Genomic DNA, 72,089 nt, shown 5'->3' with positions numbered 1-72,089 from the left:
TGGAACAACCATTTCAGTAATTAGTCCAAGTAACAGATTGGATTAGTTTAGACAAATCTATGTTATTTATATTTGAGTAGCATACAATGAATTAGTCAATTAATATACTGTACATGCAAAAACATAGATATTGAAACAAACACAAATCAACCTGTAATAGAGCATACGGGGAAAATGATGATGGTCATGGTTTTGGTTTAACACTGGTTTTTAATGCCAGCACTGGGGTTCTTTTAAATCAATGAGTGTTAATTTAACACGTACAGAGTTCATTTAACACATGAATGTTACACTGAAAAATCAACAATAGGTAACACTAGACAATTTGCTGTATGTGGTTTTTGAGTTTACAATCTGATATTTTCTATTACATAATATTAATATTTAATTACGAATATAATTATTGTGGGGGTGATAGCAATTTAAATAAATAATAACTTAAAAGAAAGAAGAGCTACCTGTTAGGGTCCATTGGACAAATTAAAATCAGTGACTTGAAACAGAATGACAGTAAGAAGTATGATAACCAGTGTTTTTTAGAGTTTTGGCAGGGCACCTGCAGTTATTGCTGTTTCAGAGACTTTAAAGGCTGTGTGGAACTCTGTGGTCATGTGACAGGCGGGAGAGGAAACAGGCGTCTGAGTCAACAACCGTCACCGTGTGTGGGAGAATGAGAGCGAGAGAGCTGTACAGAGGAAGTAGGGGAAGAGAGAGGGAGGGATTATTTAGTTTATTTAGGGGCTTGTTACAGTAACATCAGGAGTCAAATATGTAGATCAGGACGGAGACAGAGAGCAGATATCAACTCAGATTTAGAGTTTGTAGGAAAGAGAAGAGAGCATTGAGACAGTTTAAACAGTACAATTATAACACATCGAGACAAGAGGAGACAGAATGGAACAATAATACAGCCAGTTTTAGGGATCCGGGATAACGGTATTGTGTTCAAGGGGGAGTTTAGGATTTTTTTATTTATTTATTTATTTTTTTAGATTTTTTTTTTTTTTTGGGGGGGGGGGGCAGGTGGAACGAGCAGCAGTGTCTTGAGGAGTACATGAGTATTGTCAGGAGCCATATAGAACAACCAGAGAGATGGGGAAGACATGGATTATAGGAGTCATCTCTCTCCTGGCTGTTTCTGCAACCTGGAGCTTAGAAACAGGTTTGAGAATCTCATCACTTCATTTTGTTTACCCGGCTGGTTTTGGTTCATTTTGAGTACCGTGTAAAGCAGTGGTCACCAACCTTTTCTGAGTTAAATCACTTTCTGAATCAAAATGCAAACCGCTCTGTTTAAAAAAAAATCATGACTTAATAAACGTAAGCCTATTCAACATTAACCAAATAAATACACTTCTGTAGCAACAAGGTTTGTGCAGTAGGCTATAGGCCCAATATATTACCACTGCATATTGGCTATGCTTGAATTGCCCTGCCAATGTTATTCTTCTCAGACCGTTTTGAAATTATATAAAAAAATGTTAGGCATATGATCACTCTGGTAATATATAATTTGTTGTATTATTATAATTATATATATTTTTTTTTTACTGAACTAATGGCCTTGCTCTAATGGTCAGTCTGAGGGGAGGGAGGGAGCAGCAGTGTGGCTGCCTGTCACCTGACCCACCGTCCCTCTGCTCTTCCTCCGCTGAGAAAAAGGGACACAGTCTTCAAACTGATGGCAAAACTGAAGTTACACTGCATTATGTCTGCGTCACGCACCAATTCATGTTGTTACTCCTATGACCAAAGAAAGTGAAATATTCCTCGATATTAAACAGACACAAGTTGCTAATAATAACAATGCAAGCTTATTAGAAAATGTTTGTATACTCCTTCATTGTAGCTGCAGTGCTGATTGTAGCGTGAGTTATGGCTTAAATTGTTGACATGGTCATGGTTTTAGTATTTTAAAAAAAATCTCATAGTATCAACTTTGCTGTGCATCCAATGCTTCTTTTTACAGTCTATGACTCAAGGAAACTGTGCAGACACAGTGATCTGAGCTATCTAATTGGCCAGTGGTAGGCCTGTAGGTGCACTTAATATACTCTCCACCTACCGCCAACAGTGCAATTTTTTATTCATTTTTTAAATCGGAAGTAAATTATTTGCTCTGGGTTTTTTACAAAAATGTTTGGTGATCGACTAGGAATGCTTTGGAGATCAGTTAGTGACCACTGGTGTAAAGGGTTCAATTATTCATAAAACATTCAAAGCATTTATCTATAGATACCCTAAATAGATATGATTATATCATACAGTCAAAGTGTTTATTTTATGACCAAAAAATACTGATCAAAAATAGATGTTTTATATTTTCCTACTGCTCTGACTAAGGAGTCCCCCGTTCTAAATTGTATACTCTGTTGGCTGCTGATAGAATCCCCAAGGGCTCTAGATTTCTATGACATGTGTATCGAGAGTTCTGTTCTGACTACTCTGTTGTGGTCAAACTGAAGACAAAGTCAGTGGAACAGATTTGGGTGATTATATAAAGATGTTTTAAACGAAAGGTTCCATTGTTTTCTACCACGGGAAGGAACATGCAGCGTATCACACGCTAGAGACTAGTGTGTGTTGGTGTGGCATGGTTTACTGATTAACTAACATATTTTCCCCTGCATTTGAGAGGAAATTGATTTGAGGCATATACGGGGGAAAGTGACATTACTAATCAGGCAGTGTATGGGGGTCCTGTGGGCTTCTGGAAACACCACAGAAGTTATATACTTGTCTAAAGTAAACATCAACAAGCATGAAAGAGCAGTGTGGGACCCAGAAAATATCCCACTTCAGAAACTTCAGTAACCTAGCAGTCATCCTCCCATGATATCACATCTTATGTATAACATTGGGAGCTGTTTAAAGAGCGGAACACTTTATGTGCTGCAATTGTTTTTAAAGTAAAAGACTTAACTAACAAACTGAACTTTAGAATAACGACTATTCATCTCTAATTTTTCAACTATCACTCGTTTGTAAGACAGACACATTTTATAAGACATCGGCTTTCATATTACTGACAACCCACTTTTCTTCCTCAAGACTGTTTTGCTGATCAACTAAGACATGCTTTTCTATTGATTGAACTTACACTTGATGAAATCATGTTTAACTGATGATGTCGAATGCTTAACATTTTGCTAACATGATCTGCCACTAACATGCACTTTGATCATTCTCTCAGGATATAACCACAACATTTCTGTGATCTCTCACACTTCCCCTTTCCTCACCTCCACTGCGCCTCTAGGCCTACAACACGGAGTCATTGGTAAAACATACTTTTTTTTAAAAAAACCAAACCTCTTTAATCGCCACTATGAGCCTGCATTAGCATGTTGCCACATTTTTGGTCAGAGAGAGAGATAGGGCTTTATGTTTTAGGAGAGGAGAAAGAGGAAACGAGTCATAAATGTTTCCTGTTCCTTGGAATGAGGCCTGATAGTCTGCATGACTCTGAGAGATAGGTCTGAATATCCGGCATAGCCACATCAAGCTCTTCTAAATATTGTATGAGTTGTAAAAAGACAATGACACATATACGTAGGCCTATAATAATACTCATAGAACTGTTTCACACATGCATTTGATATGAAACCATTTATTCATTTACCGTCCATTTATCCAAAAGTCATTTTTTATTTAAATAAGTACAATTCTTTGAAGTAGTTATTTTAATACTATTTCTTTAGCTGCCAGGAGTGAACATTTCCACCTGGGGAATAATGCCATCTTAAAGTGCAGCAATAAGACTTGGAGTGAGATGATCTACACCATCTGGAAAATACAACTGGGTGGAATAAAGTGTCAAATATCATCTAGTAATGATAACCAAAATCTGAACACATGCAATGATGGAAAAGCAATGCTCAACACATCCAGGGGTGAATCCTACCTGCAGATTCCAGGGTTCTCAAAGAGAGATGAAGGAATCTACCACTGTGAGTCAGCGTACAAAGCAGGAATCTACGCCGCAAACATTGATGTATCACTAATAGGTAAGAAACCTTCATAGATCTGTACAGTTTAGCATGACTTCTGTGTGCTTTCATTTCTCTATATTGCCAAATACAAAATACATGTGTTGTTCTCAATATGCCTATTTCCCCCCTCTTCCCCCTGTGTGCAGCCCCTCCCAATGTGTTTGCCTGGCTAGAGTGGGAGGGCAGTAGGCAGGTGGCTGTGTGTTTGGCTGAAGGGGGGAAACCAGCTGCCTCCATCTCCTGGAGTGAAAACTGGAACTCTACTTCAACCACCACATTGAACCTAGATGGCTTCAACAAAGTAGAGAGTCGATTGGTCCTGCCTGAGGGGATTGCTACGGGCAACCTGACTTGTGCTGTCACACATCCCTCCTGGGAAGAGGTGCATATGGTGACACCAGGTATAGAATGACTATTTAGAATTTAGAAGGACACTATGACTAATATCTCACTCTTTTAAAATAGGAGTGAACATAGCTTTTTTAGTGAATAAAATCCTTCAGGGTCTATTGACAAAGTTTACTAGATTTAATGTAAATTAAATAGGATGGGATGATGGTAACCCACTGGGCACAAGCTGGTTGAACCAACGTTGTTTCAGAGTAATTTGTCAACGTATTGTGACGTGGAATCTACATGGAAAATACATTGGATTTGAAAAAAGTAATCAACTTGTTTTGAGGGTGAAATTTCAACCAAAGAATCCCCAAGGGCTCTCGTCATCATTGTAACCAATTTTCAACATAAACAAACATTGTATAAAATATGTTGAATATGTACCTTTGAAACAATGTCAGATCTTCAATGTTATGTCCACTATCAGAAAAAAAACTAAAGGCTGGGCAGCACCTGCTGCAGAGTTGATCTATCTAACATCTATTAATTTTGTCTCCCATCCAGGGTTTTAACAAAACCCAGGCCTGCGTAACCTTTGATATTTGCCATTGACTACTACCAATGTGCTTCTGTGAGAATGATTATAAGGAGATCTCTTAATAACTAAATATTTTCATTGTTGATATCAGTCATTCCAAAGGATAGGTGTGACAAATCAAATGAAATGTAACCATACTTTATAAGTCATACACTGTATAATAAAACATTTGATTTAGGCCTTATATATATTGTATAGCATTTGCAAAGTCATCAACAGCTATTGTTTCAATGCAACCCAGCGTTCAACGAAAAAGAGACAATACATATAGGACTAGGGTTTCAATCTTGGTTTGACTTCAAGTTGAATCATTCATGTGTTGGATTCACGTCTCCATCTCAACCAAAAATCAAAGTTAAAGAATATGACTGTATCAAATTAAACTTTAAGTGCACTTTCAATAAAGTTTGATTAGATTTAGTCCTATTCTTTAACTTCGATTCCTGTTTGAGTTGAGATGGAGACATGAACCCAACATATCAATTATACATTTGTAGACCTACTGGAATTAAAGCCAGACTAAGGGCACCATTCAATTTGTAAAGCTGAAGCGTTATCCACTCTGCGCTAGATTTTTTTAATGTAATTTCCGATTGAGCCAACATATGCAGTGTTTACTGTGAGTGCAATCTCAGCCAAAGTGGGAACGTTGCCTCTAAATTTCAATCGCGCTGTAAAGCTGAACTTCCACAATGCGGATTGAATAGAGCCCTAAGTCAGTGGCACAAAATATACACTGCGTTTGGTAAATATTCTGACCACTTGACTTTTTCCACATTTTGTTACGTTATAGCCTTTTTAGAAAATAGATTAAATAAAAGAAAATCCTCTGCAATACCCCATAATGATGTAGCTAAAACAGAAATGTATAAAAATAAAAAGTATTCAGACCTTTTGCTATGAGACTCAAAATTGAGCTCAGGCGAATCCTGTGTCAATTGATCATCCTTGAGATGTTTCTACAACTTGATTGGAGTCCACCTGTGGTAAATTCAATTGTTTGTACATCATTTGGAAAGGCACATACCTGTCTATATGAGGTCCCACAGTTGACAGTGAATGTCAGACAGAAACCAAGCCATGAGGTCAAAGGAATTGCCCGTAGAGCTCAAAGAAAGAATTGTGTCGAGGCACAGATCTGGGGAAGGGTACCAAAACATTTCTAAAGCATTGAAAGTCCCCAAGAAGACAGTGGCCTCCATCATTCTTAAATGGAAGAAGTTTGGAACCCCTAAGACTTCCTAGAGCTGGCAGCCAGGCCAAACTGAGCAATCGGGGGAGGGAGGGCCTTGGTCAGGGACGGGAGGGGACCAAGATCCCAATGGTCACTCTGACAGAGCTCTAGAGTTCCTTTGTGGAGATGAGATAACTTTCCAGAAGGACAACCATCTCTGCAGCACTCAACCAATCAGGCCTTTATAGTAGAATGGCCAGACAGAAGCCACTTCTCAGTAAATGCACATGACAGCATGCTTGGAGTTTGCCAAAAGGCACCTAAGGACTCTCAGACCATGAGAAACAAGATTTTCTGGTCTGATGAAAGCAAGATTGAACTCTTTGGCCTGAATGCCAAGCATCACATCTGGAGGAACCCTGGCACCATCCCTACTGTGAAGCATGGTGGTGGCAGCATCATGCTGTGGGGATGTTTGTCAGTGGCAGAGACTGGGAGACTAGTCAAGATCAAGGCAAAGATGAACGCAGCAAAGTACAGAGAGATCCTTAATGAAAATCTGCCCCATTTCGCTCAGGACCTCAGACTGGGGCGAAGTTTCACCTTCCAACAGGACAAAGACCCTAAGCACACAGCCAAGAAAAAGCAGGAGTGGCTATGGGACAAGTCTCTGAATGTCCTTGAGTGGCCCAGCCAGAGCCCAGACTTGAACCCGATCAAATATCTATGGAAAGATCTGAAAATAGCTGTGCAGCAACACTTCCCATCCAACTTGACAGAGCTTGAGAGGATCTGCAGAGAAGAATGGGAAAAACTCCCCAAATACAGGTGTGCCAATTTTGTAGCGTCATACCCAAGAAGACTTGAGGGCTGTAATTGCTGCCAAAGTAGCTTCAACAAAGTACTGAATATTTCATTTTTTAAATTTTAGAAATGAGCAAAAATTTTACATTTTTGCTTTGTCTTTATGGTGTAATTAATCAATTGTAGAATAAGGCTGTAACCTAACAAAATGTGTAAAAAAGTCAAGGGGTCTGAATACCCCTCAAATGTTGCGTTGACAACCAAACACAATTCACTTTTGCAATACAGTAAATAGCCTATTAAATTGTTGACAAGTTAACAAATTATATGTTGGATTTACGTCCCCAACTAAACCAAAAATAATAGTTAAAGAATAGGATTAAGCCAGTTGCTCAGATGAAACTATTTATTCTTTAGATTTTCTTTAAATCAAATCAAATGTTATTTGTTACATGCGCCGAATACAACAGTAGACCTTATAGTGAAATGCTAATTTACAAGCCCTTAACCAACAATGCAGTTTTAAGAAAAATCCACCCCCACAAAAAATAAAAAGTTACAAATAATTAAAGAGCAGTAAAATAACAATAGCGAGGCTATATACTGTATAGGGGGTACCGGTACAGAGTCGGGGGGGCACCGGTAAGTCAAGGTAATTCGAGGTAATTGAGGTAGTATGTACATGTAGGTAGAGTTATTAAAATGACTATGCATAGATAATACCAGAGAGTTGCATTGTAAAAGAGGGGAGGCAATGCAAATAGCAGAGAGAACAGTCTATGACTAGGGTGGCTGGAGTCTTTGACAATTTTTAGGGCCTTCCTCTGACACCGCCTGGTATAGAGGTCTTGGATGGCAGGAAGCTTGGTCCCAAATCAAATCAAATGTTATTTGTCACATACACATGGTTAGCAGACTAGCAACTACCTTATACACACAAGTGTAAAGGACTGAATAAGAATATGCACATTAAAATATATGAATGAGCAATGGCTGAACGGCATAGGCAAGATGCAGTAGATGGTGTAGAGTACAGTATATACATATGAGATGAGTAATGTAGGGTATGTAAACATTATATAAAGTGGCATTGTTTAAAGTGGCTAGTGATATATTTATTACATACATGTTTTCATTATTAAAGTGGCTAGAGATGAGTCAGTATGTTGGCAGCAGCCACTCAATGTTAGTGATGGATGTTTAACAGTCTGATGGCCTTGAGATAGAAGCTGTTTTTTAGTCTCTCGGTCCCCGCTTTGATGCACCTGTACTGACCTCGCCTTCTGGATGATAGCGGGGTGAACAGGCAGTGGCTCGGGGGGTTGTTGTCCTTGATGATCTTTTTGGCCTTCCTGATACATCGGGTGGTGTAGATGTCCTGAAGGGCCAGTAGTTTGTCCCCGGTGATGCGTTGTGCAGACCTCACTACCCTCTGGAGAGCCTTACGGTTGTGGGCGGTGCAGTTACCGTACCAGGCGATGATACAGCTGACAGGATGCTCTCAATTGTGCATCTGTAAAAGTTTGTAAGTGTTTTTGGTGACAAGCCTAATTTCTTCAGCCTCCTGAGGTTGAAGAGGCGCTGCTGCGCCTGCTTCACCACGCTGTCTGTGTGGGTGGACCATTTCAGTTTGTCCAGGAATTAAAACTATCCACCCTCTCCACTACTGTCCCGTCAATGAATATAGATGGCTGCTCCCTCTGCTGTTTCCTGAAGTCCACGATCATCTCCTTTGTTTTGTTGACATTGAAAGGCTGAGGATTAATAAAAAACATAGTTTGACATGTTTCGACAAACTTTACTGGTACAATTTGGATTTATTCGTCTGCCTGTTGTGACCGCCATTGAGCCAGTGGATTACTGAACAAAACGCACCAACAAAACTGAGTTTTTTGTATATAAGGAGGGACTTTACCGAACAAAACAAACATTTATTGTGTAACATGGAGTCTTGTGAGTGCAACCATAAGAAGATCATCAAAGGTAAGGGATTCATTTTATTGATATTTCAAACCTTTGCGACTAATCTACTTGGCTGGAAAATGTTTGTATGCTTTTGTAAGCAGGGCGCTGTCTTCAGATAATTGCATGGTATGCTTTCGCCGTAAAGCCTTTTTGAAATCTGACACAGCGGCTGGATTAACAAGAAGTTCATCTTTAAGCCGATGTATAACACTTGTATATTTTATGAATGTTTATTATGATTATTTCTGTACTTTTAGCACTCTGCAATTTCACCGGATGTTGGCCAGGTGGGACGCTAGCGTGGTTGCGTTGTCAATCAAGCACTATTCAATATAACTATACAGTAAATACATAGCATACAGTTAAGGCTGTCTTACAAACTAATGTAGTTCTAACAGTATTTATTCAACCTTAAAATGAGTAGTACATCCATTGCTTACTGTAGCCTAACTATTAATATATTCTTACGTAATCATAGAACTCGTGCATGATCGAGATAGCATGCAAAGATCACAGGTCTGTGGAGGTCTTCCCAATTGCTATAATAATCTGGGCAGAATCTCAAACAGCAACAATCACTTGCACTGTGTACTTTTGTATAAATACAAAATATCTGACATTGTATTCCCATTTAAATGGTTGAAAGCGCAGTGATAACACATTTAGATGACAACTAAACCAAAAATTAGACATTGTTTTGGAATTGGAATTTAGTTGTGTCTTTTTGAGTAGGTGAATAATCGTTGAAATCTCATTGATCAACCAAATATCAACCAAATATTACCCAAATGTCCATGTTGAAATTACGTGGTGTGCCCAGTGGGAAATTTATTCTGATTCTGATTACTTATAATTTTCTCTCCCTGTCAGGAATCGTCATACCCTGGCGATTAGTCATAATCTCAGTGGGAACTATAAGCTTCATCATGGTTATTCTGGGGGGTTTATACTTCACACGAAAACACCCCTGCAGAATTAGGTATGAATATTCATTATTCTAATGATTTTGATCTTTTATGATAAAAATGATTTGGTTCAATGTTATTGCTTGTATAATAAAGAGCTTTATCTCTGCATTCACAGCCCCAAGGCTCCTCAGGTATGTATGAGCTATATCCTATGTTGTGTTACGTTACATTACCTTAATACCTGTATGTTTTGCGTAGATAGCAGTTTACTATAAATAGTGATGAGTCTCTGTTTCTCTCCCAGTCACAGGACTATGTGGAGGAAGTAGAACCCTACGCCAGCTATGTACAAAGTGCCAATTTAATCTACAACTCCTCTGCAGGCCTGTTCACATAACACACACACACCTCTGCATGCCACGCTGCGAACTTTGAGGTTGAAGAAACTGATCCAGTAAACAGGGGAATGATGGAGGACATGACACAGGGCTTCTGTTACAAAAGGATAACCTCACAGATCTGATCACTCCTGACTGACGTGAGAAAATGGCAAAAAACAGACATTTCTACAACCGAAGAGATGTGGGCAGATGAGAGATGATCTTTCCAGTTTAACGTTTTCACAATTTGCACAATGAGAACTATGACTTGCTGTGTAGTCAGCACAACTGTATACCACTGCTCTCATAACACACGTTTGACTGTTCCCACACTCCTGCCATCTGCAAATCATGGGGAAGAGTGCAATTTTGATTTTAATCAAAATCTCAATTTATATAATACTGATGTGTAATTACAGTGTTTTTGTTGAGTTTATATTTATGATTGAATTTAAATATCAAGTTTGTTATATAATAAAAACAGATTCTTTACATTTGAAACCTACATCCAGAGTTAATGGGGAAAGGATTTGAAGCACACACAACATTCTCTGTGGTTACATTCATGAGACAAGAGTTTGACTCTGAGAACTAAGATAACAACTAAACTTTTGAGTCGGAAAACGTGTGTTTGCAGTGGTGGAAGTACTCAAATGTAATAAAACTAAAGAGTAAAACTGAAGATACCTTAATAGAAAACGACTCAAGTAAAAGTGAAAGCCACCCAGTGTCACGTTCTGACCTTTATTTCCTTTGTTTTGTCATTATTTAGTATGGTCAGGGCATGAGTTGGGGTGGGCAGTCTATGTTTGTTTTTCTATGATTTGGGTATTTCTATGTTTCGGCCTAGTATGGTTCTCAATCAGAGGCAGGTGTCATTAGTTGTCTCTGATTGAGAATCATACTTAGGTAGCCTGGGTTTCACTGTGTGTTTGTGGGTGATTGTTCCTGTCTCTGTGTTTGCACCAGATAGGGCTGTTTTAGGTTTTCTTGTTTTTGTTAGTCTGTTCATGTATAGTTTTCTTCATTAAAGAACCATGAATAGAAACCACGCTGCTTTTTGCTCCGCCTCTCCTTCACCTCAAGAAAACCGTTACAGAATCACCCACCACAACAGGACCAAGCGGCGTGGTAATAGGCAGCGGCAGCAGGAGCAGCGCGAGGAGTACTGGACATGGGAGGATGAGTTGGATGGTAAAGGACCCTGGGCACAGCCTGGAGAATATCGCCGCCCCAAAGAAGAGCTGGAGGCGGCGAAGGCAGAGAGGCGCTGGTATGAGGAGGCAGCACGGCGGCGTGGATGGAAGCCCGAGAGTCAGCCCCAAAAATGTATTGGGGGGTGGCACACAGGAAGTGTGGCGAAGCCAGGTAGGAGACCTGCGCCAACTTCCTGTGCTTACCGGGGGGCTGGAGAGACCGAGCAGGCACCGTGTTATGCTGTGGAGCGCACGGTGTCCCCAGTGCGGGTGCATAGCCCGGTGCGGTACATTCCAGCTCCGCGTATCGGACAGGCTAGAGTGGGCATCGAGCCAAGTGCCATGAAGCCGGCTCTACGCATCTGGTCTCCATTGCGTCTCCTTGGGCCGGCTTACATGGCACCAGCCTTGCGCATGGTGTCCCCGGTTCGCCTGCATAGCCAAGTGCGGGCTATTCCACCTCGCCGCACTGGCAGGGCGACCGGGAGCATGCAACCAGGTAGGCTTTTGCAGGCTCGGTGCTCAAGAGCTCCAGTGCGCCTGCACGGTCCGGTCTATCCGTCACCACCTCCACGCACCAGCCCTCCGGTGGCAGCCCCCCGCACCAGGCTGTCTCTCCGGCTCATCCTTACAGGGGCTCCCGCCTGTCCAGCGCTGCCGGAGCCTTCCTCCTCTCCAGCACTGTCGGAGTCTCCCGCCTCTCCAGCGCTGTCAAAGCCTTCCTCCTCTCCAGCGCAGCCGGAGTCTCCCGCCTGTTCGGCGCTAGAGCCCCTCATTCCAGAGGCGCCAGAGCTACTCAGTCCAGCGCCGCCTGAGCCGCCCGTCTGCCCAGCGCCGCCTGAGCCGCCCGTCTGCCCAGCGCCGCCTGAGCCGCCCGTCTGCCCAGCGCCGCCTGAGCCGCCCGTCTGCCCAGCGCCGCCTGAGCCGCCCGTCTGCCCAGCGCCGCCTGAGCCGCCCGTCTGCCCAGCGCCGCCTGAGCCGCCCGTCTGCCCAGCGCCGCCTGAGCCGCCCGTCTGCCCAGCGCCGCCTGAGCCGCCCGTCTGCCCAGCGCCGCCTGAGCCGCCCGTCTGCCCAGCGCCGCCTGAGCCGCCCGTCTGCCGCCAGTCTGCCCGGCGCCGCCAGTGCCGCCAGTCTGCCCGGCGCCGCCAGTGCCGCCAGTCTGCCCGGCGCCGCCAGTGACGCCAGTATGCAAGGGGCCGCCAGTGCCGCCAGTCAGCCAGGGGCCGCCAGTCAGCCAGGGGCCGCCAGAGCCCCTCAGCCCAGAGGCGCCAGAGCCCCTCAGCCCAGAGGCGCCAGAGCCCCTCAGCCCAGAGGCGCCAGAGCCCCTCAGCCCAGAGGCGCCAGAGCCCCTCAGCCCAGAGGCGCCAGAGCCCCTCAGCCCAGAGGCGCCAGAGCCCCTCAGCCCAGAGGCGCCAGAGCCCCTCTGTCCAGAGCCCCCGCCCCTCTGTCCAGAGCCCCCGCCCCTCTGTCCCGAGCTGCCCCTCAGTCCAGTGGGGTCATTTAGAAGGGTCGCCGCGGTTAGGAGGCCACGGAAGCAGATAATAAGGCGGACTAAGACGATGGTGAAGTGGGGCCTGCGTCCCGCGCCAGAGCCGCCACCACGGACAGACGCCCACCTAGACCCTCCCCTATAGGTTAAGGTTTTGCGGCCGGAGTCCGCACCTTTGGGGGGGGGGGGGTTACTGTCACGTTCTGACCTTTATTTCCTTTGTTTTGTCATTATTTAGTATGGTCAGGGCATGAGTTGGGGTGGGCAGTCTATGTTTGTTTTTCTATGATTTGGGTATTTCTATGTTTCGGCCTAGTATGGTTCTCAATCAGAGGCAGGTGTCATTAGTTGTCTCTGATTGAGAATCATACTTAGGTAGCCTGGGTTTCACTGTGTGTTTGTGGGTGATTGTTCCTGTCTCTGTGTTTGCACCAGATAGGGCTGTTTTAGGTTTTCTTGTTTTTGTTAGTCTGTTCATGTATAGTTTTCTTCATTAAAGAACCATGAATAGAAACCACGCTGCTTTTTGCTCCGCCTCTCCTTCACCTCAAGAAAACCGTTACACCCAGTAAAATACTACTTGAGTAAAAGTCTAAAATAATTTGGTTTTAAATAGACTTAAGTATCAAAAGTAAAAGTATGAATAATTTCAAATGGCTTATATTATGCAAACCAGGGGCACACTCCAACAATCAGACATTCATTTACAAACAAAGCATTTTTGTTTAGCGAGTCCGCTAGATCAGAGGCAGTAGGGTGTCAGGGAAAATGTACGGAGTAAAAAGTGCATCATTTTCTTTAGGGATGTAGTGAAGTAAAGGTTGTCAAAAATATAAATAGTAAAGTACAGATACCCCCCCCCCCAAAAAAAAACTACTTAAGCAGTACTTTAAAGTATTTTTACTTAAGTACTTTACACTACTGCATGTTTGTTTGTATTGGTCAATTTCATAGGATGTGACATGATACAGTATACTCACAGACAGAATGGGGTACCCCAGACACAACATAGGGGCTATAAATCTGAAACATCTGTCTAGAAAGTTCTCATCACCAAATATGTGAGTGAGAGAAAGTCCAGTCACGGATTGTGAGGGAGGTTGGAACTAGCTGAAACTGGGCCGACATTCTGCAAATGTTCTCATTGATGAAACATCTTTCTGTTCCTAAAACTAGAATATGTTATGAACACAGTGCACTAAGTTTAATAGACTTTTTGTCAAAGTTTTTTTTAAATTGCGTTGTTTTAAAGGAGTGCTGGGTCGAATTGGGTTTGCACCCACGCACACTTCACAATGGAGGCATTCCCTAATGGAAATATGCAAATACATGCTACAATGCACCAGTAGGATCTCGCTAGCTCGTGCATAACTTTGTCAACCTAATTGCTTGTTCTGCCCACTATGTATCATTTGCTCCCACTGTAAACAACACAGATGAACTATCTTGGGTTAGTTATCAATATCGTTGGCATACTGTTGACTGCTTTCCATAAAGCAGGGGATATGCACCCTCTGCTGGAGAATATAGGTGAACTAATTTTATGAGAAAGAGGGTATGTTAAGGGCTGCATTCCAAATTCAAAGTAGACAGCCCTCAGCCCTTGAATTAAGTTTTACATCTTCACATCCGAGTGTACCTCAAATGTCCCTTGCCCAAGTGACGACGAGTGATGATCGGAGAAACAACGTCCATGGTGGAAATCTTGAAATTGAGCATAAAAACAACTAACCAAAAGCTATTAATGTACCTAGCAAGCTAACTTAGCTAGCTAGCACTCCTGTCAGCTAGTTGGCTAGCTAGTTTTACAGTAATTTATTCTAATAGTTTTCAGAATTCCCCAAAATCCGTTTATGAAGGTAGCTTACGTTTTACAGGGTCCTCACTAGGAGACAAAGCCAATTTGCGAACACAAAAATCAATGTTATCTATACATTTCTTTTGCAAGCTATCTAAATTTGACACTTCGCAGCTACCGCAGTATGACATGTTTTTATACATTTTATAAATGTTATTTTATTTATTTTATTATATTATTTATTTAACCTTTATTAAAACTAGGCAAGTCAGTTAAGAACAAATTCTTATTTACAATGACGGCCTAACAAAAGGCCTCCTACGGGGACGGGGGCCAGGGATTAAAAATAAAAAATAAATACAATATAAATATAGGAAAAAACACACATCACAACAAGAGAGACAACACAGCACTACATAAAGAGAGATCTAAGACAACAACATAGCAGGGCAGCAACACATGACAACACAGCATGGTATCAACACAACATAACAACATGTGACTACAGTTATCATTAAAATGTAGGTCATGGCAACCCCACAAGCGATCAAAGTTCTTCACTCGCTACCTCAAGCTAAATCGAGGGTTCGAGGGGGCAACGTTAGTGAATTGTACCAATTGCAATCAAACTGCATCCAGATTCCCCAAAGCGAAAGTAGCTAGCGCAAGGGCTGAGGGGTTAAAAATTACGTGCTTGGACTGCAGCTTAGATTTCCTTTCCACAAAGACGTTTTCTATGAGTTCACCTCTTTCCTAACCACACATCTCAAAGAAGAAGGACAGGGGAATACAATAATGTGACAACTCATGGTGGACTTTCCTCCATCTTGCTTTCACAAATTTTGTGATGTTAGAAACACAGTTATGACAGATCAAGGGAGTAGTGTAGGAGACTAGTAAAGGAAGTCCAGTATAAGTAGGCTTAGTGATACAGAGTGACAAAGCAACATATAGGTTGAATCTATAGCGTGGCTCACCTAGGATTTGAAACAATCACCTGCTGATTATCAGTCCATATGGTCCATTTTGATGAGCATGGCCCTTGAATTGAAACATGTTTTGGTTAACATACTTAATCTGTAGGCTATTATGTGATTTGTGATTAATGCTGACTAAAGAGGGAGCTAAATTGATCTATTTTGACAGAGGTTCTATTTTTTACCTGCTAAGGATCCACATTATTGGCTATTTACGTCTTTGACAGTTGCTCTTTGTCTTCCGCTCTTTAGTATTAAAGAAGCCCCCAAATATTAATTTGTTCAATCTTGAAGTTGCAGAAAATTGTCTGCCGTTGATTGTTGCCATTGATGTTATAAACGTAAGGATACAAAAGTTCTAACGATGTTGATTTAATCCATCTTTGCATCCATCATTGATAGGATACGACAGTTCCTGGTGATTTTGAGAAACAGCTAAGACCGGTTCACAAAACAACAGTATCTCCAATCCCGCTCTCACCTTACTGTATCTCATTCAAATAGATTTGTGAAAAGAAAATATTTTGCAGAAAATTCAAACACGTAATTCTATCGCAAACCATAAACATCTCATGTGTGTGTGGTGTGGTTGGTAGTTGTATCTCAGGGGTCAGTATGATAGCTATAGCCTTTGAATCTCTGGCCTGTATGTTCCCTCTGTCAAGAGGCCAAATAAACCACATAGAAAGTTTGAACTAAAGCATCCGTTTCTCTTAGGGGAAAAATGTAAACATTAACATAAGCATAATGTGACTGTAAAACATAATTAAATACAACTATAGGAGCACATAATTCTTGCAAAGAAAAGTTCCATTTGTGGGCGCTATCATAGTCACATCTAGGGTATTTTGGTCCAGGAAGGTGCTGTCCAGCTTGCCCCAGGCCTATGTCCACCTTGCATCTCCATTGTCCCTCTTCAAAATGTCCCTCCCCCCCACACACACACACATTGTACATGAGGTCAGCCCATGAAGACATAGTCATCTGCACAGTCTTCTTTCATTAACGACTGGTGGGCGAGGCAAGTTGGAGGTTTAACAATGGCGTAGTCACAGTCGTTAGCGTGAGAATCTATTATGACACCTGTTGTCTTGGTGTTGCTATGGTCAATGGTGGCGTATGTCACATCTTCTTCCTGTCACAAAATGGAAACAATGAGGTGAAACTAAAGTTATGTTGTAATTGTCTTAAATAAGCTTCCTTTTCTTGTATCTTTTTCTTTATGATAAGGGCCAGGAATGATCCCTGACCACGTGACCTGATCAGGAAAAACTTGTTGGCTAAAATAGAATATACATTTTTAAAATAACTCCTCTCCCCCATGACCACTGATCTAGTGAGAATGTATCACAGGTGAATTGGATCATTTTAGACTGATAAGGAAGCTTCTGTACTTGTTGAATATGTAGCATACAGACACACATTATCTGTGTATATCAGACAGCGGTTTTGACTATGATCTACTTCTTTGCACACTTTTTGAACCATGAATACAGCCTTTGATACTACAGAATCCACCTCTCACCTGACAAGCAAAACAAACATGCTGTGAACTTTATCTAACATACTTATTATAAATCATCCATATCTCTTACAACTGTCGCTACTTGTTTGAAGAGCCCAAAAAAGTCATTTTCTAACTGTGATCCAGCGAGAGACAGAATTATACACACACACACACACACATGCATGTATTATTGAAAAGCATTGAAAATAATTAGAATTTCAGTGTACTTCTTGAATTTAAATGAAATTGACCCTAACCCAGTACTCAACTCAGTGTCATATCATCCATGTGTTGGATGATGCCAAATATTGTTTGTACTTCATACCTTCTTTTCTGTGTCTGGGCTGCTATGATCATCACTGTCATCTCCTGAAGAGAATCATACACGTAGCCATGTTTTTATTTAATTTTAACAAATACTTTAAAGCATAACAAGAAAATGTACATACTTTTATAAAAGAAGTAGAAGTATTACCATCTTTATTTTTCTTCTTCCTGAAAAAAGGAAACAGAGGACAAAGTTTATACATGTCATTCACTACTCACTCTAACAACAGAGAAGAGTGTAAATTGAATTGGTCACCCAACAGAAATGGGAGAGAGAGCTGTCACAATGTGTGCACTTCAAATGAAAACATATTGCTATTAAAGAGTTTTAATGAGTATTCACTGCGAAGTTATTGGCCCTACTCAACACTGTTGCTGCAACAGGAAGCTCTGTACAAATGCTTGTATACGTACTCAGACAGAGGCCATATGCCCTGTCAGCAACAGGCCATCATCTCTCTGAGACCAACAAGAAAGTAATGTCACTTTTTCAAAATAGATCAACTACAGCAAGACAGTTTTGAAAGAAGCAGAACACACTAACAAGAACAAACCAAATGTGTGCGTGTTTGGTGTGTGAGTGCATGTTCCTCAGGGAGTGCTCACCTCAGTGTACCACATATATAGTTTCCCATGGTGAGTCAGCTGATCCGGGGTGCCCGGGTTGGATGGTGCTCAGAACGTGCCAGGTGTCGAGGTCGTGGTGCCACGACAACTCTGCTCTGTCGCCGTTAACTAATAACTGACACAAGATAGAGTGTGGAAGAACACACATCAGTCAGAGAGAGAGAAGGAGAGCGACAACGGTATGTTTGATATACTGATTTCCTGTGCTCTGTGGTTTACAGCAGCACTCCACACACACACACACACACACACACACACACACACACACACACACACACACACACACACACACACACACACACACACACACACACACACACACACACACACACACACACACACACACACACACGGTAAGATAGCATGTTTTTTATTTAACTAGGCAAGTCAGTTAAGAAAAAAGTCTTATTTACAATGATGGCCTAGGAACAGGGGTTTTAACTGCCTTGTTCAGGGGCAGTATGACAGATTTTTACCTTGGGAAAATCAAGTCTACAATTTCAAAGTGGAATTTACAAACTTCAGAAGCCTTTTTAAACCTTAAATACACTACACGTTTTGCAGGAAAGTTATCCTGCAACAGGCGGATCAACTTAAGATCCCACATCTGTGAGTAGAGACCATGACTTACCTGAAAATGGAGGTCAATTAGAAATAATAGGTTGAATATTATCATAGTCCTTTGGTATCAGTAACAACATGTTATTATACAGTAGGTGTCATATAATTCACATTTTACTGCATGTGTAGTGCCATGAAAAAAACTCACCATGAATGTTACTGTAGTGTCAATATATCAAATAAAATCAAATTGTATTTGTCACGTGTCGAATACAACAGGTGTAAACCTTACAGTTAAATGCTTACTTACAAGACCTTACCAGATATGTATTTCAAAGCATATCAACAGTTCTGTGGGCGTATGTTCAATACCCACATGCAAACTTCAACTGAACCAACAATGTCGTAGTTTGTGATGGTGTCATCATGTTCACACACACACACACGCACGCACACACACGCACACACGCACACACACACACACACACACACACACACACACACACACACACACACACACACACACACACACACACCTAACCACTTCTTTGGAAGCAATTACAGCTGTGAGACATTTCAGGGTAAGTCTCTATGAGCTTTGCACACCTGGATTGTCATTTGGATTGCCATTTGCACATGATTATTAAAAAAAAATATTCAAGAGCTATGAAGGTGGTTGTTCACCATGGCTAGACCTCCATTTTCAAGTCTTGCCATAGATTGTCAAGCCAATTTAAGTCCAAACTGTAACTAGGCCACTCAGGAACATTCAATGTCGTCTTGGTAAGCAACTCCAGTGTGTATTTGGCCTTGTGTTTTAGGCTATTGTCGTGCTAATAAGTACATTTGTCTCCCAGTGTCTGTTGGAAAGCAGACTGAACCAGGTTTTCCTGTGGATCTTGCCTGCACTTAGGTCTATTCCATTTATTTTTATCCTAAAAAAACTTTTCTGATGACAAGCATATCCATAACATGATACAGCCACCACTTTAGATTCTACAAAACAATAAAAGAATGTTGAGCGAAAGCCAGGATAATCATTTGTCAAATGTATGTAACTGGCGCGTTCTCGTTTTTCTTACTTCCTGGCATTCTGGTACTTGCAATCAATAGCTTAATCCAATACTAACCAAATCAACAGAAATATGTACATAGTTCTCTCAATCTCCATCACATGAATACTAATTATTTAACTGTAAACATTAACTCGGTAACCCATTAACGTAACAATGGGTTACTGAGTATATCAACTGAATAGGCTTTCTCAACAAAGTCCTTGAGGCAGTACGAACTGAACATTACCTAATCAGGCCACCTCGGCCTGGAAACAGTTCCTAAATCTTCCTAGTTTCCAAGTTTGTCTAGGTGTGGGCTGTGGTGTGTCACAGCAGTGTGCTGACTTTAGATCCAGCAAGTAGTCTCTTTGCCAGCTGTTCCAGAAGCTGGTCACAAGTCTCTGCCTATACTTCCATCTACGTTTCATTTCCTCGTTGTTGAGCGTTGGGTCCTGAGCGTCAGCCGGAAATGGCTTGGGCAAAGAGGTTAGTCTTTTACCCACTAGGAAGCGTGCTGGTGTTAGGGGTTGTCATTTATCCACTTCATTGTGCACGAAGGTCAGAGGCCTAGAATTTAGGATAGCTTCACCCTCTGTCAGGACTGTGCACATCTCTTCAAAGTTTAACGAAGCTCTCCCGAGAACCTTTCTCAGGCATGTTTTCACTGACCTGATGAGTCTTTCCCAGAATCCGCCCCACCAGGCTGCTCGCTCGGCAATGAACCTCCAGGTGATGCCCCTTTCTGAGAAGAACGGCAAAAGGTGGGGCTCTTTGATTGCTTTCCACAGCTCTTTCAAGTCCTGATCAGCTCTCTTGAACGTTTTTGCATTGTCCGAATAGATTACATTGTATAATGCTCTCTTTGAGATTCATCTTTTCAGAGCTAACAGGAATATCTATGTTAACTGATCTGAGACTAGTTCCAACTGCACTGCTCTGGTTACAGCACAAGTGAACAGCACAACTTATGACTTCTTCACAGAACCATTTTCTTTCACGTAGAGTGGTCCTGCAAAATCCACACCTGTGACATCAAATGGTGGTGATTCAGTTCTGTCTTTTGGTAAAGGCGCATTGACCTGCTGTCCGCCCCTTACCTTGAATCTCTTGCAGACTATACATTTTGCCACTGTGCTCTTGACTAGCTGCCTACCACGCAAGATCCAGTATCGCTCTCTGATTTGTACTGGAGTGTCTCTTACTCCAGAATGCATCACATTTTTCGGTACTGTATCAGCATTTCTGAGTATTTGTGCTTGTTGTGCAGAATCCATGAGTGCTGCTCTTTGAATGTGAAGTTGGACTGTTGCAGTCTTCCTCCTAAACGGAGTAGTTTGTGTTCATCTAAGAACAGTTTCAGTTCTCCGATTTTACAGTCATTGTTTAGGCTTTTTCCTGACTTCAGTAGTTCGATTTCCTGACTAAAACTCTGTCTTGTGTTACCATGAATCAGTATTTTTCTGCCTCCAACAGTTCATCAGCAGTCAGTTCACCTTGCATCTTTATGTTTGTGCAAGCATTGGCTATGAATATCTTTATCCAGGTGATCACTCTGAGAGATGGGTTCAGTGATGTCTGTGCTGTTTGCTGTAAGCAGTACAGTGACCTGGCGACTAGACTTGAGGGCAGGCAGAGGTTGGTAATCCAAGACAGCATCAAACAGGGACAGAACGACCGGCAGGCTCAGGGTCAGGGCAGGCAGAATGGTCAGATGGGGTGGAGACAAGCACAAGACAGGTGAAACAGATCAGGGACTGACCGTACCCCTACCCCTACCTCTCCTCTGGGCCATAACCTTACCAGTCAACCAGGTACTGGAATTCCTGAGGTTGAACACTCAGGAGGCACCTCACCGCGTACGCCAGATTGCCGTCGATGAGATGGGGAAGATGCGTGGGCCTGGAAAAAGGAGACAAAGGGCTGTGAGACAGAGGTTTGATCCTAGACACATGAAAAGTGGGATGTATAGAGTGTCACGAACCGGCTCGTAGCCCGTAACAAAAAGGGAGACAATGCAGAGATCAAGGAATAACAAAAATATATTTATTAACTAAAGTAAACTATATACAATTAACAGTGGTGTGTTTAGTGTAATCAGTAGTGTAAGTGAGTGGTTGCGTGCATATAGTCAGGTCCATAAATATTATAATTTTGGCTCTGTACGCCACCACATTGGATTTGAAAGGAAACAGACTTTCAGCTTTGATTTAAGGGTATTTGCATCCAAATCAGTTGAACGGTGTAGGAATTACAGGACTTTTTTTTACATGTGCCCCCCCAATTTTAGGGGCTCCAAAGTAATTGGACAAACTAACATAATCCTAAATTAAATTGTGAGTTTTGCATGCTCAATTGGATTCAGGTCAGGTGATTGACTTGGCCATTACAGAACATTCCACTTCTTTGCCTTAAAAAAGTATTGGGTTGCTTCCGCAACATGCTTCGGGTCACTGTCCATCTGCACTGTGAAGCACCATCCAATGAGTTTTAAGTATTTGGCTGAATCTAAGCAGATAATATAGTCCTAAACACTTCAGAATTCATGATGCTGCTTGTAGTCACATCATCAATAAATACAAGGCAACCAGTTCCATTGGCAGCCATACATGCCCACGCCATAACACTACCTCCACCATGCTTCACAGATGAGGTGGTATGCTTCGGATCATGAGCAGTTTATTTCCTTTTCCATACAACATTCTGGTACAAGTTGGTCTTTGTCTCATCAGTCCATAGGATGTTGTTCCAGAACTGTACAGGCTTTTTTAGATGTTGTTTGGCAAACTCTAATCTGGTCTTCCTGTTTGAGGCTTACCAATGGATTACATGTTGTGGTAAACTATCTGTATTTACTCTGGTGAAGTCTTCTCTTGAATGTTGACTTTGATACAGATACTTCTACCCCCTCGAGGGTTTTTGTTCACCAGGGAAATAATTATTCTGTCATCACCCACAGTTGTTTTCCATGGTCTTCCGTGCATTTTGGTGTTCCTGAGCTCACCAGTGCATTCTTTCTTTTTAAGAATGTACCAAATAGTTGATTTGGCCAACACAAATGTTTTTGCTATCTCTCTGATGGATTTGTTTAGATTGTTCAGCCTAGTGATGGCTTACTTCACTGCCAGTGACAAGTCTTTGGACTTCATATTGAGGGTTAACAGCAACAGATTCCAAATGCAAATGCCACACTTGAAATCAACTCCAGACCATTTATCTGCTTACTTGTAAATTAACTAATGAGGGAAACACACCTGGAACAGCTGAGCTGCCAATTGTCCAATTACGTTTGGTCCCTTAAAAAGGGGGGATCCACATATAAAAAGTGCTGTCATTCCTACCCTGTTCACCCAAATTTGGATGCAAATTAAAGCTTTACTCCAATATGCTGTGGTAGACAGCTAAAATAATAATAGCTTGGTCAATGTCCAAATATTTATGGACCTGACTGTAAATAATGATAATGAGGGGTGTTGAGAGGTCCCAAAACAAACAAGCCACAAAATGCCACAACCAAAAATACAGTGTGTCTGGGTAGAGAGAGTCTCCTCAATGAATGGGGGAAAGGTATATTTATCCCCGGGACACAGCCAAGCCCAGGTGTGTCTCATTTCATTGACGACCCTCCCAGGTCCGCCTACCGACATCCTATTAAGGAATACAAGAGCAAAGAGAAAGAATTCGGCAGACAGAGTGGGAGAATCTTAGAGATGGGGAAGGGCCGATAAAATGGGGGGAAGTTTACCGGACTCACCCGAAGGAGCAGATCCAGAATGGATAGCCATACCCTCTGCCCGAGATGATAGCAGGGAGCAGACTTCCTCAATGACTGTCTACTGTGAGTAGACAGTCATTGAGGGATGGACAGCCATCTTCATGTGACAAGGCATCAAACACCACTCTCAGTTTTGTCGTCATCTTGTCCTCTCTGAGTATTTCATGTTGTCTGTGCTTGATGCATTATCCTTGGACATGTCCTCTGCCATATCCTGTTGCAAGCAGTCGTCTACTACTTCATTGTATCTGCTGTACAACGATCACATCCTTCTTCGGTCTTTTCTTCAGACCTTCAAACTGTTTCTTGGCATTTCTATAGTTATCTTGCAGTTCTGGCATTTCTTGATTCCATGGCAACTCCATGTGGTATAATCCATCTTTGAAGGTGGTTGTTCTCTTGAACCACTGTAGAGCCTCGTTTTCTTCTGGGTTCAGTGCTTTCTGGCCTGTGATACCCAGCTCCCATAATGCATAAAGTTGTTTGGAGACGTGTGTCTTTTTTAAGTGGGATGAACATGCATGTTGTCTCGGCGACACTTGACATGGACACTGGTCCCTGCACCGACCATCCAAAAGTTGCTCTCCAAAGCAACCAACGTCTCTGTCAGTCGCTCCGCTCGGCCTGATACCATCTGCCAGTATTAATCTGCACCTATCAGGACAGCGATTTCAGGATAATTGTCATCTCCTGGAAAGTCTGCAAGCTGCAGTCCCTTTCTATTGAATCTTCTCACTAGGAACCATCATCACAGCTGTGCACACTTGTGGGGTTTCAATTGCCTCTATTTAATCTACTGTTTGTCCCAGACATTCTCCAAGATGACTTCATTGTGTTGGGTTGGGATGTTGCTGGAGCAGAGGAGCGAAATGTGTGAAGAGTGAGTGCCTCTTGTCTGATTACTGGTAGCTTCAGGCCCTTCATGTATGAAGCTTCTCTGACTACTTTCATCTAGTAAGCAACAAGCTATATTCCTGCCCGATGGGCCTTCTACCCATGCCTTTGCCGTTTGTAGCAACACAGTGTTCCGTCCATCTGGTTTCATATTCACTGAATGGGGAATAACTGAGGAAACAACAGCATCTGCAGAAACAGTAGGAGGTTGCACCTCACTCCTCTTACAGGTACACACAGCAATGTGACGTCTGCTTACACATGCTGCACAACACGTCTTTGACTTTACAGAATTTTTCTATGTGTTTCTGTCCTAAACATACAAAGCATCTTCCCATTTTCTTTCGTTTGTCTTTGCTTGTAGTAATATTGTGGTCAGGGCAGTTTTCTGATTTGGGGTCTGCACTGCCACAGAATAGACCGTTATGTTCCTTCTGGGTCTTCTTGTTTTAATTTCATTGGAGGAGCATGACTTATTCCATGGTTTGCTCTCTTTCTGTTGGTTGCATGATCTTGTCATCTGTAGTGCTATCTCCCTGTTCTGAACCTCCTGTAGGAAACAAACTCTTCTACTCCCCTCTGACGACTATAGTCAAGAGCTATGTCCTCTGGAATCATCTGCAGTAAGATTAGGCATAGTAGGCTTCCGTAGGTTTCTGACACTACACCCAGTGAGTCCAAGCTTCAAATCTGAATTTCATATAGCTGCCTTAATACATTTATTAACCTCTAGTGACTCCCCATCCCGGGTCCGGGAGCGTAATCATCGATTTACACTAATTAGCATAACGCAATGGACATAAATATTCCTAGAAAATATTCCTATTCATGAAAATCACAAGTGAAATATATTGAGACACAGCTTATCCTTTTGTTAATCACCCTGCCATCTCAGATTTTCAAAATATGCTTTACAGCCAAAGTTAGACAAGCATTTGTGTAAGTTTATCGATAACCTAGCATAGCATTTTGTCCAGCTAGCAGCAGGTAACTTGGTCACGGAAATCAAAAAAGCAATCAAATTAAATCGTTTACCTTTGATGAGCTTCGGATGTTTTCACTCACGAGACTCCCAGTTAGATAGCCAATGTTCCTTTTTTCCCAAAATATTATTTTTGTAGGCGAAATAGCTCCGTTTGTTCTTCACGTATGGCTGAGAAATTGCCCAGAAATTGCAGTCACGAAAACACCGAAAAATATTCTAAATTAGCTCCATAATATCGACAGAAACATGGCAAACATGGTTTATAATCAATCCTCAAGGTGTTTTTCAAATATCTATTTGATAATATATCCACCGGGACAATTGGTTTTTCAGCAGGACCGAATAATGGCTTCCTCTGTATTTTACACGAGAATCACTCTGGGATCCATCAGGTGACCACTTGCGCAATGTAGCCGCTTACGGGTATTCTTCAACATAAATGCCTAAAACTACGTCACAATGCTGTAGACACCTTGGGGAATACGGAGAAAAAGTAATCTGGTTGATAGCCCATTCACTGCTCAATAGGGACGCATTGGAACGCAGAGCTTTCAAAAGATGAGGCACTTCCGGATTGGATTTTTCTCAGGCTTTCGCCTGCAATATCAGTTCTGTTATACTCACAGACAATATTTTTACAGTTTTGGAAACTTTAGAACATTTTCTATCCTAAACTGTCAATTATATGCATATTCTAGCATCTTGTCCCGACAAAATACCAAAAATGAAAATACTGCCCCCTAGTCACAAAAGGGCAGAGGATTTCTTCACAGAAGTGAGATTCAGCAGCTTTGTCATGTGAACACTAATCACAAGATGTTTCCTTCCAAATCTGCTATTGAGCAGACTGATTGCATCATCATCATAGTAACTGTCAACATCAGTCCTGCCTTTGCAGCTGTTCCAGTGAGATACGTTTTCAGGTAGGTAAACTTGTCTTTATTGCACAGTAAATCATTCTTGTGAATAGTAGTCTCATACTGGCTCCAAAACTCCTGCCACATACTGACATCTCCATCGAATTTCTCATGAATCAACTTTGATAGCCTTACTGATTGTCTCTGTGATCTTTTTGAGCTAGCATTACTCACCCGTGCTGGTAGTGGATTGAGGTCCTGTTTTTTCACCTGTTTTATCACCCGTTGTGCACGGCTCTTCAGCATGATAACGCGTTCTTTGTAATCCTCTGTGCATGCAATCTCCACCTCCAATCTGTCCTAGGGTGTTCAATTCCACGATCAAGTTCAAACAAGCTGTCCTCCTTAGCTGACAGCAATTCCAACAATGTACTCAAGGGATCGGTATCCGGATATGACTAGGTTATTTCCAGCTCAATCTGATTCAAAATCTGTATTGTGGCAACTCGGATGGTACTCTGCTTTTATATCATTCTTTCAGCTTAATGCCTACGTTTCAGTCAGTCATCCCACTGATCTTCGTTGCAGCTCATACTCCGAGTTTCAGCACCAAAAATATAGAATGACTATCTTCAAAGTAATGATTAAACTTATTTTTAGTAATAATACTTGTTCACTTTACATTTCACCGCTTTAGATTTTACAAAACAATAAAAGAAAGTTGCTAGCGAAAGCCAGGATAATCACTTGTCACTTGTAGTTAACTGGCAAGATCTCGTTTTTACTTCCTGTCGCAAGGCAATCTGGCACTTGCAGTCAATAGCTGTCACTCCCTGATCTGTTTCACCTGTCCTTGTGCTTGTCTCCACCCCACTCCAGGTGTCACCCATCTTCCCCATTATCCCCTGGGTACTCATACCTGTGTTTTCTGTCTGTCTGTGGCAGTTTGTTTTGTTTATCAAACCAACCAGCAGTTTCTCCCTTGTTCCTGTCTATAGCTATTTTTTTTCTCATGGTTTTGACCTTTTTGTCTGCCTGCCATCCTGTACCTTTGCCCCACAACTCTAGATTGCCGACCTCTGCCTGTCTGCCGTCCTGTACCTTTGCCCCACTACTCTGGATTACTGACCTCTGCCTGACCTGAACCTGAAACTGAGCCTTCCTACCGTCCTGTACCTTTGCCTACTTCGACACTGTCTGCACCTGGTGTCACATGAATTGATGCTGGAGAGACGAAGCAGGTACAGGAAGTAACGTTTAATAAATAACGGACATAAAACGAGACAGGAACACCGTCAGCAAACAGAAAACAAAGACAAAAAACAATCAATGCAGCAGCGGGGAACAGAGCTGGGGAACTGACACATATAGTGGAGGAAATAAGTTAAGTGAGTCCAGGTGAGTCCAATAACGCTGCTGCGCATGACGAGGGAAGGCAGGTGTGCGTGATGGATGGCAGGAGTGCGTGATGCAAGGCAATTTTGCGCCCTCAAGTGCCAGGGGGAGGGAAAAGCGGGAGCAGACGTGACAGTACCACCCCCTCTAGGAGCGCCACCTGTCGTCCCACCTGTGGGAACTGGCTGAGTCATGGGCTCTGGGCAAGCCGGTTGGTGTGTGTGAGCCCAACCAACCAGCAGGAGCATGAGAGCCTGACGAGCTGGCTGTGGCATGGAAGCCTGACGATCCGACTGAGGCAAGATGCCTGTCGATCCTGCTGAAGAAGCCAGATGATCCGGAGGAGTATGACGTGGGATGGGAATCCAACCGAGCCAACCGAGGCAAGGAAACCTCTCGAGCCAGCCAGGGCGTGGAAGCCCGACGGGCTGTTTAGGCACCCCCGGGTCCATCGGTGGTGGAATCCACCCCGACGTCACCAACAAAACCAAAAAAAACTCTTGGATCGGCTGGGTGAATAAGAACTGACAATCCGGCTGATGCCCGACGTGGGATGGGCGGCATCCGAGCCAACCGGGGCAAGGAAACCTCTTGAGCCAGCTAGGAAGCATGGAAGCCCGACGAGCTGGCTCGGCACCCCCGGTTCCATCGGTGGCGACCCAGAGCCGCTACCACCATACCAACCAGAACGCCAGTAATCCCCGATGCTTCGAATGATGGCTGCTGCATTCTGTCACATGGGTTGATGCTGGGGAGCCGAAGCAGGTACAGGGAGTAACATTTAATAAGTACAGACATAGAACGAGACAGGAACAGCGACAGAAAACAAAGACAAAAAACAATCAATGAAGCTGCAGGGAACAGAGCTGGGGAACTGACAAATATAGGTGAGGAAATAAACAGGTGATAAGAGAGTCCAGGTGAGTCCAATAACGCTGATGCGCGTGACGAGGGAAGGCAGGTGTGCGTGGTGGATGGCAGGAGTGCGTGATGCAAGGCAATCTGGCGCCCTCAAGCGCCAGGGGGAGGGAAGAGCGGGAGCAGACGTGACACCTGGATCTTACCTTCAAACATGATAATAGCGTAGTCCAATACAACAGAAATATGTACATAGTTCTGTCAATCTCCATCACATGAATTCTAACACAATTACTCTTACATATGTAAATGACTGTAAAAACACATCTTTAGATACATCTCAATGAATGAACTGTTATCATTAACTCTGTAACCCATTAAAGTTACAACAGGGACAAACAAGCTGTAGCTAGCTACAAACAGAAAGACACACTGTCGCAAAGAGTTCATCCATGTATACGGGTAAGAGAAATATTACATGTTTCTAATTTGGTCAAATCGTTTTCAAGTTAAATTATACTGTTAGCTAGCTAGCGAACGGTAGCTTGCTGGCTCTCTAGCTAACGTTACATATTTGATCTGTGTAGTAATATTAGTATCTTAAGCCATTTGCATTGCTAGTTATAGACTAATGTTAGCTAGCTAGCAACATACCTAAAACAAAAGACTCAACTTTGCAAGAAAATGATTACATGACCCATCAACTAAGCCAGGTGTGTCTGGGGGTGATTATGGCTATCTATTGTATTTCATGGCCATGTGTGCATATCTAAACAATGGTGATCCATCCACTTAGCTAGATGTGGCTGGGGGCTGGTTATAGCATTTATTTCACATGACCCTTCATGTGAAAGGGTTAGCATCCTCTAATCATTAGAAAATATTTAAATACTATTTTTATCTGGAAACTTTCAAAGTCAGATTAGGACATAGGCCAAGGACTAAATAAAGTGTATTTTTACCTATAGTTTTTCTTAATGTAGGCTACTACTTTCACTACTTTTAGTCTTTAAATCTTTGGTTGTTTACTACACTACCTTGCTCACTCTGTTTTTAAATCTTTTAAGTCTTTAAATCTTTGGTTGTTTACTACACTACCTTGCTCACTCTGTTTTTAAATCTTTTAAGTCTTTAAATCTTTTATTGTTTACTACATTACCTTGCTCACTCTGTTTAGCACATGGCCTCACATGTGAGTCCTTAAAGAGATGTGTGGGGCTAAGGTTTAAGAGGGGGTGAAAGACGCTGAGTAGGTGTAGACAAAAAACAGCTCTCCAGTATGAGTACCAAAACATCCAAGGACCATTTTCTCAAAAATGGGATTACAACTTGATCAACTTTCCAAGCAGAATTACTTTACCATTGCTTCTCAACTGCAATGTATGATATACCATTTTGTTGCTGAGTCTCTATTTTTATTCAATAAAAAAACAACAACATAAGACCGAATCAAGGCGGTGGGTTACAAAGTTCATGTATTTGCCACAGTTTTACATTAGTGCATTATTACAAACAGGATGCATCTTTTGGAATATGTTTATGTACAGGTACCCTTCTTTTCACTCTGTCATGTAGGTTAGTATTGTGGAGTAACTACAATGTTGTTGATCCATCCTCAGTTTTCTCCGATCACAGCCATGACCCTCTGGGTCCTGTTTCATAAGCACTACAGAAATGTGTTACAAAGCATGTGTTACTTAGCCCTTTAAAATCACATGTCATAAAGGGATCATAAATGTGGCATAACTGTGTGACATAATCACCGATGTCAAAAGTGACATAACCCACAATGCTGAATATGATATAAACATGTGCTTTATAAATCAAATACAATCCAATTGTATTTGTCACAAACAAATGTTTCGCAGATGTTATTGTGGGTGTAGCGAAATGCGTCTTGTTCCAACCTACAAAGGATGACGTGCTGATGTCATCTTAGTCACATAACACATCATCTTGTTCCCAGACAGTTCCGCCCAAATGCACACAACACTTGGCCTTCATTAGTTAGGGTTAGGTTTAAAATCACATTTTAAGAAGATACATTGTGGAAATGGGCAGGGTTAGCAAAAATTATGACTTTTTGACTGTGCTAAGTAGTGAAGATGACAAATACCTTACTCAGTAAGTTCACTCCTATATAATTCTACGGTCACTCCCACTAAGGCCACGTTTGAATGATTGATATCCAAGGCTTATATGTGCTATGAGTGCAATAGCCTGGGGACGATGTTACACCAAGAAACACTTACCTTGCTAAAACCACCGAGCCTAAAGAAATTAAAAGTGTCTTTCTTCTGGAACCAAGTTACATGCTCCTCAGTACACAACTACGTACACAACAAAAACAAGCCATACCTCGCGGTGCTGGGCCCAGTCAGGTCTTTGACACATTCACCCACTCAACCACTGAAAGATCAGCCACAAAATATTGGCACCATTGTAACAGGTTGCATGTAATAAAGCCCTGGTCTCCAGCATGGGAACAGACTACTCCAAATCATCTTGGTTCTGACACACACACACACACACTAATGCAAGCTTTGCAGGTCCATCAAGCAATTTAAATACCTCTCACACACTACAGTAACCTGTGGATCATGAGACAACCGTCATAAATAAGCAGGACGTTAATAACCTATTTATTGACACTTTATGTAGTGTCCTGTAATACTTTAATTGAAGTGAGACACCTTCGGTCATTCATAACACATCCATAGACTCTATACCGCATGACGCTGTACTTCATTTAAAGTCAGAACCCTTTGGTCATTTAAAACATATACATAAATGCCTTGTATCATATGATTCTGTACTTACTATCAGGTCAGTCATCTTTGGTCTCCACCCGGCACAGCCAGAAGAGGACTGGCCACCCCTCATAGCCTGGTTCCTCTCTAGGTTTCTTCCTAGGTCTGGCCTTTCTAGGGAGTTTTTCCTAGCAACCGTGCTTCTACACCTGCATTGCTTGCTGTTTGGGGTTTTAGACTGGGTTTCTGTACAGCTCTTTGGGACATCAGCTGATGTAAGAAGGGCTTTATAAATACATTTGATTGATTGATTGATGAATAATGTAGAAATTGAGCACGTTGAGATGACTAAACTGCTTGGTGTAACCCTGGATTGTATACTGTCATGGTCAAAACATGTTAATGCAACAGTAACTAAGATGGGAAGAAGTCTGCCCATAATAAAGTGCTGCTATGCCTTCTTAACAACACTATCAACAAAGCAGGTCCTAGAGGCCCTAGTTTTGTCACACCTGGACTACAGTCCAATTGTGTGGTCAGGTGCCACAAAGAGGGACTTAGGAAAATTAAAATTTGCTCAGAACAGTCAGCACACCTGGCCCTTAAATGTACACAGAGAGCTAACATTAATAACATTAATAATCCAAAATAGCGGAGAGGTTGACTTCATCACTACTTGTTTTTGTTAGAAGTATTGACATGCTGAATGCACCGAGCTGTCTGTTTAAACTACTAGCACACAGCTCAGACAGCCATGCATACCCACAAAGACATGCCACCAGAGGTCTCTTCACAATCCCCAAGTCCAGAACAGACAATGGGAGGTGCATAGCACTACATAGAGTCATGGCTACATGGAACTCTATTCAAAATCAGGTAACTGATACAAGCAGTAGAATCAGATTTAAGAAACAGATAAAAATCTACTTTATGGAACAGTTGGGACTGTAAAGAGACACACACAGGCACAGACACACACATATATTTTGAATAGTTGATATGGTAGTAGAGTAGTGTCCTGAGGGCACACACTTAATGTGTTGTGAAAAGTGTTTTTATTGTTTATAACTGCCTTAATGTTGTTTTACCCCATGAAGAAAGGTAGCAGCTTATGGGGATCCTTAACAAATACAAATACAAGGTGAGTTACAGTAATACGCACGCATGCACACACACACACACACACACACACACACACACACACACACACACACACACACACACACACACACACACACACACACACACACACACACACACACACACACACACACACACACACACACACACACACACCACACACACACACACACACACACACACATAGCGCAGACCTTTGTTTAATAAACAATTATAATAACTGTAATTCTACCCCCTTTTTCTCCTGAATTTCGTGACGTCCAATTAAGATCTTGTCTCAACTCCCCAACGGGCTCAGGAGAGGCGAGGCGAGGTTCGAGTCATGTGTCCTCCGAAACATGATCCGAGAACACCGCTCGCTTAACCCGGAAGCCTGCTGCACCAATGTGTCAGAGGAAACACTGTCCAACTGATGACCGAATTCAGCCTGTAGGTGCCCGGCCCACCACAAGGAATCACTAGAGTGCAATGAGCCAAGTAAAGACCCGCTGGGCAAGGGCAATCCCCCACTAACCCAATTGTGCGCCTCTCTATGGGACACCCGGTCACGGCCGGTTGTGACACAGCCGATCGAACCCCAGGCTGTAGTGATGCCACAACTCTGCGATTCCAGTGCTTTAGACTGCTGAGCCACTCGGGAGGCCCAGCGCAGACCTTTTTTATTTTTTTCTACAGATGGGTATATCGGGCTGCTAATAAAGGACTAGTAAAGGCCCAGTGCACTACTTTTGTTTTAAAAAAATGCAAATTAAAAATTTGTTATTATTTTTCATTTTTTGATATTATGATTTTTCAGGGGGTGCTGCACACCTACTTCCCACGGCTGTGATGTGTTGTGTCATCTGCAGGATGTTTATAGTTATGGCTGCTTCTGTTTGCAGAAACATCCCAGGATACAGAAGTAGAACTGAGAGAGCTGAGAATACAGGAAGCTGATGTAGATCAACAAAGCAGTATTTGTGACTCTATATGACCTGATGATGTGATCAAATTGACAAAATCATATCAGCTGTGTAACATATCTTTGTCTGCCCTTGAATAATATCTATTGAGGCAGAACGTTTCATGTGAAATGCATTTCAACAGTAGCTGTTGAATACAACTAGGTTACTTGTGTTAATAAATACAGTCAAGGATGGAGAACTGCCTCAGTAATTTATTCACCAGAAGATGGCGATACTGTAACGCTCTGTAAGTAGCTGAAGACATAAGTTGCAACTGTTAATGAACTCTGATAGTGACTGAATGGAAAGCATTAGTCATCAGGTGAATGTTTCTTATCACAGGTGGTGTAGGTGCTATAGCAAGTTTGCTGTACTAAGTTTTTTTTAAAGACATCCTACAAGGTAAAAAAAATATATATTTTGCTGTTGAAAAGCAACATTCCAAGTATAAATATAGTAAAGTACACACACCAAAGGGTAAAAAAAGTGTTTTTTAGACACATCTGCAAACTTCAAGAAGTAGGGATTCAAGGAGCTGTTCTGATGGTCAGGTTCCCTCTTGCTTGACGCACAATAGAGGAGCAATAGAGAACCAAAGAGGACCCCCCCCCCCCCCCCCACACACACACACCTCTAAATGGATTACAATACAATTGTTAAGTGTAGCTCAGTTGGTAGAGCATGTCGCTTGCAACGCCAGGGTTGTGGGTCTAATTCCCACGGGGAGACTAGTTTGAAAATATATGCACTGGATAAGGGTGTCTACTAAAAGTGTGAAAAGCTATATTTTTAACTGAGCACAAGTTTAAAGATCATTGCCCATTAAATTACCTACAATAATATACTGTAACCCACTAAAAATACATATACGTGTTGGCCTACGATGTGTGAGGGAGAGGAAACAGACCTCTAAAGTAGAAGCAATAGACAAGAGAGCTATGGTAGGTAGGCTCATATGTAGGAGGACAGGAAGTGGAAAAACCCTGTAGATGCAGAGGAGATAGAGAGAAAGAGAGAGAGAGAGAGAGAGAGAGAGAGAGAGAGAGAGAAATATTCAGAACATATCGTCAGTGTCACCACTCAACTCACGTGTGTAATCACAGGCGGTTTGCTCTAACTGAGTGACACGGGCATGACCTGTCTTGAGATCTCATAAGACATTGCATCTTTGCCCTGATGGACCCACTGTGGTCTGACCACATCCTGCTGGTCCTCTGTCTCCTCTTCCTGGTCTGCATCAATGGCAATGCTCAAGGTAAGATGTTTCACATCTTGTCACACATACTTTTTGTGTTACATTTGAAAGGGATTGATATTTGCTAATTTTGGCAATTTACTTAAAATTTCCTTCAACGGTATGCTACGTACAGTGCATTCGGAAGTATTCAGCCCATTTGACTTTTTCCACATTTTATTACATTGCAGCATTATTATAAAATGTATTTAAAAAAAAATGTTTCTCGTCAATTTACACATAAAAAAAATAAAAATAAAAATAATATTATTTACATAATAATGTGTCGAGGCACAGAGGCACAGATCTGGAGGAAGGGTACCAAAACATGTCTGCAACATTGAATAAAAAATGTTCCTCATCAATCTGCACACAATACCCCATAATAAAAAAACTAAAATAGGTTTTTAGAAATGTTTGCAAATGTCAAAAAAACTAAACAGAAATAGCTTATTTACGTATATAAGTATTCAGACCTTTTGCCATCAGACTCAAAAATTCAGCTCAGGTACATCCCATTGATCATCCTTGAGATATTTCTACAACTTGATTGAAGTCCATCTGTGGTACATTAAATTGATTGGACATGATTTGTAAAGGCACACACCTTTACAAACCAAGCTATATAATGTCACACAGTTGACAGTGCATGTCAGAACAAAAACCAAGCCATGAGGTCGAAGGAATTGTCCGTAGAGCTCCGAGACAGAATTGTGTCGAGGCATAGATTTGGGGAAGGGTACCAAAACATGTCTGCAACAATGAAGGTCCCCAAGAACACAGTCACCTCCATCATTCTTAAATGGAAGAAGTTTGGAACGAACAAGACTCTTCCTAGAGCTGGCTGCCCGACCAAACTGAGCAATTGGGGGAGAAGGGCCTTGGTCAGGGAGGTGACCAAGAACCCAATATGGGTTAGCCAAAAGGCACCTAAAGGACTCTCAGACCATAAGAAACAAGATTCTCTGGTCTGATGAAACCAAGATTGAACTCTTTGGCCTTAATGCCAAGCGTCACATCTGGAGGAACCTGGCACCATCCCTACGGTTAAGTTTAGTGGCAGCATCATGCTGTGGGAATGTTTTTCAGTGGCAGGGACTGGGAGACTAGTCAGGATTGAAGGAAAGATGAACGTAGCAAAGTACAGAGAGATATTTGATTAAAACCTGCTACAAAGCACTCAGGAACTCAGGCTGCCAAAGGTGATTCAACAAAGTACTGAGTAATGGGTCTTAAAACTTATGTAAATGTGATATTTCAGTTTTTTATATTTGATACATTTGCAAACATTTCTAAAAAACATTTTTTGATTTGTAATTATGGGGTATTGTGTGTAGATTGATGAGGGAAAATAACAATTTAATCAATTTTAGAATAAGGCTGTAACGTAACAGAATGTGGAAAAAGTAAAGGGTTCTGAATACTTTCTGAATGTACTTATTGATCAACCAAAGTCAGTCAGAGATGGGTGATGGACATGTCAAAGCGTGACTTCTCAACCGCAGTTTGAATATGACAGGTCTTCATGTTCATTTGTGTTTTACCAGTGACCAGTATGATCCCTATCAGTAGTAATTATGTCAATTGTTTCCATCATCTTTTCTCACACCAAGGCCCATGTGAAATTGAGGTGCCAATCAAAAGAAACACTGTTTGGAATGCTGTCCCTCAGAAACGGCTGACAATCAACTGCCCTGTAAAACATTGTGGGGAAACCTTACGTGTCACCTGGTGTAAATTTGAGGACGCCAACTGCAAACAAATCAATGAGACAGAGCAAGTCAAAATTGGATGGAAACCATTTGATAGAGGGTCAGAAAATCGTATTGCATTTTTGGATTTTAAGAAGATATCTAGGAATGACGATGGTTCGTACAGATGTGGAATGGCTGGGAAAAAATCATCAATTGTTAGCCATGCTATCAATGTCTCTGTCTCAGGTAACCAACAAAAGCTTAGTTTTTTCCTCAATCAATTGTTTTAAAATTAATAAAATACATACTCAGTTGAGTCCTTGTTGTTTAATACACTTATTTCTACAGATATCAACCTGACAATGACTAGCACAGCAGACCACAACACAAGTAGGACAATGTTTTATGAAATGACAGACATTCAATCACGTCACATCAGCTAGTGACAACTGTGTCTGGTGTTAAGACCTCTGTTTCTACTCTAACAGACAACTCACCAAATGCAAAGCATGATGAGAAATATCTGAGCTGGCTGCCGTATGCTTACATCTGTGTGGGAATAGTACTGCTGGTGGTCGTGGTGACACCAATCTCCTTCTTCTATCTTTATGGATGTAAAGGTGAGTAATGCTGTTACCCATTTATTACTATAAAAACAAAGAGGGTCGCAGACTCCATATGTATAACCTCCCAGTAACCAGGGTGAAGAAGGCACAGTGATGCCGAAACATTGGTGTTTTTTTATCCAATATATTACTGGAAGGTTATACATGTGGAGTGTGTGACTCTCTTTGTTTTATAACTTTATTCACTGTTAGTCAGCACCTCTACACTAAATCATATTCTCTTGGTGTGCGCCAGCTCAGGTTTTCTATTAGACCCATTTAATAATGAAAACTTTTATTGTGTACAAGGTTGAAATACAGCAAACATGTCACTTTAACTTTCTAAAATATACACATTATTCAGGACCAACAAGGTCAACAAATAACGGCATAAAGGAGCAGGTAAGGAAATCTTATAGCATCTTACTATTAACCACTGGGTCATTTACTATCATGACAAAACTGGTCCTCAATATACTACATTTGTACAAAATGGAAGCCTTGCTGTCCTGACTTTGTCTAATTGTTTTTCTCTGTGTTTAATGGAAATGTCCACACAGGCAGCACCATGTCCAGACCTCTCCTCCTGCTCTAAGGGAACCTTTGCATTATCACCATTCACACCAAACCCTGCCCACTCTGACAATCTATACAACAATGGTCCCCATGCCAAACACATCAACAGGGCATCGGCACACAGCCTCCTGATGACAAACGGAACTCTGCCTTCCTCTGACATCACAGCTGGAGGTCAAGGGTCAAACCACCTTGTGTACGCTAGCCTGAACCACCAGACCCCTAGAGGGTCCCCGAAACCCCCCCATATTCCAACCCCCCATGACGAATGCTCAGAGTATGCAGCCATCCGAGTCCACTGAGCCCATAGGCTCTGAAAGAGACCTCATCCAGACCATAACGGCAGAGTGCTGCTGACTGTTTTACTGTTTAAGTTGTCTTCTTTGTTGGATCTTCTCACTGAAAAAGAGGAAAGCTGAACATATTTTGTGGATGAAAATGTCACTCCTTGGGGGATTCATGTTTTTTTATACATATATAAAACTAACACACACTCTTCCTGGTGTCATGGAAATGTTGAGCAGTGTGTTAACCGCAGTGCAGCAGTATTTCAGAGAATAAAATGTGATTTAAAGATGGGGGGGGATCGTGGTGAGACAGGTGGGCAAGGGTTAGAGCTAGAGAATATGTGCTTCTGAGTGTGAACCTTCCTTCACGTCACACCTCAGAGTTAGAGGAGCAAAATAACACCTGTTAGCAGTGTGTATCACAAAGGTTATCTCACACATGATGATGATAAACCATCATTTGTTATTGACTATCAAAATATATATTTTAATGAAGAAACCACTGAGACACTTTGGTGATTATTAGTGATGATTTGGGGATATAACAGGGAAAAATAACTCATACCGAACATTTTATGTCCCTGTGTGTGACTAAGTGTGTGTGCCTGTGTCTATATGTCTGCATATGACTCACTCAGTATGAGTGAGTGAATGAGTGAGTGAGTGAGCGAGCGAGCAAGTGAGTGTTGGTGTATATTTTTGCACAGATGCGCGTGTTTGTACGCATGTGCTGGCTACAGGTTGGGGGCTTTCCATGGTTTATGTAAAATGTTGAGCCCACCACATAGCCGAAACAGTGAGTTGCTGTAAATAGATGTTCTCCCTCTTGAGAGTGTATGGAAATTCCATTCAAATGTTATATGAATGTAATATGAAAGTGCATATGACTTTCTCTATGGTCATAGGAAGACAGAGGTAATAGTTTGCATAACTGTAAAATGATGTGGGCGTGGCAAGATTGTAATAGTGACACATACAGTAACAAATTCCAATCTCAGTTATTGTCAATTAATTTGAAACATGTTCGTTTGAAGGCTACATGTTTACTATGCAACTACTCAATTACAATACAGTATCCTTCAACAGAGAATAGTGCCAGAGAAATGTCCATCATTTTATAAAGAAATTGCGACAAAGACCATTGTTACCACTTGAAGCAAGAGTGGCTAGTTTTTGAGAATACAAAATAAAGCTTGGGTCTAATATCTTTGGTCCAACACTGCTTCTGCCTGTTGTGTTCTGGTAAAACCCTGAGCGAGAGGTTACTGTAAAGTACTGGGGTGTTTTTTCTGCCCCAGATGCAGACCCTAACCTGCACAGGACTGGTTGTTTCTAGTTTAAAAACACAGCGCACAGGAAGTGCTGGGAACAGACCACCACCACACCAAGATGTTAATTTGTACTCAAAATAACTCACTACTCAGAGAAAGGGTGTAGCTTACTTTCATGGAGCTGCCACATCTATTAGCCTAATCTCAGAATAGGTCCAATACAATACTTATCAGTGTAACAGCTAAACAGTTTATTCATCCATAATGTAATCATTTTTGTGAGAGTAGAGCACTGACTGGTTTTACTGTAAGCCATTGCCTGCACCCATGTGGTTTTACTGTAAGCCATTGCCTGCACCCATGTGGTTTTACTGTAAGCCATTGCCTGCACCCATGTGGTTTTACTGTAAGCCATTGGCTGCACCCATGTGGTTTTACTGTATGCCATTGCCTGCACCCATGTGGTTTTACTGTAAGTCATTGCCTGCACCTATGTTGTTTTACTGTAAGCCTTTGCCTGCACCCATGTGGTTTTACTGTAAGCCATTGCCTGCACCAATGTGGTTTTGCTGTAAGACATTGCCTGCACCCATGTGGTTTTATTGTATGCCATTGCCTGCACCCATGTGGTTTTACTGTAAGCCATTGCCTGCACCCATGTGGTTTTATTGTATGCCATTGCCTGCACCCATGTGGTTTTACTGTAAGCCATTGCCTGCACCCATGTGGTTTTACTGTAAGCCATTGCCTGCACCCATGTGGTTTTACTGTAAGCCATTGCCTGCACCCATGTGGTTTTATTGTATGCCATTGCCTGCACCCATGTGGTTTTGTTGTATGCCATTGCCTGCTCCTATGTGGTTTTATTGTATGCCATTGCCTGCTCCCATGTGGTTTTACTGTAAGCCATTGCCTGCACCCATGTGGTTTTACTGTAAGCCATTGCCTGCACCCATGTGGTTTTACTGTAAGCCATTGCCTGCACCCATGTGGATGTATTGGTTATTAAAACATAAGGCTCCACAACCATCATTTAGTTAGATAAAAACAAGGACATTAGAACATGCTGAGACATGAGGACATACATTATACATTAAGGGGGTATCTTTTATAGTGTAAAGAAAGGCCATGATCAAAGGGCTAATGAATCTCCCTTTAGATTGGGCTGTTTGGAATTTATCCTCCTACTATGGGCATACGTCAAATCAAATCAAACTTTATATGTCACATGCGCCGAATACAAAAAGGGGAGACTTTACCGTGAAATGCTTCCTTACAAGCCCTTAACCAACAGTGCAGTTCAAGAAGAAGAAAATATTCACCAAGTAGACTAAAGTAAAAAGTAAGAATAAAAAGCAACACAATAAGAATAACATTAACGAGGCTACAGTTTAAGTCGGAAGTTTACATACACTTAGGTTTGGGTCATTAAAACTTGTTATTCAACAACTCCACAATTTTCTTGTTAACAAACTATAGCTTTGGCAAGTCGGTTAGGACATCTACTTTGTGCATGGCACAAGTAATTTTTCCAACAATTGTTCACATACAGAATATTTAATTTATAATTCACTGTATCCCAATTCCAGTGGGTCAGAAGTTTACACACACTAAGTTGACTGTGCCTTTAAACAGCTTGGAAAATTCCAGAAATGATGTCATGGCTTTAGAAGCTTCTGATAGGCTAATGGACATCATTTGAGTCAATTGGAGGTGTACCTGTGAATGTATTTCAAGGCCTACCTTCATACTCAGTGTCTCTTTGCTTGACATCATGGGAAAATCAAAAGAAATCAACCAAGACCTCAGAAAAAAACTGTAGAACTCCACAAGTCTGGTTCATCCTTGGGAGCAAATTCCAAATGCCTGAAGGTACCACGTTCATCTGTACAAACAATAGTACACAAGTATAAACACCATGGGACCACGCAGCCGTCATACCGCTCAGGAATGAGATGCGTTCTGTCTCCTAGAGATGAACGTACTTTGGTGCGAAAAGTGCAAATCAATCCCAGAACAACATCGAAGGACCTTGTGAAGATGCTGGAGGAAACAGGTACAAAAGTATCTATATCCACAGTAAAACGAGTCCTATAATCGACATAATCGACAACCTGAAAGGCCACTAAGCAAGAAAGAAGCTCCCTCTTCACGACTGTCTTGGTATGTTTGGACCTTGATAGTTCGTTGGTGATGTGGACACCAAGGAACTTGAAACTCTCGACCAGCTCCACTACAGCCCCATCAATGTTAATGAGGGCCTGTTCGGCCCGCCTTTTCCTGTAGTCCACGATCAGCTCCTTAGTCTTGCTCAGATTGAGGGAGAGGTTGTTGTCCTGGCACCACACTGCCAGTTCTCTGATCTCCTCCCTATAGGCCGTCTCATCGTTGTCGGTAATCAGGCCTTTGTCGGTAATCAGGCCTCATCATCACTCTTGTGTCATCAGCAAACTTAATGATGGTGTTGGAGTCGTGTTTGGCCACGCAGTCGTGGGTGAACAGGGAATACAGGAGGGGACTAAGTACACACCCCCGAGGGGCCCCAGTGTTAAGGATCAGCGTGGCAGACATGTTGTTGCCCACTCTTACCACCTGGGGGAGGCCCATCAGGAAGTCCAGGATCCAGTTGCAGAGGGAGGTGTTTAGTCCCAGAGTCATTAGCTTAGTGATGAGCTTCGTGGGCACTATGGTGTTGAATGCTGAGTTGTAGTCAAGGAACAGCATTCTCACATAGGTGTTCCTTTTGTCCAAGTGAAAAAGGGCAGTGTGGAGTGCGATTAAGATTGCGTCATCTGTGGGATCTGTGGGCGGTATGCTAATTGGAGTGGGTCTAGGGTGTCCGGGAAGATGCTGTTGATGTGAGCCATGACCAGCCTTTCAAAGCACTTCATGGCTACCGACGTGAGTGCCACAGAGTGGTAATCATTTAGGCAGGTTACTTTCACTTCCTTGGGCACAGGGACTATGGTGGTCTGCTTGAAACATGTTGGTATTACAGACTCGGTCAGGGAGAGGTTGAAAATGTCAGTGAAGACACTTGACAGTTGGTCCGCACATGCTTTGAGTACACGTCCTGGTAATCCGTCTGGCCCAGCGGCTTTATGAATGTTGACCTCTTTAAACCTGTTAAGTCTACCCTCTCCTTTTTCTAACATTCTGTTAAAAATCGCGCAACATTTCAGCGTCCTGCTACTCATGCCAGGAATATAGTATATGCATATGATTAGTATGTGTGGATAGAAAACACTCTGAAGTTTCTAAAACTGGTTAAATCACGGCTGTGACTATAACAGAGCGTGTGTTTCATCGAAAAGCGCAAGAAAAACTGGTCACTGAAAGCTGAAAATAATATCCATGCGCCACTTGCATGTATTGTTTAAAGGACACCAAATTAAATAGGGCCAAGGATGCAATTCCTACAGATTCCACACGATGTCGCCATTGTCGTCATTTTCCTGAGAGTTATTTCTTGGTCAAACGAAGGAAAGAGATTCCATTTCTTCCGGTCTCCGACAGGATGTTTTGGAGGAGAGATTTTCGACCATGATTTGAAGACGTGGAGCTATTGAATACACATCGCCCCGTGATCATTTTGATAGATTGTAAACGTTTACTAATACCTAAAGTTGGATTACAAAAGTATTTCGAAGTGTTTTGTGAAAGTTTATCGTCAACTTTTTTTATTTAAAAAAATGACGCAGCGTTTTGAAACAATGTTTTTTTCTGAATTACACAGTTTCCATAGATGGCTATTTTGGGTATATATGGACCGATTTAATCGAAAAAAAGACCCAATAGTGATGTTTATGGGGCATATAGGAGTGCCAAGAAAGAAGCTCGTCAAAGGTAATGAATGTTTTATATTTTATTTCTGCTATTTGTGTAGCGCCGGCTACGCTAATTATTTTGTTTACGTCGCCTTCAGGCATTTTGGGGTGTTGCATGCTATCAGATAATAGCTTCTCATGCTTTCGCCGAAAAGCATTTTAAAAATCTGACTTGTTGTCTAGATTCACAACGAGTGTACCTTTAATTCAATACCCTGTATGTGTGTTTTAATGGACGTTTGAGTTTCAACGAGTACATTTAGCATTTAGCGTAGTGGCATTTCCAGGTGCCTACTTGAGACGTCTGCGTCTCAAGTAGGATCAACAGGTTAAAGGGTTTATTCACATCAGCTACCGAGAGTGTTATCACACAGTCATCCAGAACAGCTGGTGCTCTTGTGTATGCTTCAGTGTTGCTTGCCTCGAAGCGAAGATAAAAGCCATTTATCTCGTCTGGTAGGCTCGTGTCACTGGGCAGCTCGCTTCTGGGTTTCCCTTTGTAGTCCGTAATAGTTTTCAAGCCATGCCACGTCCAACGAGCGTCAGAGCTGGTGGAGTAGGATTCAATCTTAATCCTGTATTGACGCTTTACTTGTTTGATGGTTCGTCTGAGGGCATAGCGGGATTTCTTATAAACATCCGGATTAGTCTCCTGCTCATTGAAAGCGGCAGCTCTAGCCTTTAGCTCGATGTGGATGTTGCCTGTTATCCTTGGCTTCTGGTTGGGATATGTACGTACAGTCACTGTGGGGACAACGTCATCGCTGCACTTATTGATGAAGCCGATGACTGGTGGTGTTCCTCAATGCCATTGGATGAATCCCGGAACATATTCCAGTCTGTGCTAGCAAAACAGTCCTGTAGTGTAGCATCCGCGTCATCTGACAAATGACGTATTGAGGGAGTCACTGGTACTTCCTGCTTTAGTTTTTTCTTGTAAGCAGGAATCAGGAGGATAGAATTATGGTCAGATTTGCCAAATGGAAGGCGGGGGAGAGCTTTGTATGCATCTCTGTGTGTGGAGTAAAGGTGGTCTAGGATTTTTTTTCTCCCCTGGTTGCACATGTGACATGCTGGTAAAAATTTGGTAAAACTGATTTAAGTTTGCCTGCGTTAAAGTCCCCGGCCAATAGGAGTGTCGCTTCTGGGTGAGCATTTTCTTCTTTGCTAATGGCCTTATGGAGTTGTTTGAGAGCGGTCTTAGTGCCAGCTTTGCTTTGTGGTCGTAAATAGACAGCTACAAATAATACAGATGAGAACTCTCTTGGTAGATAGTGTGGTCTGCAGCTTATCATAAGATGCTCTACCTAAGGCAGGCAATACCTCGAAACTTCTTTAATATTAGACATCGCGCACCACCTGTTATAGACAAAAAGACACACACCCCCACCCCTCGTCTTACCAGAGGTAGTGTCTCTGTTCTGCCGGTGCATGGAAAATCTTGCTAGCTCTATATTGTCCGCATCTTTGTTCAGCCACGTCTCGTTGAAACACAAGATGTTCCAGTTTTTAATGTCCCGTTGGTAGGATAATCATAATTGTAGGTCATCAATTTTATTTTCCAATGATCGCATGTTAGCAAGAAGAATGGAAGGCAATAGGAGTTTACTTGCTCGCCTCCGAGTTCTCAGAAGGGTGCCCGATATGCAGCCTCTTTTCCGGCATCTTTTCTTTACGCAAAAGGCGTGGATCTGGGCCTGTTCCAGTGAAAGCAGGATATCCTTCTCGTCGGACTCGTTAACTTCTTATGGCCGGGGGGCAGTATTGAGTAGCTTGGATGAATAAGTTGCCCAAACTAAACGGCCTGCTCCTCAGTCTCAGTTGCTAATAAATACATATTATTATTAGTATTGGATAGAAAACACTCTAAAGTTTCAAAAACTGTCAAAATATTGTCTGTGAGTATAACAGAACTGATATTGCAGGCAAAAGCCTGAGGAAAATCAAACCAGGAAATGGCTTCTATTTTGAAAACTCCATGTTCCATAGCTTGCCTTTGCTCCATTTAAAGATATATCAACCAGATTACTTTTCCTATCATTTCCTCAAGGTGTCAACAGTCTTTAGACATAGTTTCATGCTTTTATTTTGAAAAATGAGCGAGAAAGATAACATCGCGTCGTTGTATGGCCAGGTGGCAGCAGCGTTTTGTATGCTTAACAAAGTTTGGGCAGCCATTGCCTTTCCCTCTCCGACTGAAAAAGACAGTTGCGGTCGATATATTATCGATTATATATTTTAAAAACAACCGGAGGATTGATTATAAAAACATTTGACATGTTTCTATGGACATTACGGATACTATTTTGAATTTTTCTGCGTTGTCGTGACCGCTCTTTCCTGTGGATTTCTGAACATAACGCAACAAACAAACGGAGGTATTTTGGATATACAAATAATCGTTATGGAACAAAATGAATATTTATTGTGTAACTGGTTGTCTCTAGAGTGAAAACAACCGAAGATCATCAAAAGTAAATTTGATTGCTTTTCTGATATTCGTGACCAAGCTACTTGATGCTAGGTGTACATAATGTTTTGTCGAGCGATCGATAAACTTACACAAACGCTTGGATTGCTTTCACTGTAAAGCATATTTTCAAAATCTGACACGACAGGTGGATTAACAAAAGGCTAAGCTGTGTTTTCCTATATTGCACTTGTGATTTCATGAATATTAATATTTTTAGTAATATTATTTGAATGTGGCGCTATGCAATTCAGCGGTTGTTGATGACAATTATCCCGTTAACGGGATGGCAGCCATAAGAAGTTAAAGGAAAAAGTTTTTTCCAGTCCTCGGTGAGTAATCGCTTTTCTGATGTCTAGAAGTTATTTTTGATTATAAGAGACGGTAGTAGAAAAATGATGTACACAATAAGTAAAAAAAACAAGTTACACAAAACTCCATTTAAAACAAAGAAAATAGCACAATTGGTTGGGAGAATGTATAATGTTAGCCATGTTCTTTGATGCCATCACAAAGGTCACTGCCCTCTGACCTTTGTCCTTGTAACACACACATACATAAAATTGGCCCATGCTCTCATTTCTGCTTACACACACAGTAGTGGCTGTGTGTGTTTTATTTGGTGGACAAAGCCCTCGTTCAGCCACCAGAAGGATGGAGAGAACGCACTGTCGGAGGGAGGGAAGGAGGGAGGGGTGGTAGATGGGGGCGGATGGAGAGACAAGGCAGACTGGAACCGGACTGAAGGCATTCTTTATGACAGAGCAGAAAAGGTGTGTGGGAAGCGTATTACTGTGGGTTTGGTACAAATCAACCCAAGCAGCACATTAGAACACATATCTTAGTTTAAGGGAAGCTGTTTGCGTCACTGGAGGCCAGTGCAGCATAATGGGAGGAAAACATGAGAATCTTGGCAGATTCCAAACCTTATACTGGTGGAGCAAGTATCCAATCTTCTTGTGTCTACAATGAGCCTGTGAAAAATGTAACAGTTGATTATTACTTTTTAGTTTGATTTAGGTCTGAAGACACACAATCACACCCCCAGCAACGCTAGAGGCTCTATTAGAAACTACAAAAAAATTGGGATCTGATCTCTAATACTACATTTTCTGACAAATCTGTTCTACCTCATCCCAAGCCCAGAGAACACACAGAGGGCTCAGAACTAATAAACACTCCAACCCACCTTCTCTGTAGAACTGGCCTTACAGATTGATGCTGGACTATTTGCAGCTGTGAGTGTGTTCTCCAAAACTATGTGCCCCTCTCAAACCCCATGGCTCAGGATAAAACAGACTTGGAACAAAGTGCATATGGAAGCCAGATCTGTCCAAACAACAGCCAAGAGGAGAATACCTCCACCTTTTCCACTTTTTCTAAAGTTAATTCCTGGTGTACAGAGACTGCACCCAGAATTCCATTCCTAAGCCACAAACTCAAAACCCTCCAGAAAATGTGTCAACTTGACATTTTCTGTGTAAATTGCAAATGTATTCAATAAGCAATAACACACTACACCTATTTCTAATTTATTTATTTTACATTTCATGACATCATACATTTCTAAGCAACAGCATCTTCCTTCATACGGGGGGAGCTGTGTTAACCTTTAATGTGGTTAGTTGCATTTCTGCATGGACTGACATTATGAAAAGCATGTTATCTGGTAGAGACAGCACTCCACACACATATTCAATACTTAAACCCCAGATCACAGCAATCAATGTAGAAATAAACATCCAAACAAGTAGTGATGTGTATGACGATTCAGAGAAATACCAGACGATGCAATATGACCATGACAGTTTTCTCCTAAAAAGCTAATCAACCTTGACTGCTTCATGTCCTACGCTTATACAAGTTAATAAAATAAGGTCTGCATTTCAGGAAGCTTGAATCTGCAGAGATCTAATAATACTGATGACCTGGCCACTTTAAAATATGTTGGTGGCTGGGATCCAGAAGGAAAGCCTCCCCCTCCCCTCCACACACACACACACACACACACACACACGCACATACACACACACACACGCACGCACGCACGCACGCACACACACACACACACGCACGCACGTACACGAAAACACGCAGACGCACACACACAAACATAAAATACACACACACATACCCAAGCAGCCGAACTCTCTTCATAATGAATTCCTCTGAAGGCACCCACAGAATCTCACCATGGCGTATTCTACTGGGAATCACATCAAACCATCTGACCATGGAATCTGAAAAAACACACACACGCTGACTTTCTTACTCCTAACCACATTTATTATTCCTCAAATGGAATCAATGAGGCCATTGATCATCATAATGCTTCATAAAATAATTGTATCTGACCATAGAGTCTAACAATCTCTCAAACCCTGCTACAGTTCTGAGTAAGAGGTCTACAGTATGTCTGAGACCTGGGCCCGGATTCACAAAACCATCTTAAAAAGAAATGTATTCTTAAGTGCAATTATTTTTATTATTTACTGAAGAAACATACAAAAAGTTGCTATTCCTCAATAAAGTTCTTGAAAATGTTCTTAAGTTTAGTTTTTCCTCAGAAAATTGTTAAGAAGAAATGTGATTCTTGAAAATAAAGTTACTGGATTTCGTCTTGGAAAAGTTCTTAATTTCAAAAACCCTTGTCTTAAACACATGGAAGTGAGAAAATAAGCTAATGAAAGCAATTGAACATTTTAAACGTTTTATGGCTGCAGGGGCAGTATTGAGTAGCTTGGATGAAAAGGTGCCCATTGTAAATGGCCAGCTCCTCAGTCTCAGTTGCTAATATACGCATATTATTATTAGTATTGGATAGAAAACACTCTAAAGTTTCCAAAACGGTCAAAATATTGTCTGTGGGTATAACAGAACTGATATTGCAGGCGAAACCCTGAGGAAATTCAAATCAGGAAATGGCTTCTATTTTGAAAACTCCATGTTCGATAGCCTCCCTTTGCTGTATTTAAAGGGATATGAACCAGATTCCCTTTCTTATCGCTTCCTCAAGGTGTCAACAGTCTTCAGACATAGTTTCAGGCTTTTATTTTGAAAAATGAGCCAGAACGATAACATTGCGTCAAGTGGTCACATGAGTTTTGCTCGCGCAACAGAGTTTGGATAGGTATTGCTTTTCCCTCTCCTACTGTGAAAGACATTTGCGGTAGATATATTATCGATTATATATTTTAAAAACAACCTGAGGATTGATTATAAAAAACGTTTGACATGTTTCTATGGACATTTTGGAATTTTCTGCGTTGTCATGACCGCTCTTTCCTGTGGATTTCTGAACATAACGCGACAAACAAGGTATTTTGGATATGAAAATAATCTTTATGGAACAAAAGGAACATTTGTTGTGTAACTGTCTCTTGAGTGAAAACATCCAAAAATCACCAAAGGTAAACTATTAATTTGATTGCTTTTTTGATTTTCGTGACCAAGCTTCCTGATGCTAGGTGCACTTAATGTTTTGTCGTGCGATCAATAAACTTGCACAAACGCTTGGATTGCCTTCGCTGTAAAGCATAATTTCAAAATCTGATAGAACAGGTGGATTAACAAAAGGCTAAGCTGTGTTTTCCTATATTGCACTTGTGATTTCATGAATATAAATATTTGTAGTAATATTTATTGAATGTAGCGCTATGCTATTCAGCAGTTGTTGATGACACTTATCCCGAAACTTTAATCTGAAAGTTTCAGTACTGATTTATTTTAAATCCCCCCGCAAAACAATTGACCAGTAATCTCAGTAAGAAATCCCAAACAATAACTACTCATCTGCATTCACAATACACTAGGATCACTGAATACTAAAATGTATTTTCACTTCATTCAGAGTTTTCCTACAACCTAGGTCCATTAGGTTGTGAGAACCACATTCATCTTGGTAACATACTTTAGAATGGCACAAAGAAACCAAAGCAGTTACAAGAACAAAATACTCAGTCAGCATCACACTTCATGATATATATGGATGCCAATTGGGGTTACCAGAGGACACGGTTACGTTCAGAGCTGTTCTGTTAGGATGTGTTGTGATCATACTGGCCAGTATTCACAAAAAGTCTGAGTGGGTTTGCAGATCTAGGATCAGGTCTCCTCAGTCAATACTATCTTATGATGTAAAAGGGACATCTGAATGCATATCAGCACCTCTACTCTGAAAGCCATTGTGATTAAACAAGAGGTGTTGTGTTGATGGATTCAGTTTCTCAGTGACCCTGTGATGTTGATCATGACAGAAATGTAATCTGTGCCCTCTTGATGTGGGCCTTGCTTCACTTCTGAAAGTGCAGTAGAATGTTCAGGAACAGTCGTTGTGTGGCCGAGTTTCACTTCCTCCTATTAGACTCCATCTGTGCAGAGTAAAGAGGGTGAAAGAGAGAGGATACACTAAAGCAAGTAGAGCAAAATTACATTCTATATTAACTCTATCTTCTCTTTGATAAGCTTTACATATCGGCCTCGCGGCCTTCGTCAGAGCTTTTGTGAGTTTGTAGACATTGCCCCACCCATATCCGTTACACACATCGAATGGGGTTGGAGTCGAGGCGATGCGTGGAAAGGATGTGGGTGGGGCTGTCTACATAAGGGTGCTAATTTAAGAAACTCACAAAACGAAGGCCGTGAGGCCGATACGTAAAGTTTAGTATCACTGCTCTTTAATATCAAGAGCGGGTTTTTCTTTTTTCTCATTTTATTCAACTGTTACCATGCACCTGCAAAAACTTTTGCTCAGATGTGCAAGTGCCTTTTTAATTTCATAATAACTGTAACTGAAAGGAACAAGGTCAGATAGAAGTCAATGCTGGGTCATTGGGTTCAGATGGTTAGCGTGTGATCGAGGCTCCAGAATGCAGTGAGACCAACCAGGCATGTAATCAAATTTTCACTTCAGGCCTAGAACTGCCTCTGAAAGTGTGTTAACCAGCATCTAGGAAACACACAGACGATCAAGACATAACTCAAATTCTCCCCTCCAATTTCGTGTCACTGTGTGAGGACTCCAGGAAGATTTCGGAGTTTTAAATCTGTCTCATTTTAGGATCAGAATATTGTGCTCAATTAAACGTGTTATACAGTGTTAAACCCATCTAAACCTGGCTGGCAGTCTGACCATGGTTCTCCACCACAAATGTCTGTCTTATACTTGTACCCACTGTTATTTGTTATTGTCCCATACGATCCTTTGTATATAATACCTCCATTCTCCATAGAGCCATAAAGTGGCAATGCTAAAACCAGCGATGAAACAGGTTAATTTAGTTTACCCCACAGAAAGAGGCCAAAGGTAGGGCAGCAAGTACACTACAGGTATTTTATTAGGATCCCCATTAGCTGTTGTGAAAGCAGCAGCTGCTCCTCCTGGGGTCCACAAAAAACATGACATAATACAGAACATTGATTAACAAGAACAGCTCAAGGACAGACCTACATGAGATGGGATGGAAAGGAGTTCAATGCAATAATGCCTATATATACAACTGTACACTTTCTTGAATTTGTTCTGGATTTGGGGACTGTGAAAAGACCTATAGTGGGGTAAGTGTGTGTGTCAGAGCTGTGTGTAAGTTTGGAATTTTCAACACATAAATGTTTCTTATAAAAATATGTGATGCCTTCAGTCTCTCTTCAACTCTTAGCCAAGAGAGACTGGTATGCATAGTATTTATATTAGCTCTCTGATTACAATGAAGAGCAAGACATGCTGCTCTGTTCTGGGCCAGCTGCAGCTTAACTAGGTATTTCTTTGCAGCACTTGACCACATGGCTGGAGAATAATCAAGGTAAGGCAAGCCTGCAGGACTTGCTTTTTGGAGTGTTGTATCAAAAAAGTAGAGCGTATTTTTTATGATGGACATACAGTGCATTCGGAAAGTATTCAGACCCCTGACTTTTTCCACATTTTGTTACGTTACAGACTTATTCTAAAATGTATTGAATTATTTTTTGCCCATCATCACTCTACACATAATATACCATAATGACAAAGCAAAAACAGTTTTTTTGGAATGGTTGCTAGTGTATTAAAAATCAAAAACAGAAATACCTTATTTCCATAACATTTCAGACCCTTACTATGAGACTCGAAATTCAGCTCAGGTGCATCCTGTTTCCATTAATCACCCGTTAGATGTTTCTACAACTTGATTAGAGTGCACCTGTGGTAAATTCAATTGATTGGACATGATTTGGAAAGTCATATACCTGTCTATATACTGTAAAGGTCCCACAGTTGACAGTACACGTCAGAGCCAAAACCAAGCCACGAGGTCGAAGGAATTGTGCATAGAGCTCCGAGACAGGATTGTGTCGAGGCACAGATCTGGAGACAGGTACCAAAACATTTCTGCAGAAGTGAAGGTCCCCAAGAACAAATTGGCCTCCATCATTCTTAAATGGAAGAAGTTTGGAACCACCAAGACTCTTCCTAGAGCTGGCCGCCCAGCCAAACTGAGCACCATCACCAAGTATGGGAGGCAGCATCATGCTGTGGGGATGTTTGTCAGCGGCAGGGACTGGGAGACTAGTCAGGATTGAGGGGAAGATGAATGGAGCAAAGTACAGAGAGATCCTTGATGAAAACCTGCTCCAGAGCGCTCAGGAATTCAGACTGGGGCGAAGGTTCACCTTCCAACAGGACAACGACCCTAAGTACACAGCCAAGACGCCGAAGTGGCTTTGGGACAAGTCTCTGAATGTCCTTGAGTGACCCAGCCAGAGGCCGGATTTGAACCCGATCGAACAACTCTGGAGAGACCTGAAATTAGCTGTGCAGCGACGCTCCCCATCCAACCTGACAGAGCTTGAGAAGATCTGCAGAGAAGAATGGGAAAAACTAGGGATGCTTTGGTGGTGGTAAAGTGAGAGATTTGTACAGGGTAAAAGGGATCTTGAAGCAAGGCTATCACTCCATTTTGTAACACCATGCCATACCCTGTGGACAGAGCTTAATTGGAGCCAATCAAGCCAATTGGTGCCCATCAAGCCAATCCAATTTGTGGGAGGTGCTTCAGGAAGCATAGGGTGAAATCTCTTCAGATTACCTCAACAAATTGACAACTAGAATGCACAAATGTCTGCAAGGCTGTAATTGTTGCAAATGGATTATTTGACGAAAGCAAAGTTTGAAGGACACTTGTTTAAATTAAAAATCATTATTTATAATCTTGTCAACGTCTTGACTATATTTCCTATTCATTTTGCAACTAATTTCATGTATGTTTTCATGTTTTCATTTCTAAGTGACCCCCAACTTTTGAACGGTAGTGATATGGTTGAGTCATCAGCATACATGAACACACAGGCTTTGTTTAATGCCAGTGGCAGGTCATTGGTGAAAAGAGTGGAGGGCCTTGAGTGCTGCCCTGCAGTACACCACACCCTACATGTTTGACAGAGAGGCTTGCATGAACGGAAACCCTCTGAGTTCTATTATATAGATAGCTCTGAATCCATGACTTGGTAGCGGTTGAAAAGCCATCAAATGTTCTCAACAGGCTATGGTTAATAATATCAAAGCCTGCTCTGAAATCTAACAGTACAGCTTCCACAATCTTCTTATTATACATTTCTTTCAACCAATCATCAGTTTGTTTGTGTTAGGGCAGTACATATTGAGTGCCGTTCTCTATAAGCATGCCGAATGTCTGTTGTCAATTTGTTTACAGAGAAATGTCATTGTATTTGGTCAAACACCATTTTTTCCAATCAACAGTTTGCTAAGAGCAGGCAGCAAGCTGATAGGTCTGCTGTTAGAATCAGTAAAGGCTGCTTTACCCCTCTGGGTAGTGGAATGACTTTGGCTTCCCTCCAGGCCTGAGGAGAAATACCTTCCTCTAGACTCAGATTAAAGATACAGTATGACAGATACTGTAGGAGTGGCCATAGATTCAGCTCCCATCCTCAGTAGCTTTCCAGGTCGAGTGCAGGTAATGGGCAAGCAGACTCAATTCCCCCTTGTGGAGTTGGGATGGTAGCTTCTTGAATTGGTTCTCTGTACCATTTAGAAGAACTATAGCATCTAAAACAGATGATTTAAAACAGCTCTCTGGCCAGCTGCAATGTTTCATGTTAGTAATTCCTCTGTAGTGACTGGAGACAGCTGTCAGCAGAGGGACATGGACAGAGAGTTCAATTCCTTCAATGAACATACATCCTGGCTGTGAATTTTAAGAGCCAGGAATAGGTCTCTGAGGGTTTCTAGTTATATTTAGAAAACAATGGTTATTTTGTCTTTCGAGCATCATACATCATACAAATGCCAACCACAGGTTCAATATTTCCAAGGATGCATAATTCCATAACCCATTTGTCTCCTGGTATCACACTTCCTTCTGCCTTCTGGCATCACTGAGAACAAGGCGCGCACACAAAATTGTGTCACTAGTAAATCCCAGTGTGTTTCCAGGGCTACTGTACATGCTCAAACACACACAATTAATGAGGGTGATAATGACCTCAGATCCACCCACTATTGTACTATGAGGGTGTATCCACACACACACACTGTGGCACCATAAACCGCTCATCCAAACAGTAGTATTGTACTATGAGGGTGGTTCCACACACACACACACACACACACACACACACACGATCAACTTCCATTGAAATTCATTTCAAAGTGGTGAGGCAGTCTGGAAAACTTCAACACATGCCAGAACATTCCTGTAACGGTTTTCTATATGAGAAGGAGAGTCGGACCAAAATGCGGCGTGTCTATTGCAATCCATGTTTAATGAAATAACACACTAAACACAAACACTACCAAAACAATAAACTTAACAAAACCCGAAACAGCCTATACTTGTGTATCCTAACACAGAACAATGACATCAGGACACTAAGGACAATCACCCACGACAAACTCAAAGAATATGGCTGCCTAAATATGGTTCCCAATCAGAGACAACAATAAACACCTGCCTCTGATTGAGAACCACTTCAGACAGCCATAGACTTAGCTAGAACACCCCACTAGCTACAATCCCCACACATACACACCACATACAAAAACCCATGCCACACCCTGGCCTGACCAAATAAATAAAGATAAACACAAAATACTTTGACCAGGGTGTGACAATTCCAGGAAACTGATGGAACCGGAACAATATACTGTAGCACTCACACAAGAGACATACACAGGACAAACACACTGTAGTTACACAATTCCCATGGCACACACAGAAACACACCCTGAATGATTCCTGGAGAAAAAACCCATCCCAGCTGCATGGAATCATGGTGGTGACAACTATTAGCCTGAGAGCTCAAAAATAGCCAGCAAGGTCAATGAGTTCAGAACATTTCTCATACAGAAACCAAAGAGGAAATTTGTCCTGCTTTCCTCTGGGCCAAAGTTTAAAATGATTGTTCTTGGATAAGGACTCGTATGGGGGAAGTGGACACCTCCATTGAGATCGGTCGATGGAGAGGGACATTTTTTTTTGTTCGAAATAAATATACCACTTATTAGGGCAATAATTAAAACCACTGGAACAGTGGTAAATGTGTTAGAAAAGGACACACACCACTGTTCAAAAGTTTGGGGTCACTTAGAAATGTCCTTGTTTTTGAAAGAAATGCCTATTTTTTGTCCAGTAAAGTAACATCAAATAGATCAAAAATACAGTGTAGACATTGTTAATGTTGTAAATTACTATTGTAGCTGGAAATAGCTGATTTTTAATGCAATATCTACATAGGCGTACAGCTCCATTATTAGCAACCATCACTCCTTTGTTTGAATGGCACGTTGTGTTAGCTAATCCAAGTTTATACTTTTAAAAGGTTCATTGATCATTAGAAAACCCTTTTGCAATTATGTTAGCACAGCTGGAAACTGTTGTTCTGCTGAAAGAAGCAGTAAAACTTGCCTTCTATAAACTAGTTGAGTATCTGGAGCATCAGCATCTGTGGGTTTGATTGCAGGCTCAAAATGGCGCGAAACAAAGGACTTTCTTTTGAAACTCGTCAGTCTATTCTTGTTCTGAGAAATTAAGGCTATTCCCATCGAGAAAATGTCAAGAAACAATGGACAAGGCTGTGTGCTACTCCCTTCACAGAACAGCGCAAACTGGCTTTAACCAGAATTGAAAGAAGGGTGGGAGGCCCCGGTGCACAAGTAAGCAAGAGGACAAGTACATTGGAGTGTCTAGTTTGAGAAAGATGCCTCACAAGTCCTCAACTGTCAGCTTCATTAAATAGTACACTCAAAACAACAGTCTCAACGTCAACAGTGAAGAGGCGACTCCGGGATCCTGGCCTTCTAGGCAGAGGTCCAGTGTCTGTGTTCTTTTGCCCATCTTAATCTTTACTTTTTGTTGGCCAGTCAGAGATATGGCTTTATCTTCACAACTCTGCCTAGAAGGCCAGCATCCCCGAGTCGCCTCTTCACTGATGACGTTGAGACTGGTGTTTTGTGGGTACAAAAACAAGGACATTTTAATGTGAGCCCAAACGTTTGAGCGGTAGTGTACAGTGCCTTGCGAAAGTATTCGGCCCCCTTGAACTTTGCGACCTTTTGCCACATTTCAGGCTTCAAACATAAAGATATAAAACTGTATTTTTTTGTGAAGAATCAACAACAAGTGGGACACAATCATGAAGTGGAATGACATTTATTGGATATTTCAAACTTTTTTAACAAATCAAAAACTGAAAAATTGGGCGTGCAAAATTATTCAGCCCCTTTACTTTCAGTGCAGCAAACTCTCTCCAGAAGTTCAGTGAGGATCTCTGAATGATCCAATGTTGACCTAAATGACTAATGATGATAAATACAATCCACCTGTGTGTAATCAAGTCTCCGTATAAATGCACCTGCACTGTGATAGTCTCAGAGGTCCATTAAAAGCGCAGAGAGCATCATGAAGAACAAGGAACACACCAGGCAGGTCCGAGATACTGTTTTGAAGAAGTTTAAAGCCGGATTTGGATACAAAAATATTTCCCAAGCTTTAAACATCCCAAGGAGCACTGTGCAAGCGATAATATTGAAATGGAAGGAGTATCAGACCACTGCAAATCTACCAAGACCTGGCCGTCCCTCTAAACTTTCAGCTCATACAAGGAGAAGACTGATCAGAGATGCAGCCAAGAGGCCCATGATCAATCTGGATGAACTGCAGAGATCTACAGCTGAGGTGGGAGACTCTGTCCATAGGACAACAATCAGTCGTATATTGCACAAATCTGGCTTTATGGAAGAGTGGCAAGAAGAAAGTCATTTCTTAAAGATATCCATAAAAAGTGTCGTTTAAAGTTTGCCACAAGCCACCTGGGAGACACACCAAACATGTGGAAGAAGGTGCTCTGGTCAGATGAAACCAAAATTTAACTTTTTGGCAACAATGCAAAACGCTATGTTTGGCGTAAAAGCAACACAGCTGAACACACCATCCCCCTGTCAAACATGGTGGTGGCAGCATCATGGTTTGGGCCTGCTTTTCTTCAGCAGTTTTCAGCTGTTTTGCAAGGAGGAATGGGAAAAAATGTCAGTCTCTCGATGTGCAAAACGGATAGACATACCCCAAGCGACTTACAGCTGTAATCGCAGCAAAAGGTGGCGCTACAAAGTATTAACTTAAGGGGGCTGAATAATTTTGCACGCCGAATTTTTCAGGTTTTGATTTGTTAAAAAAGTTTGAAATATCCAATAAATGTCGTTCCACTTCATGATTGTGTCCCACTTGTTGTTGATTCTTCACAAAAAAATAAAGTTTTATATCTTTATGTTTGAAGCCTGAAATGTGGCAAAAGGTCGCAAAGTTCAAGGGGGCCGAATACTTTCGCAAGGCACTGTATATACAGTATCTTGTCCCGACACACTAAGGAAGATGGTTCAGGAGGCAAAGGAAATCCAAAGGCCACAGATTGAGGGGGTCTCCAAATCTACAATTAGACACGACCTCCATACCAATAGGCTTTTTGGAAGTGTTGCCAGAAAAATTTCTCAGGCCCAGAATCTAGAATATGCAGATAATTCTCAGATTAGGATAGAAAATACTCTAAAGTTTCCAAAACTGTCAAAATATTGTCTGTGAGTATAACAGAACTGATATTGCAGGCGAAAACCTGGGGAAAATCCAACCCGGAAGTGCTGTTTTTCCTGAAAGTTCTCTGTTCCATTGCCTGCCTTCGCTCCATTTAAAGGGATATCAACCAGAATCATTTTCCTATGGCTTCCACATGTTGTGAACAAACAGTCTTTATACATAGTTTCAAGCTTTTATTTTGAAGAATGAGCAAAAAGATCACATCTCGTCATTGTATGGCTGGGTGCCAGCAGCGTTTTTCATGCGCAACAGTTTGGAGCAGACATTTTCTCTCTCTCTCCTATTGAAGAAGGAACAGTCCGGTTGAAATATTATTGATTATATATTGTAAAAACAACCTGAGGATGGATTACGTTTGACATGTTTCCATGAACTTTGCGGATACTATTTGGAATTTTCGTCTGCCCGGCAGTGACCGCTCGAGCCTGTGGATTTCTGAACACATCCAAAATACCTCCATTTGGTTGGCGCGTTATTGAAATAATCTTTATGGAACAAAAGGAACATTTATTGTGTAACTGGGATTCTAATGAGTGCAAACATCCAAAGATCATCAAAGGTAAGCGATTCATTTTATTGCTTTTCTGACTTTCGTGACCAATCTACTTGGCTTCTAGCTGTTTGTAATGTTTTGTCTGCTGAGAGAGATGTCCTGACATAAATGCTTGGTATACTTTCGCCGAAAAGCTTTTTTCAAATCTGACACGCCAGGTGGATTAACAACAAGCTAAGCTGTGTTTTGCTATATTGCACTTGTGACTTCATGAAAATGTTATATTTTTAGTAATTTAATTTTAATTTGGCGCTCTGCAATTCAGCGGATGTTGATTAAAATTATCCCGCTTACGGGATGGGTGCATCAAGAAGTTAAACGAAATAGCAATATAGCTCAGTATTTGTATAATTTATTTCATAGTCTTTTTTTGCTCATCTTTATCAAGGGAGACAATCAAAGGTGACCGTTTGGGCGTGTAAACTAAAAATGCTTGGCAATGACTTCAACAAAAACAGATCTAAACTCTTACACACTGTTTACGATAAGTCATTATTGTTTGGCCGACAACGTTCATCCATCCCTCAGGGATCAAAATTCTTAGCTTTGGATTGGTTTGGTCAGGCCGCTTTTCCAAAAGCAGCTAATTTAAAAACAAGTGTAATCTCTGAGCCAAGAAAAATTTGATATTTGCATACTCTCAATATGTGTGTGTGTCTCACTCACTCTTGGTGTTCATAGAAACAGCGATGGGTGACTCCAGACCCTTATGGTGGACCAGGTATTTGACGGACACGTCCTTCAGCAGCCCTGATTGGACAGTGAGGGTGCTGATGACCAGGGTGGTCCCATCCCCCTGCTGTAACTATGATGTCACAGGGGTTCCATAGTTCGGTTGTCCCTCTCCCTGTTCCACACTATCTCTGCCGGGGGCCGGGACACGGCTGTACAGTTGGCGTCGATGACCACTGGAGACGTGTTCTTGTAGCTCACCTGGGGTTTAGGCAGTACTGGGGAAGAAACAGATGCAACCAAAAATCAATATTGGGTTTACTGAATCAATGTTTTTCAGGTGGGTGATCTACTGTTATTATGACTAGATCCTGGCTAGAGACTATTTTTGATTACCTGGAACACAAAAGAAAATCTAAAACTTTAGTTGGGTTACCCAAGTTAACCACTGAGATGTGTCTAGTTTTGTGATTCTGACGTCGATAACTCAGTGTAGTTAAGAAAGATGAACAGAGGGAGTACAAGATATCCACACTTATTTGGGCAGAGAATCAATGTCACAGGTAACATCAATGTGTGAATACACTAAACTTGTGAATACAGTGCATTTGGAAAGTATTCAGACCCCTTGACTTTTTCCACATTCTGTTACGGTACAGCCTCATTCTAAAATTGATTACATTCTTTTCCCCCTTGTCAATCTACACACAATACCCCATAATGACAAAGAAAAAACAGATTTCAAAATAAAAAACTGAAATATCACATTTATTTAAGTATTCAGACCCTTTACTCAGAACTTTGTTGAAGCATCTTTGGCAGCGATTACAGCCTTGAGTCTTCTTGGGTATGATGTTACAAGCTTGGCACACATGTTTTTGGGGAGTTTCTCCCATTGGCCTCTGCAGACCCTCTCAAGCTCTGTCAGGCTGGATGGGGAGCATCACTGCACATCTCTTTTCAGGTCTCTCTAGAAATGTTTAATCGGGTTCAAGTCCGGGCTCTTGCTGGGCCACTCAATGACATTCAGAGGCTTGTCCCGAAGCCACTCCTGCTTTGTCTTGGCTTTGTGCTTAGGGTTGTTGTCCTGTTGGAAGGTTCACCTTCGCCCCAGTCTGAGGTCCTGAGCAGGTTTTCATCAAGGATCTCTCTGAACTTTACTCCGTTCATCTTTCCCTCGATCCTGACTAGTCTACCAGTCCCTGCCGCTGAAAAAACATCCCCACAGCATGATGCTGCCAAAAGCATGCAGGTTTCCTCCAGATGTGACGCTTGGCATTCACGTCAAAGAGTTCAATCTTGGTTTCATCAGACCAGAGAACCTTGTTTCTCATGGTATGAGAGTCTTTTAGGTGCCTTTTGGCAAACTGCAAGCAGGCTGTCATGTGCCTTTTACTGAGGAGTGGTTTCCATCTGGCCACTCTGTCATAAAGGCCTGATCAGTGGAGTGCTGCAGAGAGGGTTTTCCTACTGGAAGGTTCTCCCATCTCTACAGAGGAACTCTCAAGCTCTGTCAGAGTGACCATTGGGTTCTTTGTCACCTCCCTGACCAAGGCCCTTCTCCCTCGATTGCTCAGTTTGGCAGGGCAGCCAGCTCTAGGAAGAGTCTTGGTGGTTCCCAACTTCTTCCATTTAAGAATGATGGAGGCCACTGTGTTCTTGGGGACCTTCAATGCTGCAGAAATGTTTTGGTACCCTTCCCCAGATCTGTGCCTCAACACAATAGTGTCTCGGACGTCTACATACAATTCCTTCGGCTTGGTTTTTGCTCTAGCAAGCTCTGTTAACTGTGGGACATTATGCAACAGGTGTGTGCTTTTCCAAGTCATGTCCAATCAATTGCATTTACCACAGGTGGACTCCAATCAAGTTGTAGAAACCTCTCAAGGATGATCAATGCAAACAGGATGCACCTGAGCTCAATTTTAAGTCTCATAGCAAAGGCTCTGAATACTTATGGAAACAAAGTTATTTCTAATGGAATTTTTGAGGGATTTAAAAAAAAATGTAATACATTTTCGAATAAGGCTGTAAGGTAACAACATTTGGAAAAAGTGAAGGGGTCTAAATACTTTCCAAATGCACTATACTTGTGTTCTTGAGTTCCATAACCTACTTATCGCCTCTGTTTAAAATGTTCTGTTCTCAGAGCTGTGGAAAGAATGTTATTCATTGGAATTGAGACAGATTGCAATCCAGTGGAATTGGCCACAGATATTTGGCCCTGACAGCAGCAGAGTGTCTTCACAGGCATTTATGAACTACCAATCTGTAGAAGATTTGTGGTAGAAGTGGGGCAGACCCGGAGGAATTTAGACAACAGAACATTGCACTTTGATATCATACAGTACATTAATGAGAGAGTGAGAGAGAGAGACAGACAGAGAGCAATAGAACTAGAGACAGCGATAGCGACAGAAGTAGAGAGAGTGTGAGATTGAAAGTGAGAGAGTAAGATGGCAGTGGTGAAGAAAGCGCAATAACATTTGTATCTCTGGGATCTCTCACGCTTTTCTGCTGGAATCGTTGGCAGTTCCATTTGAGACAAAAGCCTTGCTGTTTGACTGGGCTGATAGGGAAAAGACGGAGAGAGCGAGGGAGAGTGAGAATGAGAAAAAAAGGGAAAGAGAGAGAGAGGGAGAGTTGGTGAGACAGTAGGGAGCACTGTCTGCAATACAGTAATACAGTCATGACTTTGGGTGTCACACTTTACCCTCCGCTCTGTATGATGACGCCGGAGAGGATTGCTGCCTTTTCATTGGCTGGGACGGTAGCGTCCCACCGCGCCAACAGCCAGTGAAAGTGCAGGGCGCCAAATTCAAAACAACAAAAATCTCATAATTAAAATTCCTCAAGCATAACACAAGTATTTTACACCATTCTAAAGATAACATTATTGTTAATCCAGCCACAGTGTCTGATTTCAAAAATTATTTACAGCAAGAGCGCTACAAACAATTATGTTAGGTCACCACCAAGTCACAGAAAAACCCAGCCATTTTTCCAGCCAAAGAGAGGAGTCACAAAAAGCACAAATAGAGATAAAAATTAATCACTAACCTTTGATGATCTTCATCAGATGACACTCATAGGACTTCATGTTACACAATACATGTATGTTTTGTTCGCTAAAATGCATATTTATATCAAAAAATCTAATTTTACATTTTACATTCAGTAGTTCTAAAACATCCAGTGATTTTGCAGAGCCACATCAATTTACAGAAACACTCATCATAAATGTTGATGAAAATACAAGTGTTACACATGGAATTAGAGATATGCTTCTCCTTAATACAACTGCTGTGTCAGATTTTAAAAAAACTTTACGGAAAAAGCAAACCATGCAAATATCTGAGTACAGCGTTCAGACAACAAAGCAGCCAAAAAGATATCCGCCATATTGGGTAACATTAGTCAGAAATAGCATTATAAATATTCACTTACCTTTGATGATCTTCATCAGAATGCACTCCCAGGAATCCCAGTTCCACAATAAATGTTTGATTTGTTCGATAAAGTTCATAATTTATGTCCAAATAGCTTCTTTTGTAAGGGCGCTTGGTAAACAAATTCAAACGCACGTTCAGGTCCAGCCGAACGTCGGACGAAAAGTTCAAAAAGTTCCGTTACAGCCTGTAGAAACTTGTCAAACTAAGTATAGAATCAATCTTTAGGATGTTTTTAAAATAAATCTTCAATAATGTTCCAACCGGAGAATTCCTATGTCTATAGAAAAGCAATGGAACGAGAGCACTTTGTTGCTTTTATGAATTTTGTCTTGCTGCTTTTTATTTTATGTTGCTCTGTCTGTATGCTGCGTCTTGCTTGTCCTATGTTGCTCTGTCTGTATGCTATGTCTTGCTTGTCCTATGTTTCTATGTCTTGCTTGTTCTATGCTGCTATTGTCTATATTGTAATTGTTTTTAATAACCTGCCCAGGGACTGCGGTTGAAAATTAGCCGGCTGGCTAAAACCGGCACTTTTACTGAAACGTTGATTAATGTGCACTGTCCCTGTAAAAATAAAAAATAAACTCAAACTCAAACTCTTGTGACCGCGTGTCAGAGGCTGTGGCACTCTGCCAGACACCTGGCTCAATCCTCTCATTCGCCCCCACTTCACAGTAGAAGCCTCAAACAACGTTCTAAAGACTGTTGACATATAGTGGAAGCCTTAGGAATTGCAACATGACCCCATTTACACTGTATATTTTAATGGCAAAGAGTTGAAAAACTACAAACCTCAGATTTCCCACTTCCTGGTTGGATTTTTCTCAGGTTTTCGCCTGCCATATGAGTTATGTTATACTCACAGACATTATTCAAACAGTTTTAGAAACGTCAGAGTGTTTTCTATCCAATACTAATAATAATGTGTATACATTAGCATCTGGGACAGAGTAGCAGGCAGTTTACTCTGGGCACCTTATTCATCCAAGCTACTCAATACTGCGCCCCTGTCACCAAGAAGTTAACCAACCGTGCTATTTTGTTTGTTGTTGTTGCGTTTTTTGTAACGTAGTTTGTACATAATGTTGCTGCAACCGTCTCTTATGACCGAAAACAGCTTCTGGACATCAGAACAAAGATTTAATGAGTCGGACGAGAGGGATTTTCTCCAGACACCCGAACAGGCCCTCGTTCCCGTCATTTGCAGGAGAAAGAGACAGAGATTTCACGGAAGGAGATCGGGTGCCTTATGAGGATCAGGCAACGAGTGGATAATCTGCATTTGCCATCCGTACTACTAGCCAATGCACAATCGCTGGAAATTAAATGGGACGAACAAAAAGCATGTATATCCTACAAACGGGACATTAAAAAATGTAATATCTTGTGTTTCACAGAGTTGTACCTGAACGACAACATGAATAACATACAGCTGGTGGGTTATACACTCTATTGGCAGGATAGAACAGCAGCCTCTGGTAAGACAAGGGGTGGCGGTCTATATATATTTGTAAAAAAAACAGCTGGTGGACAATATCTATGGAAGTCTTGAGATTTTTGCTCCTCTGAGGTAGAGTATCTCATGATAAACTGTAGACAACAAAATCTACCTAGAGAGTTTTCATCTGTATCTTTCGTAGCTGTCTACATACCACCACAGACCGATGCTGGCACTAAGACCACACTCAAATAGCTGTATACCGCCATAAGCAAACAGGAAAATGTTCATCCAGAGACGGCGCTCCTAGTGGCCGGGGACTTCAATGCAGGGAAACTTAAATCAGTTTTACCTAATTTCTATCAGCATGTTAAATGTGCAACCAGAGGGAAACAACTCTAGACCACATTTACTCCACACACAGAGACGTGTATAAAGCTCTCCCTCTCCCTCCATTTGGCAAATCTGACAACAATTCTATCTTACTGATTCCTGCTTACAAGCAAAAATTAAATCAGGAAGCACCAGTGAATCATTCAATAAAAAGTGGTCAGATAAAGCAGATGCTAAACTACGGGACTGTTTTGCTAGCACAGACTGGAATATGTTCCATGATTCTTCCAATGGCATTGAGGAGTACACCACATCAGTCACTGGCTTCATCAATAAGTGCATCAATGACGTCCCCCCACAGTGACTGAACGTACATACCCCAATCAAAAGCCATGGATAGAGCTGCAGCTTTCAAGGAAGCTTATAAGAAATCTCGCTATGCCCTCCGATAAACCATCTAACAGGCAAAGCCACAATATAGGACTAAGACCGAATCATACTACACCGGCTCCGACACTCGTTGGATGTGGCAGGGCTTGCAAACTATTACAGACTACTAAGGGAAGCACAGCCGAGAGCTGCCCATCGACACAAACCTACCAGACAAGCTAAATATCTTCTATGCTCACTTCGAGGCAAGTAACACTGAAACATTCAGGAGGACTGTGTGATCACGCTCTCCGCAGCCGATGTGAGTAAGACCTTTCAACAGGTCCACATTCACAAGGCCACAGGGCCAGACGGATTACCAGAACGTGTACTCCGAGCATGTGCTGAAGTGTCTTCACTGACATTTTCAACCTTTCCCTGTCTGAGTCTGAAATACCAGCATGTTTCAAGCAGACAACCATAGTCCCTGTGCCCAATAACACTAAGGTAACCTGCCTAAATTACTACCGCCCCGTAGCACTCACATCTGTAGTCATGAAGTGCTTTGAAAGGCTAATCATGGCTTACATCAACAGCATCCTCCCAGAAACCCTAGACTCACTCCAATTAGCATACCGCCCCAACAGATCCACAGATGATGCAATCTCTATTGCACTCTACACTGCCCTTTCACACCTGGACAAAAGGAACACCTATGTGAGAATGCTATTCATTAGCTCAGCGTTCAACACCATAGTGCCGTCAAAGCTCATCACTAAGCAAAGGACCCTGAGACTAAACACCTCCCTTTGCAACTGGATCCTGGATTTCCTGAAGGGCCGCCCCCAGGTGGTGCCCCAAGGGCAGGTAAGAACACATCCGCCACGCTTATCCTCAACACATGGGCCCCTCAGGGGTGCGTGCTCAGTCTTCTCCTGTACTCCCTGTTCACTTATGGCAGCCCGACCAGGCACGATTCCAAGACCAACATTAAGTTGGCCAATGACACAACAGTGATAGGCTGATCACCGACAACGATGAGACAGCCTATAGGGAGGAGGTCAGAGAGGTGACCATGTGGTGCAAGGACAACAACCTCTCCCTCAACTTGATCAAGACAAAGGAGATGATTGTTGACTACAGGAAAAGGAAGACTGAGCATGCCCCCATTCTCATCGACGGGGCTGTAGTGGAGCAGGTTGAGAGCTTCAAGTTCCTTGGCGTCCACATCACCAACAAACTAATATGGTCCAAGCACACCAAGACAGTTGTGAAGAGGGCATGACAAAACCTATTGCTGCTCAGGAGACTGAAAAGTTTTGTCATGGGTCCTCAGATCCTCAAAAGGTTCTACAGCTCACCATCGAGACCATACTGACTTGTTGCATCACTGCCTGGTATGGCAACTGCTCAGCCTCCGACTGCAAGGCACTACAGAGGGTAGTGCGTACGGCCCAGTACATCACCGGGGCAAAGCTTCCTGCCATCCAGGACCTCTATACCAGGGGTGTCAGAGGAAGGCCCTAAAAATGGTCAAACACTTCAGCCACCCTAGTCATAGACTGTACTCTCTGCTATTTGCTTTGCCCCCCTCAAAGACTCCAGTCATAGACTGTTCTCTCTGCTACCTGCGTGGCAAGCAATACTGGAGCGCCAAGTCTAGGTCCAAGAGGATTCTAAACAGCTTCTACCCCCAAGCCATAAGACTCCTGAACATCTAATCAAATGGCTTCCAAGACTATTTTCATTGCCCCCTCCCCTTCTAAGCTGCTGCTACTCTCTGTTATTATCTACGCATAGTCACTTTAATAACTCTACCTTCATGTACATATTACCTCGACTAACCAGTGCCCCCACACATTGACTCCTTACTGGTACGCCCTGTGTATAGCCTCGTTATTGTTATTTTACTGCTGCTTTATAATTATTTGTTACTGTTATTTGTTACTTTTTTGTATTTTCTTAAAACAGCATTGTTGGTTTAGGGCTTGTGTAAGTAAGCATTTCACGGTAAGGTCTACACCTGTTGTTTTCGGCGCATGTGACAAACACAATTTTAATGTATTTTATTTAATAGATCCATTCTTCAGTGCTAATGTAAACTCTCTGTCAGTGCTCCGTCAGGCAGACACACCACCAGCCTGGGTTTGTGTTTCACTTAATCACACAAACACCACATCTTCAAACACAAAACAAATAATAATCCAAAACAGATTTGACACGGATTTTAAATGAACGATGTGTGTGTACTATGTGCATGCACGTGTGTGCGTATGTGTGCATGGTTCTCTTGCTTTTTACAGTAAGTCAGGGAAAGAATCCACCTGGAAGTAATTCCACCTGAACCTCGTCTCTGAAGAGCCCTTTCCAGCAACATCCATTAATTAAACATCCCTGTGGTAGAGAGAGAGAGAGTCGAAACAGCAGGTTCGGGACAAGGTAGCACGTCCTGTAAACAGGTCAGGGTTCCATAGCCACAGGCAGAAATGTTTAAACTGGAGCAGGAGCATGACCAGGTGGCCTGGGGACAGCAAGGGATCATCAGGCCAGGCTGGCCTGAGGCATAGAGGGAGCATACTTAAATTCACAGAGGACACTGGATAAGACAGGAGAATTACACCAGATTTAACAGACTGATCCTAGCCCCCCAACACATAAACTATTGCAGCATAGATACTGGAGGCTGAGACAGGAGGGGTCGGGAGACACTGTGGGCCCGTCCGACAATACCCCCGGACAGGGCAAACCAGGCAGGATATGACCCAACCCACTTTGCCAAAACACAGCCCTCACACCACTAGAGGGATATCCGCAAACCACCAACTTACTACCTTGAGATAAGGATGAGTATAGCCCACGAAGATCTCCCCCATGGCACGAACAAGAGGGGGCGCCAACCCGGACAGGAAGATCACGTCAGTGACTCAACCCACTCAAGTGACGCACCCCTCCTAGGGACGGCATGGAAGAGCAGTAGTAAGCCAGTAACTCAGCCCCTGTAATAGAGGCAGAGGCAGAGAATCCCAGTAGAGAGAGGGGAACCGGACAGGCAGAGACAGCAGGGGCGGTTCGTCGCTCCAGTTCCTTTTCATTCATCTTCGCTCCACTGGGCCAGACTACACTCAATCATAGCACCTACAGAAAAGATGAGTCTTCAAAAAAGACTTAAAGGTCGAGAACATGTCTGCGTCTCTCACATGGATAGGCACACCATTCCATAAGAATGGAGCTCTATAGAAGAAAGCCCTGCCTCCAGCTTTTTGTTTAGAAATTCTAGGGACAATAAGGAGGCCTGCATCTTGTGACTGCAGCATACGTGTAGGTATGAACGGTGTGGACAAAATCGGAGAGATAGGTAGGAGCAAGCCCATGTAATGCTTTGTAGGTTATTAGTAAAACCTTGAAATCAGCCCTAGCCTTAACAGGAAGCCAGTAGAGAGGCTAGCACTGGAGTAACATGATCAATTGTTTTGGTTCTAGTCAAGATTCTAGCAGAAGTGTTTAGCACTTTATTCAGTGCTTTATCCGGGTGGCCGGGAAAGTAGAGCATTGCAGTAGTCTAATCTAGAAGTGACTAAAGCATTGATTAGCTTTTATGCATAATCTTTTGACAAAAAGTTTATTGACATGTTCGTCAAAAGAGAGATCAGGGTCCAGAGTAATGCAGAGGTCCTTCACAGTTTTATTTGAGACGTTTTGGCAGTCTTGACACAGAATTTTGAACAGAAATGCAATGGTTCATTGGATCAGTCTAAAACTTTGCATATACACTGCTGCCATCTAGTGGCCAAAATCAAAAATGTATCTGGGCTGGAATAATACATTATGGCCTTTCTCTTGCATTTCAAAGATGATGTTACAAAAAATACTAAAGAACGTTTATTTTTATTTTTATATGATCTTTTACCAGATATTTTGTGTTATATTCTCCTACATTCCTTTCACATTTCCACAAACCTTCAAAGTGTTTCCTTTCAAATATTACCAAGATTATGCATATCCTTGCTTCAAGGCCTGAGTTACAGGCAGTTAGTTTTGGGTATTTCATTTTAGGCGAAAATTGAAAAAAAGGGTAGGATCCTTATTAAGAAACGTTTTGCAACAGAATCGGTGTAATGACTAGCCTACGACCCAGTGGACAGCCAGTGGAAAATGTGCTCTTGGAACAGCTGCATAGTATGGATCCCAGCCTATGGAATAAAAATTTGAATTCCTGCCTTCTAAACTCCCTCGTGCTATTGTCCTCCATACTGTCAAAAAAAAGTTTTTAAACTAGGCAAGTCAGTTCAAAACAAATTCTTAAATACAATGACTGCCAAACCTGGACGGCACTGGGCCCATTGTGCACTGCCCTATGGGACTCCCAATCATGGCCGGATGTGAAACAGCCTGGATTCAAACCAGGGACTGTAGTGACACCTCTTGCACTGAATTCCAGTGCCTTAGACCGCTGCGCCACTCAGGAGGAACTGTAATCCATGGTTCAGTTTTCTTTAAACAGTCATTACAAATTTGAACAGTGAACTACTCCTTTAACCTTTTAAGAACCAAATCGAAGCAAACAGAGCAAAACGAGAGTTTCTATTGGACACATTCAGGTAGGTCCCTCCACATTTAGTTTATTTACTTCCCTTTAATTCTCATATCCAACAGAAGATCTCTTTGTTTCTTGGGACCTAGATCTAGCATCTCTGTTTTGTCCGAGTTGAAAAGTAAAAATGTGCCACCATCTACTTCCTTATGTCTAAAACACAGGCTTCCAGGGAGGGCAATTTTGGGGCTTCACCATGTGTCATCGTAATGTACAGCTGTGTATCGTCCGCATAGCAGTGAAAGTTAATATTATGTTTCCAAATGACATCACCAAGAGGTAAAATATAAAGTGAAAACAGTAGTGGTCCTAAAATGGAACTTTGAGGAACACTGAAACTTACAATTGATTCGTCAGAAAACAAACCATCCACAGAGACAAACTGATATCTTTCAGACAGATAAGCTCTAAACCAGGCCAGAACTTGTCCGTGTAGACCAATTGTGTCAAAAGCAGCCCTAAGGTCTAGGAGCACGAAGACAGATGCAGAGCCTTGGTCTGACGCCACTAAAAGGTAATTTACCATCTTCACAAGTGCAGTCTCAGTGCTAGGATGGGGTCTAAAACCAGACTGATGTGTTTCGTATACATTGTGTGTCTTCAGGAAGGCAGTGAGTTGCTGTGCAACAGCTTTTTCAAAAATGTTTGAGAGGAATGGGAGATTCGATATATGCCAATAGATTTTTACATTTTCTGGGTCAAGGTTTGGCGTTTTCAAGAGAGGCTTTATTACTGCCACTTTTAATGAGTTTGGTACACATCCGGTGGATAGAGAGCCATTTATTATGTTCAACATAGGAGGGCCAAGCACAGGAAGCAGCTCTTTCAGTAGTTTAGTTGGAATAGGGTCCAGTATGCAGCTTGAAGGTTTAGAGGCCATGACTATTTTCATGAATGTGTCAAGAGATGTACTGTAGGATTAAAACAGTTGAATGTCTCCATTGATCCTAGGTCCTGGCAGAGTTGTGCAGACTCAGGACAACTGAGTTTTGGAGAAGGAGGGGGAGTCCATCATTTGCTTTCTAATGATCATTATCTTTTCATCAAAGAAATTCATGAATTAATCACTGCTGAAGTGAAAGCCACCTTCTCTTGGGGAATGCTGCTTTTTAATTAGCCTTTCAACAGTATCAAAAATAAATTTGGGATTGTTCTTATTGTAAACAATTAAGTTGGAAAAATAGGACAATCGAGCAACAGTGAGGGCTCTTCGGTATTGCACGGTACTGTCTTTCCAAGCTAGTCAGAAGACTTCCAGTTTGGTGGAGCGCCATTTCCGTTCCAATTTTCTGGAAGCTTGCTTCAGGGCTCTGGTATTTTCTGTATACCAGGGATCTAGTTTCTTGTGACAAATGTTTTTGTTTTTAGGGGTGCGACTGCATCCAGGGTATTACACAAGGTTACATTTAGTTCCTCGGTTAAGCAGTTAACTGATTTTTGTACTCTGACATCCTTGGGTGGGTGCAGGGAGTCTGGAAGGGCATCTAGGAATCTTCGGGTTGTCCGAGAATGTATAGCACGGCTTTGATGCTCCTTGGTTGGGGTCAAAGCAGATTATTTGTTGTGATTGCAAACGTAATAAAATGATGGTCCGATAGTACAGGATTATGGGGGAAAACATTAAGATCCACAATATTTATTACACAGGATAAAACTAGGTCTAGAGCATGACTGTGGCAGTGAGTAGGTCCAGAGACATGTTGGACAAATCCCACTGAGTTCATGATGGCTGCGAAAGCCTTTTTGAGTGGGTCTGTGGACTTTTTCATGTGAATATTAAAGTCACCAAAAATGTGAATATTATCTGCCATGACTACAAGGTCTGATAGAAATTCAGGGAACTTAGTGAGCAACGCTGTATACGGCACAGGAGGCCTGTAAACCGTAGCTATAAAAAGTGATTGAGTAGGCTGTATATATTTCATTATTAGAAGCTCAAAATCAAAATACGAAAACGCAGTAATTTTTTTTGTAGATTGAAATTTGCTATCATAAATGTTAGCAACACTTCCGCCTTTGCTGGATGCGCGGGGGATATGTTAACTAGTGTAATCAGGAGGAGATGCCTCATTTAACCAAGTAAATTCATTAGGCTTAAGCCATGTTTCAGTCAGGCCAATCACATCAAGATTATGATCAGTGATTAGTGCATTGACAATAACTATCTTGTAAGTGATGGATCTAACATTAGGTAGCCCTATTTTGAGATGTGAGATATCATAATCTCTTTCAATAATGACAGGTATGGAGGAGGTCTTTTTTTCCTGTGAGATTGCTAATTAGCTTTGCCAAACCTAGATTTAGGCACAGATATGGTCTCAATGGGGTTAGCTGAGCTGACTACACTGACTATGCTAGTGGCAGACTCCACTAAAATGGCAGGCTGTATGACAATGTAATGAGACAGATACTTTTTACATCATGCAGGTTTCTCCGATCAAATAGCCTAACCTAAATGGTGCTCAGTCAAATAAAAAATGAGCTGTCATTTTAACAGACAACATGTCCTAAAAACAGGACAGGTCAAAGTAAAATGGACAATTTGGAATGGACAATCACAACTTGTCCAGGAGCTTCACCCCATTGTCACGATCAGTAGTTTCAAGTTTATGTCCATCAATTTTTGACTCGATGATCACAGTGAAAAATAGAATACTTCTGCATTTCCCGCTGTGTAAAAATATTGTAAATAGGATCAGGATAACTCCGGATGAAGTTGGGTAGCTGATATTCAGAGCTTAAATAGACAAATTGATTACTCACAGGAATCAGGACTAATAAAAAATAATGCAACAGCCTGTTTTACAAAGGGTGGGCCACATTATGGGCTGAGATGGTAGGCTACACCCCAGTAAGCAGAGCCGACAGCTATTGGGTGTAGTTTTGGGGGGTTTTACAAATGGTTGGCTTACCACACAGATGGGCATTCATAAAATTACATTTCAGACAACACTGTAGGCTACACCTCAGTAAGCACGGACCGACGCCAACACCTTTTGGGCAACTTTTTTAGTGCAGTTCCGGACTGGCCTTTTGGTCCGGTCTGGACCAAATCTGCACAATCATAGATTTCTATAAATGACTTATTTTCAACTTTCATTCAGAACCAAAAATGAGCCTGATTTCAACATTCGGAAAATACATATTTTCAACATCAGGAAAATAAACATTTTCAACTTTAATTCAGAACCAAAAATGAACCTTATTTCAAAGTCTGGAAAATATGTTTTTTCAATGTCATGGAAAGTATGTATTTTAAACATACGGAAAATACCTTTCACCTTTCATTCAAAACCTACATTAAACCTAACTTCAACGTCTGGAAGTGTATGCGTCTTTTCAACGTACTTT

At 41.8% G+C, this 72,089-nt stretch overlaps 2 protein-coding genes and 2 long non-coding RNA genes across 5 annotated transcripts; 2 read left to right on the top strand and 2 right to left on the bottom strand.

The window, feature by feature from the left end:
* The first annotated feature begins 664 nt into the window (after window positions 1–664).
* Window positions 665–11,208, top strand: LOC110501616 (cell surface glycoprotein CD200 receptor 1-A). Of its 2 annotated transcripts, XM_021579308.3 has the most exons (7): window positions 733–1,162; window positions 3,194–3,280; window positions 3,702–4,007; window positions 4,139–4,393; window positions 9,740–9,848; window positions 9,953–9,968; window positions 10,082–11,208. In XM_021579308.3, the coding sequence occupies exons 1-7, from the start codon at window positions 1,093–1,095 to the stop codon at window positions 10,172–10,174; spliced, it is 936 nt and encodes a 311-aa protein (XP_021434983.2). In that variant the 5' UTR covers window positions 733–1,092; the 3' UTR covers window positions 10,175–11,208. The 2 variants fall into 2 exon arrangements, with proteins under 2 accessions (XP_021434984.2, XP_021434983.2); XM_021579309.3 differs by lacking the exon at window positions 3,194–3,280 and having other exon boundaries at window positions 665–1,162.
* A 4,765-nt stretch (window positions 11,209–15,973) lies between these two features.
* Window positions 15,974–18,304, bottom strand: LOC149972838 (uncharacterized). Its single transcript, XR_016490597.1, has 4 exons — window positions 18,058–18,304; window positions 17,600–17,619; window positions 17,450–17,493; window positions 15,974–16,752 (listed from the first exon to the last, which is right to left on the bottom strand). It is a non-coding gene; the product is annotated as an uncharacterized LOC149972838 (long non-coding RNA).
* A 15,978-nt stretch (window positions 18,305–34,282) lies between these two features.
* Window positions 34,283–38,902, top strand: LOC110501615 (B- and T-lymphocyte attenuator). Its single transcript, XM_021579307.3, has 6 exons — window positions 34,283–34,544; window positions 36,137–36,463; window positions 36,566–36,607; window positions 36,706–36,837; window positions 37,187–37,224; window positions 37,383–38,902. Exons 1-6 carry the CDS (start codon window positions 34,466–34,468, stop codon window positions 37,698–37,700), a joined length of 936 nt encoding a protein of 311 aa, XP_021434982.2. The 5' UTR covers window positions 34,283–34,465; the 3' UTR covers window positions 37,701–38,902.
* Window positions 38,903–46,775: 7,873 nt separating this feature from the next.
* Window positions 46,776–61,238, bottom strand: LOC149972837 (uncharacterized). Its single transcript, XR_016490596.1, has 3 exons — window positions 61,064–61,238; window positions 58,550–58,833; window positions 46,776–49,623 (listed from the first exon to the last, which is right to left on the bottom strand). It is a non-coding gene; the product is annotated as an uncharacterized LOC149972837 (long non-coding RNA).
* Window positions 61,239–72,089: the final 10,851 nt, after the last annotated feature.

The sequence above is a fragment of the Oncorhynchus mykiss genome, chromosome 22 (assembly GCF_057628025.1).
Source record: "Oncorhynchus mykiss isolate SJ-2025 chromosome 22, ASM5762802v1, whole genome shotgun sequence".
Lineage (NCBI taxonomy): Eukaryota > Metazoa > Chordata > Actinopteri > Salmoniformes > Salmonidae > Oncorhynchus > Oncorhynchus mykiss.
The sequence above is the reverse complement of the archived record's forward strand: the minus strand, read 5'-3'. Positions and strand labels throughout refer to the sequence as shown.

Coding starts and splice junctions, on each gene's coding strand:
- LOC110501616 (XM_021579308.3), top strand. CDS start 1,093: ATGGGGAAGACATGGATTATAGGAGTCATCTCTCTCCTGGCTGTTTCT. Junction 3,281..3,701: donor CCTACAACACGGAGTCATTG/GTAAAACATACT, acceptor CTATTTCTTTAG/CTGCCAGGAGTGAACATTTC. Junction 4,394..9,739: donor GGTGCATATGGTGACACCAG/GTATAGAATGAC, acceptor TCTCCCTGTCAG/GAATCGTCATACCCTGGCGA.
- LOC110501615 (XM_021579307.3), top strand. CDS start 34,466: ATGGACCCACTGTGGTCTGACCACATCCTGCTGGTCCTCTGTCTCCTC. Junction 36,464..36,565: donor TATCAATGTCTCTGTCTCAG/GTAACCAACAAA, acceptor TTATTTCTACAG/ATATCAACCTGACAATGACT. Junction 36,608..36,705: donor CACAGCAGACCACAACACAA/GTAGGACAATGT, acceptor CTACTCTAACAG/ACAACTCACCAAATGCAAAG.